This window comes from Leopardus geoffroyi, chromosome C2, assembly GCF_018350155.1.
Source record: "Leopardus geoffroyi isolate Oge1 chromosome C2, O.geoffroyi_Oge1_pat1.0, whole genome shotgun sequence".
Classification (NCBI taxonomy): domain Eukaryota; kingdom Metazoa; phylum Chordata; class Mammalia; order Carnivora; family Felidae; genus Leopardus; species Leopardus geoffroyi.
The window spans coordinates 43,484,550-43,551,540 of NC_059333.1; the positions used below are offsets into that span (position 1 = coordinate 43,484,550).

At 35.6% G+C, this 66,991-nt stretch overlaps 1 pseudogene; it reads left to right on the forward strand.

Moving 5' to 3' along the window:
• The first annotated feature begins 27,293 nt into the window (after positions 1-27,293).
• LOC123576079 lies at positions 27,294-28,095 on the forward strand (annotated as a pseudogene).
• Positions 28,096-66,991: the final 38,896 nt, after the last annotated feature.

Here is a 66,991-nt window from a genome sequence, read left to right on the forward strand (position 1 = left end):
GGGAGAAGACCAGGGCTTGTAGAAAGTGCTTGCTCCAATGAGTAGATCATTCCAACATTCTTAGATGTTAATTTATTTTGCCAAAATATAAGGTGGTCCCTTGTTATTATAATTTTTCTTATGTAAAAGTTACCAGAATAAGTTCCTCTTTTAACACTAACTAGGCCATATAATCTAAAGGACACGGTACATTCAAAATATTTCCCATTGGTGTTCAAGAGTTACGGCTCGAGTTTGAATAGTTTGGCTGTTGTATCTGAGTAACTATTCATAAAAGAAATCACTTAAGAGGTTTTATGGTGATTTCTAAGTTAAAATAAAGTTTTTGAAAAACTCAAATGTGATCTTGAAGTGAAGACAAATGCTAGGACTGTAATATTCTATGTAAATCTTATACACTTGATTGATAGTACAAAGTTGGGGAAGTAGTAAGAAACTTCCCTGGATATAATCAAATAACAATACAGAATCTATCTATTTTCTTCCCTCTACATTTTGTGCCCGCAGTACATCAATCCTTTCTGTTATCTGTAGCTGGTTTGTTTGGGGTTACAATGGCCATCATGACAGTCGGATGTTTTCAGTAAAAAATGACTTTTTATTGATTTGCTTAATATGGCCTTTTATCTTTCTGACCGATGTGAGATAATAATCCTTATATCTCCTCCATTTGCAATAGCCCAAAGCCGAACTCAAAACAAATATGTAGCTAACTCAGTTTATCTGAAATCTAATTACAATAACAACAAGGTTTAATCCCTTAAAATAATTGTGTCATCTTAGAAGGTAGTTAGCTTAGTGAACTTTCCGTACTCTCAAGGAGCCATGGGTGGTAAAAAGCCTATAGCTTGAGGATATCTTTTTCATGTGCTGCAGTGAACAGGGTGAGCCATCAATTAAGATAAGACAGAACCATTTAAAATAGAAATCTGGAAATTCTCAAAATTATAAGAAAATTATGCACACGATATGATTTATGGACAAGACCAGCTTCTTCCTGGCAGTGATCATTTAGAAATATCACAAAAACTTATTGGTAAAGAAATGGTGAATTCAAGAAGAAAATGCAAATGTCTTAACCATCCAGCTGTAGAAGGACCTAATATAAGAAGGCAAGCACAGTTAGAAAGCACCAAGATTTATTTTCATAGGCTGAACCTACTTACACTTTATATTTACCTGTTATACTCTTTAATCATCTATCTTTAATTAATATTCAAATACAAGCATTAAGATACATGCATTGTATTTTGAGTAATCTACACTAATCTATGATAAAATATTTGAAATGAATTTAAACATAGGATAAAATCTTATGCTTTGCACATATTCATAAATTGAAGTCTATTTTTAGGGTGTAGGAATTGAAATAAATCAGGAGAGAGAAAAGAAATGAAAAGTCAATAGATTTTTAACTTGCAAAATTCTGGTGTTTTAGCAAATGCCATTGTTAAATGCACTTTTTGGAATTTTTCTCTCCAACAAGACTGTGTATGATAAAAATGTAATACTATGTTAAACATAAAAGATTTTAACATCTGTATTATAATTTAATTTTTTACATATTTTATGTGTTAGGCGTCTCTGTTTTCATTTTCTGGTGTTTCCCTTACAGAGAATTTTTCTCCCAAGGATCCCAAACAGTTTCTATGAGCCTATCACTTCTTCTAGATCTCCTCTTCCACGCTTTAGCTCCCTCCTTATCTTGAGTCATCAAGTAGTCTCTAGTGTTGCTCAAGAATGGAACTTAGTGTAAGATAGTATTGGGAAATTATAATAAAAACAAGATCTTCTCAGGGATGCCTGGGTGCCTCAGTCAGTTAAGCGTCCAACTCTTGATTTCAGCTCAGGTCATGATCTCACAGTTCATGAGATCAAGCCCCACATTGGCTGACAGCATGGAGCCTGCTTGGGATTCTCTCTCTCCCACTCTCTTTGCCTATCTCTCTCTTTCAAAATAAATTAACTAATAAAAAACAAAAACAAAAACAAAAACAAAAAAAAAAAAAAAAAACAAGCACAAAATCATTTCTCCCATTCCAGAAATCTTTTCCACATTGGTAGCAGAGGCAGAGAATACCTTCATTGTTGAATAAGCATTAAACCAAAATGTGATGCCAGTAACAGGCAACCTGCTAAGAAATTGCAAAGACAGGACAGAAGTTCACCCCCTAATATACCCAAGCAGATACAACTCATTATATGTGTGGTTTCAAGATAAACAATAACTAGTCCTTAAGAGGACTTGCAGAACGAGTTTTTACCCACAGTGCATCCTAACTTCACCTGCTAACTGAGGTGACTATGTGTGTTAATTAATTGGCTGTATCTGGAGGAAAAATAAACTTCTCTTGTCTTTATGATACGAAGTAGTTTTGCAACTTGGAAAAGGGGCCCAGTGAAGTTAGGTTCCTACCTTTCCTCAGAATTTGGGAGATAGGGGGCTATCCCTCTTGAAATTTGTATTTCACAGAGATATTCAAAAGTCATTGACAATGACATTTCTGGATCATAAAGGTGACAAAGGCTAATCTTCAAAAGGATTTATATATATTTCAAACAGAGGAGAAAGTATTTATAAGTTTTCTGAAGTAAATGTTCAAAGAAAAAGGAAAGAGTGGAGGGAAATCTCTTCCCTTATTTTCAACAAAGAGAGTTAAGCCTCATAGTTTTAATTTGCATTTTTCCTTAAAATAGAACATGATATATTTTAATTTTAAGAATATTTTCAAATTATGATTTGTCATTATTTCTTTTAAAAAGTAAAAAGGTTTGGGGCTCCTGAGTGGCTCGGTTGGTTTAGTGACTGAGCCACTTATGGGTTAAGGGTTTGAGCCCCACATTGGGCTCTGTGCTGACAGTTCAGAGCCTGGAGCCCGCTTCAGATTCTGTGTCTCCCTCTCTCTCTGCCCCCCCTGGCCCCCCACTTCCGGCTTGTACTCTGTCTCTCTCTGTCTCTCAAAATAATAAACATTAAAAAAAGAGTTTCTTCTGAATTGTCATACTGTGTTTTTGTTTTTTAAAAAGGTCTCTCTTGTTTGTTTTGCAAAGCAGAGAAAAAAAATTATATTAAATAAGTTAAAACAAAATGGATAAAATGTAATTTCCAATACAAAATTTACCCTTTGCCTTATTTTGTATTTCGATTTTAATCAGTTGCTGTTTGATTTTAGGCATGGTGAGAGAGCATGCTCATTTAAAAATTCAAATCAAAATCTCAGTATTACACAGTATTTGATCAGAGTCACATTAATCACAGTTCATGTTAAACCCCTAGGTGCTGTAGAGTAACTTTCTGAATAATGGCTGCCCTCTAGGGCTATCAATTATTAAAATGGAAGTCTTTTTTAGATGAACGGTCTATCGCATTTCTAGGTTCATTGATTTCGTAGAATGCATTTTAGTAAACAAGGTGCAGTTAAACATTTTTAGATATTTTTTGAAAATATTCTCATTGAATACTTATCTATCTTGAAATTATCTTTGACCCAAGAGTTATGGGACTTGGTAAGTACCTTCTATTCAGAGCTTGTTTTCTTCTGTGATTACAGTTCCTGATGCAATATTCATATGTGGGACAGAAATCTGAATCAAGAGCCGTAGAAAACTTATAATACAATATCCTTAGCACTTAAGAGAAATGTACATAAACTATATCATATACATGAATGCAAACTGTTGTGCCACAAGACTAAAATAGATAATCCTGATATGAAACTCATTAGCAAAAACATTTGATGAGATATTAGTTAAACATAAATACTCAAAATAACAATGTGTTTCTTAAGAATTACATATAATGCCATGTTTTAAACAGTCTATCTCTTGCTTTACTTTGGACTTTTTGAAAAATAAAATAATTTAGCAATAGAAGTAGAAATATGTTTTGTTAAGTTGGTACAATTTTTAAAAAAAATTATACTCTTTTTTTGCTCTGTCAATGGATTAATCCACTTTCACAATGACGATCACTAATGAGCCCGTATAATTCCATTAGTAACTATATTCGAAACACACTGTCATCCACTTATAATCAAAATAATAAGTGCATGACTCTTGAGCCCCTATCTCTTTTTAAATTTTATTTATTTATGTATTTATGTATTTATTATTTATTTAACAATTTGAATTTTATTTTTTTAAGTTGATTTATTTTGAGAGAAAGGGAGAGAGAGAGGCAGAAAGAACCCCAAGCATGCTCTTAACTGTCCACGCAGAGCCTCGCGTGGGTCTAGAACTCACAGACCACGAGATCATGAGCAGAAATCGAGTCAGAAGTTTAACTGACTAAGCCACCGAGGTGCTCCCATATATCTTTTTTTTTTTTTAATTGAAGTATAATTGATACACAATGATACGCTGGTTTCAGGTGTACTACATAGTGATTCAACAACTCTATACATTATGCTATACATCTATACACCAGTCACCCCATACAACACTATGAAAATGCCACTGACGATTTTCCCTATGCTGTACCTTTTATCCCTGTGACTTACTCATTCAATAAGTGGAAGACTGTGCCTCCTACTTTTCTTCACCCATTTTGCCCATCCCTGCACCCCCACCCTTTTCATAACCATCAGTTTGTTTTTTGTATTTATAGGTCTGTTTCTGCATTTTGTTTATTCTTCTGTTTTGTTTTTTTAGATTCCACATGTAAGTGAAATAATATGGTATTTGTCTTTCCCTGTCTGACTTATTTCACTTAGCATAATACCCTCTAGGCCCATCCATGTTGTTGTAAATGGCAAGGTTTTTTTTTTTTTTTTTATGGCTGAGTAGTATTCCATTGTGGATGTACACAACATCTTTATCCATTAATCTATCGACACTTCGGCTGCTTCCACATCTTAGCTATCGTAAATAATGTTGCAATAAAAGCAGGGGTGCATATATCTTTTTAAATCAATGTTTTCAGGGTTTTTTTTTTGGGGGGGAGGGGATTGGATGATAAATACCCAGTAATGGAATTACTGGATCATATGGTAATTCTATTTTTAATTGTTTGAGGAGCCTCCATACTGTTTTCCACAGTGGTTGCACCAGTTTATATTCCCACCAACAGTGCACAAGGGTTCCTTTTTCTCTACATCCTTGCCACCACTTGTTATTTTCTTTTCTTTTTGATAATAGCCATTCTGACAGATGTGAGGTGATATGTCATTGTAGTTTTGATTGGCAGTTCCCTGATGATTAGTGACTTTGAGCATCTTTTCATGTGACTCTTGGCCATATGTCCATCTGTATGTCTTCTTTGGATAAATGTCTGTTCAGGTCCTCTGCCATTTTTAAATTGTATTATTTGGGGTCTTTGTGTGTGTGTGTGTGCATGTGTGTGTTGAATTACATAAGTTCTTTATATATTTTGGAATTTGTAAATACCTTCTCTCATTCATGATATTTTCTTAATCTTGAAATTTTTTTTAATGTTTAATCTTTTGCAAGAGAGACAGAGCTCGAGTTGGGTAGGTGCTTGAAATTTTTTTTAATGTTTAATCTTTTGCAAGAGAGACAGAGCTCGAGTTGGATAGGTGCAGAGACACAGAATCCACGGCAGACTTCAGGCTCTGAGCTGTCAGCACAGAGCCCAGTGCAGGGACATAGAGCTTGAACTCATGCACTGTGAGATCATGACCTGAGCCTAAATCAGGAGTCAGACGCTTAACCTACTCAGTCACCCAAGGTGCCCTTCATTTGTGAATATTTTCTCCCATTTGATAGATTGCCTTTTCAATTTGTTGATGTTTCCTTTGCTATGAGAAGGGCTTTCATTTTGGTGTAGCCTCTATTTCTCACTAATTGCATTTGCCTCTGTTTCATCAGAGAATCTTTCCTCTTGATCTTTCATATCTTTCATTTCACATAATTTCACTCAAAAAGTTTTTAATTACTAAGTACACATTTATGTATGCATGTACATATGTATGTATTTTCAACTCACTAGTTTAAACTTGTTTCTCAGCAGTAATTCTCTAAGGTCACAACAAGGTCTAGATGCCAGTAGATTTTCTCTCACTCAGCTTCTCTCCTTGAACTCTGTTCAGGAATTGCAAGTCAGTCATCATGGTAATGTGGACCTGTAGCAAACCCCAGACAGGGGTATTCTCGTATTCCTTGCAAAGTTTTCAAGTAATTTTACATATTTTTGTAGCGACCTGGCATGTTTCCAAGATAGGTCATGTGATTTCCTCATTATCAAACAAATTAAAGAAACAAGTGCCTGATTGAAAGGAGAAGGAAATAAATAGGTTTAACTTCATACAATTTCCCCCCACACTCATTCTAACTTCCACTATTCTGAGACATCTATGTGAAACTAGATGGGCTTCTGCAGAAAACACATTATAAAAACTGATGGAGATTTAAAAGATGTTAATACTAGGATTTCCTATGAGTATGAATACAATCAGTAATTCCAAGGAGCAGGATTAGAATAAAGCATGATGAATTTGACTTAATATAGATTATTGAGTTAAAATGAGAGGACCTGGGGCCCCTGAGTGGCTTAGTTCCTTAAGTGTCTGACTCTTGATTTTGGCTCAGGTTATGATCTCACAGTTTGTGGGTTCGAGCCCAGCGTCAGGCTCTGTGCTGACAGTGCAGAGCCTGCCTGGGATTCTCTCTCTCCCTTCTCTCTGCCCTGTCCCTACTCTCAAGTGCACGTTCTCTTTCTCTCTCTCTCTCAAAATAAGTAAACAGTTTTTTTTTTAAATGAGAGGGCCTAATGAGAGCACGTCTTTTCTTTCACTCTTAAGAACCCCATACTTGAAAATATTTGAAAATCACCTTTGAAGAGTCTAAATTATGTTAAAGGAATGGATCCAAATTTTTACTTGAGTTTCATATGATGTAAACAAACAAATAATAAAGTGGTAAGTCTACTTTTCTATTTGTATCCCTTTTCAAGATAATGAGCCACTTTTCAGACACCAGTTTATTTTTTTATTTATTTTGAACTTATTTTCAAGTTAACTCCTTCAAACTTCCTATAGTACTCTTGGGTCTAGTTTTCTATGATTTACTGAGCATGCATAGCACTATCTATCCGTATTCCTTGGACAGTATTATAATTATCACACATCCTTCAGTTTTCAGTTTCACAGTTCAAGGTACCAAAATGTGGCAGGAGCTTCCAAATAGGTGAAGGCTTTTTACATTTCTCCAGTTTATGTATGCTTTCTCAGCTCTATACTAAATTCATCACAGTGTAGATTTCACAGCAGCCCATTTGGTTTAGAGGGCAGAAGTACTAAGAAAAAATATTTCATGGACTTCATATGGGGCTGTATCAGTTTTCCTCACTGTTTAATTCAGCACCCCACAATAATGGTTTTAAACGGCAACCCCTTAGAGTACTCGTGAGTCCATTAGTCAGTCAGTTCTTCAGTTGTAAATGAGCCTCAGCTAATTACTGCTGAACTCATTCAAGGCGCTTGTGGCCATTTGGCAGAATACTGGTCTAAAACGGCCTCCCTCATGTTAATCGTTAGCTGGCAATCAGCTGGAGTGATAAGGATGGCATAGCCCGTGTCTTCGTCAAGCAGTTTCCCTCAAGCTTGTTCACATGGTTGCAATAGGATTCCAAGAAAGAGGACACATCTGTGCGCCACTTCTTGCGGTCTAAGCTCAGAACTGGTACCTCACCGCTTGTGCCGCATTCCATTGCCCAAAGCAAGTTACAAGCCTACACTTCATGAAAGACATGGAATAATAGAAATCCCACTGGAGAAGAGCTGCAAAGTTCAATTGCAAAGAGTAATAAAAGGAGGGGAATGATTGCAGCCATTTTTGAAGTAATCTACGGCAAGGACACAGACATCTTCCAATAATTATTGTCATTTTACAAATCAGTGGACAGCAATAGACAATTCCACCTTAATAGAAGAGTTGTGAGCCCTGGACTACATCTGAATCAATGCCAATTATAGTACTAAATCAAAACTAGATTTAACACATGCTTTGAGACCATAGAGGTTTTAAAACAGATAAATTCCTTTAAGTGAGCCAATTTTGTTTCCATTTATAAGGAGAAATTCAGAAAAATGTTGGTAATTTTTTCATATGTGCATTAAAAGCGTATCTTTTATTGCTTGACCACAATTCATTTATGATCTTCAGATATTGTATAAGTGCTTTCTGAAAAAAGAACTTAAGTGTTATGTGGTCATGTGGAGAACAAAGTGTTTTGATTGTAAAAGGAAGCCATAACAATGAACTTCCTGATTACAATGCAATCAAATAATATTCGAAAAATACACTTAGTTTTATGTGCCATTTATTTTGATACTTCTCTAATAGAATACTAAATAATGATGTATATAATAAATAAATACTTAGCTTTTAAGAATTCATATGTTAGGCTGATTTACTGTCTTTTCATGGTGTAGAGTTTTCTTAAGGTTTTGTCCCCAAACAAAATACTTTCAAAATATTTTTAACATCATTATACCTTATAACTCTCTGCAATACTGAACATTTTTTGAATATTTGTCCCTTAGAACCATAAAAAAAACACTACTAATTATAATACAACTACTTTGAATTTCTTGGCTGGAAAAAAATACACAGAACTCATCTGTGGTGTTATTTAGATATGTAGTAAATAGATAGTTTTAAGATTTTTTATTCACATTTTGAATAACAATTTAGATAGTAGAAAATAAACGGAAAGGACATAATTTTAAAATAATTGTATCCTATATTTAGGGGGCTGATGCACTGGAGAGAAACGTGACAGAATTGTTTTCAGTTTTTTGCATTAATCATTTATACCCTACTTTTACCTCCTGTAATCTCTCAGTGTAGTTAATAAATTCTGAATATAGATCCCTAGAGAAAGAGAGCTTGAATTCATACAGAGATAGCAATTTCATGCTGCAATTCTGCTTTTTCTTCATGTGAATATTTTAAGTCATCGGGCTCATCACTAAGTGATGATAATATGACATATTATTGTTAATATGATTGCTGCATTTTACTTTACAGATCACTGGAACACATTTTTCTCACGGATGGGGGTGAGGTTAAAGAGCATGGGGGAGGACAAAGAGAAAGGCCAATATGTCATACAAAATAATCAGCTTGCAAGATATAATATTTACATAAAATATTAGACTGTTACTTATTTATTAGTTATCCTAGCAAAGGAAAATAAAATAATGCCAAATGCTATCGTTTATGAAGTTCCCTTGAATAAAAGATATGTGCATACATTTTTCTGCAAGCATCTTCTGAGTAAAACAAACAAAAGTCAACTGTCTCCAAATTTTGAAATAGTTTTATTGGTGACACCCATTGCAGTTGCATTTAGCCACTTAGGTCCATTCACACATGCAGGACAATATATTACTCTGAGGTTTTATATGTATGCAATGGCTTATAAAAGACTCTTGTTTGTATGAAACTTTAATAGTTTTTTTTTCCAATTGCAATGCAATAATGTATTGCACATATTGTCAGATTTTGTTTTCATAGATTAATCAAGGACTAAATATTCTTTACATAAACACTCAGGCTCATAATTATTTGTTACTAAAGAATGTTTATTACTCATTCCTAAATTTATTTTAAAGTGAAAGACTATATAATTAAGTTCCAAGCAATGTAGTTAATATAATACAAATTAATAACATTCCAATTTAAAAAGATATTTGAAAATAGAAAGAGACATGTGAAGTAGGATTATCTCTAGGCATTTTAATATGAAAAAATATACGAGAATATTAACAAATTTTTAAAAAGGTACAGAAAAGTTAGTTCAATATCATTCATACTAAGAAATATTTATAAAATAGTTACAGTGTGGCACGTTACTATTCTAGGCACTGGGGATAACATGGTGACTATAATAGATAAAAATCTTGATTTCATAAAGTTTGCAGTCTAGTTTATTTGTGAAAATCAAGATTATAAACTGGAATACTATATAACACATATATGGGTATACTTTAAAATGAATTTTTTGTCAGTGTAATGCATGGGCATCTTTACAATTTCAAATGTTACCTATAAAGAGCCAAGCAAGACTTGTTTATAAATACCTACAGATGCAAACACTTTAAAATGTGTGAGTTGTCCCTGTGGTGTTTCTCTCTCTATATATATATCTAAATAGTATATTGATACATTTCTTTAACTCTTTATGGAAAAATGTGTTACAGTAGTTGCCTATGTATTATTATTATTATTCTTTTTTTATTTCCACTTTCTCCTTCCATTCCTTCTTTAATCCACTCCAGTCAGGATTTTTTTCTCGACCAACACACCAACATGGTGTTTGCCAACCCTCCGATGATCTTCATTTCACTGCACCAAATGTTTAATTCTCAATCTCTTATGACTTCATCCAGAAGCAGAATTTGACACAGTTACTCACTTCCTTCTCCTTCAACCACTTTAACACCTCTTTCTTGGTTCACCTCCTACACTATTGGCTTCTGTTTCTCCATCTTCTTAACTGATCCTTTCTCATCTCCCTAACTACATTGTAGTCCCCTAGGGTTCAGCCCTTAAGTCACATTTCTTTTCCATCTATATACACTCTTATCGATTTACAAGAGTTTAAGTATTATCTATATTCCTACAACTTCCAAATGTATATATAGCTAGCCTAGATATTTCCCCCGACCTACAGACTTCTGTATAAAACTGTCTAGTGATTTTCCAGCTGGTATCCAAAAGCGTTTAAGACTTAGCATGTTCAAAAGTGAGTGTCTCATTTCCATGTTTTATTTGCTCTTCTAGCAACCACCTTCATGTCAGTAAATTGAACTTTAATATTCCAGTTCCCTGACCTTCCCCCCCCCCCACACACACACACACCAAATTTGGAACTATACTTGATCGGTCTCTTTCTCTCACATTACCTCTTAGATAATTTGCTCTTCTTGCAAATTGTATTCCAAATCAGCACTATTCTTACTGCCACTTCAGCCCTGGCCAAGGTACCATCATCTCACATCTGGATATTTGCGATAGTCTCCTAATCTATTTCACTCCTTCAGCCTTTGCCCTCGTCTCGTATATTCCTCATATAGCAGGCGGCCAATGTGATTTAAATATCTTTGTATCACCCTTCTCTCCAAAAACTCTTCAGTGGCTGTAGATCTCACTTAGAATAAAATGTCTTATAAGGCTGTACCAGACATTTCCCTAGTGGCAACAGATGGCCCCTTCAGACTTGACCATTGACTCTTTCCAGAGTGGTTAAGGTTTATGGAAATCAACAATGGATGGTGCCTTCTCTCGGTTTTATAGGTAGGATTTTCCGGGAAGCAGATTCTGAGGCTGAGGTTAGCATGCATGATTTTATTAAGAAATGCCCTCAGGACTCAGATCAACACCTGTGGGGGAAAAAAAAAGAGGAAGAAAGCACTGTAGATTGGAGGTCTAAGTCTAATTGTAGTGCAGGCTCAGGGTAACCTCAGCTGACTACATGAGTAGCTCAGCGGCTAGGACGGCCCTCAGAGTTGTTTGTGCTGAGTTACAGTGCCCCAGCAACGGGGGCAACATATTGTTTCTTGAAGGGGATTTGGCTCAAGCATTGTAGTCTCCACACAGTGCCACCAAAAAACATAGATAACAATACCAGGCCTGCCAAAGCAAAAAAGGAGTTATTTACTGGTGCCAGAATGGGTAGCTGTTTATAAAGGCCTACTTTATAAAAGCTGAGTCTTGGTAAAGAGATGCTGACATCCGAAACCAATTAACGAGATTGAGTCAGGAAAAGAAATATGATTGCCTCCCTTTCCTTCTGTCTTCTGGCCTCCAGCATGTCCCCATCCCCCATTTGTCAAACTAGCTACAAGGGAACCTGTTGATATAGTACTTGCAGGTTTGACCCCTAGATTACAAGGCAGGGTGGACCGGGGTTGTGAGTGAATTTGGAGGGTCAAAATGAAGATATGTAGCAAAATGTTTCTACGTAACCTTATCCTAGCATGCGCTCTGGTCTTATCTCCTGCTATTTGTGCTGGCTTCAATGAAAGTTATAAACCAGCATTTTCACAAAAGGATTCTCCAAACATCAGTAGCCTGAAGTCCTCTAGTCTCCTACCTAGGATGTCCAGTTCTTGCTGATGATTTTGTGGGACAGGGAGAGAGAAATATGGTTGGTAATTTCATGATTCCCTTTCCAGACTTTCACTTAGACTCTTGTTTTGAGCACTAGCCTTACACCTGGCTCTGTCTGGTCAAATCTTTTTCCAGAACATTCCAGTGCAATTATCCATCACTACAACTATTGCTTCCTGCCCAAATTAGTGCTAGTAGGGTCCATTGTCTTCATAGGATGGTAAATTGGGGGTTCCACCTGGTCCAGACAGAGTTCCCATCATATTTCAGCCCCTCATCTGCTGGTGCCACCAGACTTGGAGATGTCAGAGGCAAATTAAGGAACTTCCTCTTAGATTCCCTCTCTGTTGTCATTTAATTTTTGTCTGTCTTATTTGGTTAAATAAAAACAGATTTCCAACAATCACTTTCCAACCTTCAGAAATTATACATTTTTTATAACATCTCTCCTGTTATAGAAATACCCTTTTATATTCTTTACGTAATGTTAGTGCAGTTCTGAAAGGGAGAGAGGCATTTATAAATGCTTGTAGTTTGTCTGCTATGTTTTACCAGAACCCTGCAAATTCATTAAACAAACAAAAAAAAGAACAAACAGATAAACAAGAACATATTAGCAGTCATTAACTGACATCTGAGCAGAAGAGCTCGGTGAAGTCTAAGGGAGGCAGACTCATTTCTTATTTTTCTAAGCTATTGATGATTCTTAATTTATGCATCCATTAATTCTTATTTTAATGGCAGATATTTTAGTGGAGTCATGGATAGTGTTATAGGAGGGTAAACTTTCCTATCCGAAATACAAAATATACAGGGAGACTTGCTGTCATCTAGATCGGCGTATTTTACTTTAAGTTTTATTTCATCCACTTAATTTTTATTTTTACTACACCACATTGCCTTCTGCAGTCAACCTGTTTCCTATCAGGAAAACAAAGGTCACACCAAATAGTTTAAGAGAACCAATACAGGGAGCTGGGAACAGGTAGAAAAACAGAGAGATCAAATGGGAATGTTGAGGCAACAGAGTGATTAGTAAACTATAGGCCCCTGAGACCTGGGACAGGGAGAATTAAAAGAACTGGGTGGTATCATCGCAGGCCAGGAGGGATACCAGTGGGTATGAGGCTTGATTCATGTCAGGGGTGCCAGATCAGAGCAGGACTGTGAAGTGACACAGTTATTTTAGAGATGCTGCCTAAGTGGGAGAAGAACGCTTAGCTTTGCCTTTGTCTTGCCCTACAGTCTCCCCGGGGCATCTCCCTTGGCTGAAGGTAACAGGAAGATAAAGGGCAAGGGAATCTACGAAATGTAGAGGCAGAGAATTGACATGGGAGCAAGAACCATTACTTGCTGTCTCAGAACAGTGTCATGATTATAAGAGAATTTAGGTTCCAGTCCAGCAGGACTAGAATTCTTGCTCTGCCACTTACTGATGTGGCTTCCAGCAAATTATTCAATATCTTTCAGCTTCCATTTACTTATCTTCTGAGTACAATAATAATACAACCTGCATTTGAGAATTGCATCAGAAATTTAAAAATGCCAACAGACATCAAATACCCGGAACCGTGCTGGGAACAAAGACACTTTTAATACATTTTAGCTATCACTATTATTATTACCCTATAAACATTAAGATAAGCCTGACAGTGGACCCAGTTTATAGGGAGAAAAGTTTGGATTCCAGGAAAGTTAAAGCACTGGTTATTTATATGGTTTTTAGCTACGCCTCTTAACTCTGGTCTGGTATCATATCAGAATCAACTAGGGAGCTTGTTAAATTGCATATCTTGAACAACTTCAGTGTAAGCATACCACAATGTATAGGGGATGGGAACAAAAAGTTACATTTAACATGCTTTTCTGGTAATTTTGTGCAAAAAATATTTGCGAAACACTGCCAGAGGGCTCCTGAGTAAACAACTCCCTCTTTCCTTATCTCCCAACTACTGAATGAACTGTAGGTATTCAGATTGGTAAGTGATTACATGGGCATTTCTACTGGGATCAAGGTAAGAGATTTCACTACCAAGTTGTCACAAATTTGGAACAGGTTTATGTCTTAACTTTGGTGCCTCTTATAAATTTTTTCTCCCCTTTGGCTCTTTCCACGCTTACTGAAAGCAATAAAAACAGCAATACTATATTTGTGCTATTATTAATGTCCAAGAGAGGGATAAAGTTGGCCATGCCGACCTCACAATATCTTGATAGGTTTTGCTGCAATTGTTTTTAAAAGAACACTCCTTTAAAGAGAGAAAGCATACAACATACTTTACAGGAAAACTTAAATATTATGGATTCAACAAAATCTTGCCAGAAATACTCAGAATCAAACACACATGCCTGCTGAATTCATGCTATTTTTTTCTTCTTTGTAGGTATACAGTTTTTCTTTTGTTGTTGTTGTTTTTTTTCTTTTTTATATTTCATTTTTTACATCATAGAAGTTCCCTTAATTAAGCCTCACTTTAAAATCATATTGTTAAAAATTAGGTTTTGCTTTTTATTACAAATGAGCTAAAATATTACTAGCATGGTATATTTTGAGTATAAAATAGTATCTTTAATCTGAAGTTGCAAACATTTTCTGCTAAATCATATTCAGTGTTATCTCTATTACTGCTTTAGAGGGCCATGAATAAAGATTATTTCATTGTGGGAAAAATTGAACATAGTAATGGCACGATTGACTCATAAAGGGCACAGACGTATCAGTTCATCTAAAAGCATAAAATTAATAAACTGGTTGAATTTCATGTTTCATTCAATTTAAATAAAATTTATCATAACTGAAATTAGTTTTACGTAATTCAGTCATTGAAACAACCCTAAATCCCAATAAAAAAAATTCTATATAATGTGTATACTGTGGGGGACTCAAAAAGGAACCAGGTTGAAATTAATTACCTGGGTTTGCTCTAATAGTTATAACTTGTATTATTTCCTTTCTCTTCGTTTGAAATAAGTAGGTGGTAATGGAATTACTTGTAATTTGTTCCCATTTTCAGACATACCTAGAACTTAACCGATTGTTTTTTTTTTTTTAATTTTTTTTTTCAACGTTTATTTATTTTTGGGACAGAGAGAGGCAGAGCATGAACGGGGGAAGGGCAGAGAGAGAGGGAGACACAGAATCGGAAACAGGCTCCAGGCTCTGAGCCATCAGCCCAGAGGCTGACGCGGGGCTCGAACTCACGGACCGCGAGATCGTGACCTGGCTGCAGTCGGACGCTCAACCGACTGCGCCACCCAGGCGCCCCCGATTGTATTTTTTTTAACCTGAGTTTCCATACCACATTGACAGCTCTCAGACCAGGGTTTTTCAAATATTTTCCATTTGAAGTACTAAATCTGTGACATGGACTCAGCAATTTCCTGGTGAAAAGTACAATTCATGTCTTTAGTTCTAAAGATCATGATTATCCTACTTCCCTTTTCTCATGGAATACTGAGGAAGATGCCATAAAATCCTTGCTTCCTAAGGGTTTTACACACTATTATTAAGTCACCACATCTCAACAACCTGTCCTTTTTCAATGTTCATGCACCCTTTTTATTTAATCCAGACCATCAACACTATCATCTATCACTATTAGACAGTAGCTCAGCTTTCTACAAAAACTTTAGCATGAGATTCAATCTTCTCTAATATCTCTTCCTTCCCTTTGTTCACGGTAAAAGAGGCGTCAATGACTTTTCAATTATTTTCAACAAACATCGACCCACAACAAACATCATCACCACTTATGAAATTTTTTCTACTTCTTTTCAGAAATTCTCAGATGGAGTCAACACAAAATATTTCAGACAGAACTATTCTACTTCTAATATCTAAAATAATCTGAACCCGTCTTTCACCTTATAAAGCTGAAAAGCCATTTCTTCTGCAATCAGCACACTATGCACTTTTGTACAAAAAAAAAAAAAATCCATTAGTTACTGTCTACAAGATTAAGTGGAAAATTTCTGACTCATATCAAGATTATCTAACAACTGGTTTCAATTTAGCTTTCTAATCTGTGTCTCACTAATTGAATTTATATTCCCTGAATTGTAGTGTCTCTTTCATACTCAACACTTGCATATTATTTGAGCTGATACTTCATCTTACCAGAAAAGCTCTTACCCATAATCTTGGTATATCCATATCCTAACTATACTCTGAGAAGATATTTAAAAGTCTTTTTTAAAATTTGTTTGTTTGTTTGTTTATTTATTTATTTATTTATTTATTTATTTATTTAGAGGAGAGATAAAGAGAGAGCACAAGCCAGGGAGGAGCAGAGAGAGAAGGGGAGAGAGAATCCCAAGCAGGCTCTGTGTGTTAGTGCAGAGCCCAATGAAGGGCTCGAACTTATGAACCATGAGGTCAAGACCTGAGCAAAAACCAAGAGTCAGACACTTAACTGGCTAAGCCACCCAGGCACCCCTTTTCTTTTTAATTTTTTTAAAAGCGTTTTTGAGAAGATATTTAAATATGAGCTCTTCTATGATATCTTAAGAACAAAACAAGTACTATTTACATTAGTTGTAGTACTATTCCAATTTACAACTGAGAAAAGGAGTCTTAAACAGTTTGCTTTTATAAGGCTATTAAGAACGTTTACTATTTCTGAAACGTCATAAGTATTTTTCCCAAATATGTAAATTCATGTAAGGGTAAATTAAACCTAAAGCATTTAAGGCATATAAATCAATTTTTCCTCTCCATTGCAACACTTTCCCATAGTCCAGGCCATCAGCAAATGTCGTTTGGACTCCTGGCCAGTCCTTCCCACCAAACATCCACACTGTAGCCAGAGTTATGATTGTAAAACTTAAATATGATTGTAGCATCTGATAGCTTTAAACACTTGAGTGACATTCCAGTTTATTCATGTGGCTTCCAAGGCCTTGAGGATATTTTATCCTATTTAGCTCTCATCCCCTCCTCTCCTTCATACCTACCTCTTGAACTCTACAACTCCATTTCCACCAGACTTTTGTTCTAACATTTTATGCTCTTTCACTGCTGGCCTTGGCACATATTATTTCCTTAATTTAGAGCATCGTTTTTCCCGGATCCCACAGCAATCTTTGTCTAACTCATGGTTTTGTTTTTTTTTTTTTTATTTTGCCTCAAATTCTAGCCTAAATATCACTTCATTTATGAATCCATCCCTTAGGCCATGAGCCTTTCTAAGTACTACAATAACACTATTATAAATATCACACTCTCCCCTGTAGTTAATATTTGTTCATCTCTATCCCCCATATAGAATTACTTCTTTAAGTCCAGGTAGCATAGATTGGTTGTGCTTAATTGTTCTTTCACCACTTTCAATGTGGGTGTGGAGAGTGGTGCAGCTCCTTGTACTACTAAGCAATGCCCTGACATCAGCTGGCTGTCCTATCATTCAACTTAATTCGGGCACTATCTACCCAGAGAAAGCATTAGATTCCACAGCTCAGGGACTCAGTTTTTTTTACTGTCTTCTACTCCAGATGCCAATTGCAAGCCCAAGTTGTTAATCTGTGCTTCTGACCTACTGACTACAGTTTGGCGGTTCCCACAACTCCCTCCTCTGCTTTGATTAACTTACTGTGGGGGAGGGGTGTCACAGAATTCTGGAAAACCATGTACTCACTAGATTATCAGTTTCTTTACAAAGGATTTTAAAGGAGACAAGTCAATACCCAGATGAAGGGATACATAGCCTGAGGTCCTCAGCAAAGGAGTTTCTGGCCTCATAAAGTTTGGGGACTAACAGAGTGGTGCTCAGAAGATCTCTGGTCTAGGAACCTACTTTAGAGCAGTAGAGCAGGGGCACAGCTCTGCGTGCCTCCTGCTTGGTTCTCTCATTATCCTGTTCAGTCCTTTTCGTTAGCACTTACCGTATTACATGAATGGGCTCTATTTATTGAACAACCTCCCTAATAGATTGTAAGATACTCGAGAGCTAAAAACTCACATATGATGTGTTAATATCCTCAACACAATGCCTAGGTTAGTGTTTATTGAAGAAAACTCAATGAATTTCTACATCTTTCCCTTTTATTATGTTCCTTTTAATTTCTTTCTTTCTTTCTTTCTTTCTTTCTTTCTTTCTTTCTTTCTTTCTTTCTTTCTTTCTTTCATTTATTTTAGAGAATGAGAGAGTGCAAGCAGGTAAGAGGGGCAGAGGGAGAGAGAGAGAATCTTAAGCAGGCTCCACGCTCAATGCAAAGCCTGATGTGGGGCTCAATCTCAGGACCCTGGGATCATAACCTGAGCTGAAATCAAGAATTAGACGCTCAACTGACTGAGCCACCCAGGAATCCCATATTTATTTCAAATGTTGTCCTAAGGTTCTGTCTTTCACTGCAAACTTGGCCATCAAAATCTATTTTTTCTCTTCGTAAAAGATCAAATATCAATCACATATCTATTATTTAATTGCATTTCAAGTCACTGTTGTTATCTCTCTCAAGAGTATTTGAAGTGTATACCTTATCTTCAATTAAGAGTAGGACTGGTCTCCATTAAAAGAATGCCATGCTTCCCAAAGCAGACAGGCAAGAAAATTTCACTTCCCCCTCTTTTCCTAGCTAACTTCCTTTTACCCTTCAGGAAAGAGCTCAAATATTACTTCTTCAAACAAGTCTTCCTTACTGTCAGGGTAAGTTAAATTGCCCTGATAAAAGCTTCCACTGTAACTTGAACGTTTCTTTCATATAGCCTACTCATTAAATATTTGTGCAATTACTTTTTTGTTCATTGTCCACCTTTGCCACTATATTATAAGTTCCTTTTGGGAGTCAGGAGGTACACACATTTCTTTCAAAACTATCTTTGGTAAATAACCAGTGACTGTCATGTGGTTGGCATGCCACAAACATTTTTTTGAATTCACCAAAAATTAGTATACACAGAATCTCCAGGTCAACTGTAAATTTAAGGGTTTTGATGGCCAACAGAGCTGCCTTTCTCCTCTCACATTATTGCATTTAAGTAGTCATTTTCATGTTGGGGGCTCAGCATGAGGCTTATGATCTTCCTGAGGACAAGTTTAAGTAGAGAAAAACAGGTACAGACAGGAACGGATGCTATTCTACTCTAGCATAGAAAAATTGGAACTAGAAGGTAATAAGTGATAAGATTTAACTGTTAGGGGCACCTGGGTGGCTCTGTTGGTTAAGCATCCAGCTCTTGATTTTGGCTCAGGTCATGATCTCATGGTCTGTGGGATCGAGCCCCATGTCGGGCTCTGTGCTTGGGATTCTCTCTTTTCTTCTCTCTGCCCCTCTCCTGATCACTTTCTCTGTCTCTGTCTCTGTCTCTCTCTTAAAATAAACCTGAAAAAAAAAAGATTTAAATGTTAGATAATGAAAGTCTATTAAGAATAAAGGAACTTTGAAAAATTTCAAAACCCATTTGTTTGATACTAATTTACTTGTTGTCTAAATATGTATAATATAGTGTAATCCAAATCTTAGAGATGCATATAAACAGTTCTTTGTTATCAAAAAGTTGAAATTATTTCACTACATTTAAGTAAATATTGTTGCTCAAAAAAAATGCCTTTTTCAGTGACAGGGAACTCAATTCCATTGCTCCATTTTTATTTAACCACCTACCTTCACATTATTAAAATTATTTAGACTAGAAAACATAAAGTGTTACTTGTTAAATAACATCCACCTGGTGGTTCTGATTTTCCTCAGTTTTAAGGTGTCACTTAAAATGGTGTCATCATAGCATATTTAAATACTGCAGCCACATTTGCCTAAAGCATATACCATATAATATAAAAGTTTATTTTCTATTTTTACTCTTATCTTGTTCCTTTTTATCACTTTCCCTTTAAGTTTCCATGGGAATCTGGAAGGAAAAAAAATAATGTTAAGTATCCTAGATATACCAGTTTAAACAATATTTTTACCTTGGGTTTTAATGGTGGGAAATTTTTGTCTCATCACAGACATGAATATATCACCTTTAATAGGAATGTGATAACATTTTTCAAAGTAGATTTTCAAATTGGTTTTTCCTTTTTTTTTTTCAACGTTTTTATTTATTTTTGGGACAGAGAGAGACAGAGCATGAACGGGGGAGGGGCAGAGAGAGAGGGAGACACAGAATCAGAAACAGGCTCCAGGCTCTGAGCCATCAGCCCAGAGCCCGACGCGGAGCTCGAACTCACGGACCGTGAGACCGTGACCTGGCTGAAGTCGGACGCTTAACCGACTGCGCCACCCAGGTGCCCTAGTTTTTCCTTTTTAATGCAACAGAATTATGTGATCTGGCTCCTATGTGAAACTATTTGAACGTGAACATGTGTGTATATATATATATATATATACACACATATATATATATATATATATATATATATAAGTGTGTGTGTGTCTATATGTGTGTGTGTGTATATATGTGTATATATATATATATATATATATATATATATATATATATATTAACTTTTTACTTAAATTTCATTTTAGCTTCTTCCATACAATACCCCGTGGTCATCACAGCAAGTATACACCTTAATCCCCATCACCTATTTTACCCATTCCCCTATGAACCTCCCTTATGGTAACGATCAGTTTGTTCTCTATAGTTAAGAATCAATTTCTTGGTTTGCCTTCCTTTCTCTTTTTTCCCCTCTTGCTCATTTATTTTGTTTCTTAAATCCCACACATAAGTGAAATCATATGGTATGTGTCTTTTTGCGACTGACTTATTTCATTTTGCATAATACTTTCTAGCTCCATCTATGTCGTTGAAAATGGCAAGGTTTCCTTCTTTTTTATGGCTGAGTAATATTCCATTGTTGCACAGCAAAGAAAACATTTGCAAAGGTCTTCTCCCATTCTGTAGGTTGCCTTTTAGTTTTGTTGATCATTTCCTTTGCTGCGCAGAAGCTTTTAATTTTGATGAAGTCCCAATAGTTTTTTATTTTGTTTCCCTTACCTCAGGAGATATATCTAGAAAGAAGTTGCTATGGCTGATGTCAAAGAGGTTACTGCCTGTGTTCTCCTCTAAGACTTTTATTGATTTGAGTCTCACATTTAGGTCTTTAATCTATTTTGAACTTATTTTTGTGTATGGAGTAAAAAAGTGGCCTGGTTTCATTCTTCTGCATGTTGCTGTCCAGCTTTCCCAACACCTTTTGCTGAAGATACTGTATTTTTCCCATTGGATATTCTTTTTTGCTTTGTCAAAGATTAGTTGACCATGTAACTGTGGGTTCATTTCTGGGTTTTCTGCTCTGCTCTATCTATTCTGATCTATGTGTCTATTTTTGTGACAGTGCCCTACTGTTTTTTATCAGTGCAGTTATGTAATAAAACTTGAAGTCTGTAATTGTGATGCTTCCAGCTTTGTTTTTCTGTTCACAGACTTTGAGTCTGGAGTTCTCTCTTGTCCAGCAAGAGAGCAGGCACAGAATTGAATATGAGAGAGGCAAATGTCCAGGAGACAAGAGCCCTGAGTAAGGGTCTTTGCTCAGTATTTATTGGGATCTGAAGGCTTTCATACATCATGGACATGCAGAAAGAGACAATAAAACAATGATCATTAACTCATGCGTGTGAGGGAGAGGGGGCTTCAAAGGTATGCTTTGGTAGGGGTTAGGGTCAATACAAATCAAAGTCCTGGTGCCAAGCAGACAGCCATTTATTCCAGGTACCAGGCACTGTGTCTGTTTATCTTAGCTTTCCTAGGGGCTAAGACAGATAGAGCATGTTACCTCAGGGTTAACAAGGCATTTTTCTTGCTAATTAGCTCTGGGCATTTTTGCCCTGTAGTGGCTTTCTGCTTTCTGCTTTGTTTTACTTAATGATGATTCTGGGCGTTTTCACCCTGCTGTGGCATCTTTCCGCCTCTGCTTGTTCTCCCAAGCTTTCGTCCTTTTGAAGTGGCTTTCTGCTCTGTGCTTTAACACTGAGCGCTATTGCCCTGTGGCAGCTTTCCCCCCTAAGCTTTGTTAACCCATTGGTGAGAGAGAGAGAGAGCCCAAGCTCTCTCTGCATAGAGCAGAGAGAGAGGGGGAAGGATCCAAAGCAGGCTCTGCACTGACACAGAGAGCCCGATATGGGGCTCAAATTCACGAACTCCAAGATCATGACTTCAGCTGAAGTCAGACACTAAACTGACTAAGCCACCCAGGTGCCCCTGTTAGGAGTGTTTTGAATACTGATTTAATTTCTTTGCTGGTTATCTGCCTGTTCTCCCTGTTTCAGTTTTGGTAGTTTCTACCATTTCTAGGAATTTATCCATATCTTCCATGTTGTCCCATTTGTTGGCATATAGTTTTTTATAATATTTTCATATAATTGGTTGTATTTCTATGGTTTTGGTTACTATTTCTGCTTTCTCACTTGTGATTTTATTTATTTTGGTCCTTTCTCTTTTCTTTTTGATAAATCTGGCTAGAAGTTTATCAATTCTACTAATTTTTTCAAAGAACCAGTTCTTGGTCTCTTGGTCTCATTGATCTGTTCTGGGTTTTTTGTTTACTTCTATATTATTTATTTCTTCTCTAATGTGTATGATTTATTTCCTTCTACTAGCTTTAGGCTTCATTTATTATCTTTTTTCTAGTTCCTTTAGGTGTAAGATTAGGTTGTGTAGTTGAGATTTTTCTTGGTTCTTGAGGTCAACCTGTATTACTATATATTTCCCTCTTAAGACTGCTTTTGCTGCATCCCAAACATCTTGGACTGTTGTTGTTTTCATTTTCATTTGTTCCCATGTATTTTTTTATTTCTTCTTTTATCTCCTGGTTGACAAATTCATTGTTTAGTACCATGTTGTTTAACCTTCATATATTTGTGGTCTTTCCAAATTTTTTCTTGTTGTTGACTTCAAGTTTCATAGTGTTGTAGTCAGAAAGGGTGCATAGTATTATTTCAATCTTTTTTTTATTTTTTTTTAGGCCTGTTTTGACACCTAGCATGTATTGTATATTCTAGAGAGTGTTCCATGTGTACTTGAAAAGAGTGTGCATTCTGCTATTTTAGGATGGAACATTCTAAATATATCTGATAAGTCCATCTGATCTAGTGTGTCATTCAAAGCCATTGTTTCCCTGTTTATTTTCTGTTAGGATAATCTGTCCACTGATGTAAATGGGGTGTTAAAGTCCCTTACTATTGTGTTGTTTTCAATCAGTTACTTTAGGTTTGTCATTAATTGTTTTATATATTTGGGTGCCTCATTTTGGAAGCATAAATGTTTATAATTGTTACATCTTCTTGTTTGATTGTCCCTTTATGATTATATGATGCCCTTCTTCATCTCTTTTTACAGTCTGTGTTTTTAAGTCTAGTTCGTTTGATGTAAGTATTGCTCCTCCAGCTTTCTTTTGACATCCATTTGCATGATAAATATTTGTCATTTTCTCACTTTCAATCTGCAGGTGACTTTACATCTAAAATGAGTCTTTTGTAGGCAGCATACAAATCAGTCTTGTTTATTTATCCATATATCATATGTTTTTTTTTATTGGAGCATTTAGTCCACTAACATTCAGAGTAATTATTTTTATATAAATTTTTGTAATGTTTATTTATTTTTGAGAGAGAGAAAGAGAGAGACAGAGTGCAAGTGGGAGAAGGGCAGATAAAGAGAGAGGGAGTCACAGAATCTGAAGCAGGCTTCAGGCTCTGAGCTGTCAGCACAGAGCCTGATGAGGGGCTCGAACCCATGGACCATGAGATCATGACCTGAGCCAAAATCAGACACCTAACCGACTGACCCACCCAGGAACCCCTAGAGTAATTATTGATAGATATGTATTAATAACTATTTCATTACTAGTTTTGCCATTGTTTCTGGAGATTTTCTCTGTTCTTTTCTAGTCTTTGTCATTTTTTGTCTTTCCACTTCCTTTAATATTTCTTGCAGGACTGGTTTAGTGGTCACAAACTCCTTTAGTTTTTGTTTGTCTGGGAAACTATCTCTCCTTCTATTCTGAATGATAGCCTTGCTGTATAGTTTTCTTGGCTGCAGATTTTTTCCATTCAGCACATTGAATATACCATTCTACTCCCTTCTGACTTGCCAAGTTTCTGTTGAAAGATCTTCAGCTTGCATTATGGGTCTTCCCTTGTAAGTCAGGGGCTTCTTTTGTCTTGCTGCTTTTAAGATTTTTTCTTTATCACTATATTTTACAAATTTAATTACAATATGTCTTGTTGGGCTGTTGTTTCAATTTTGATGGGAGTTCTTTGTGCCTCCTTTTCCTTCCCCAGGTTAGGGAAGTTTTCTGCTATTATTACTTGGGATAAAATGTCTGCCCCCTTTTCTCTCTTCTTCTTCTTCTGAGACTCCTATAGTATAAATTTTATCATGTTTGATGGGGTCACTGAGTTCCCCAAGTCTATTCTCATGTTTCATAATTCTTTCTTTTGTTCAGCTTCATTATTTTCCATTATTTTGTTTTCTATGTCACTAATTTATTTCTCTGCTTCTTCAAGTCTGTTGTTCATTGCATCAATCCTGTTTACAATCTCAGTTATTGTTTTCTTCATTTCTGATTGATTCTTTTTCAACTGTTATCTCTGTGATAAGGGTCTCCCTGATGTCTTCTATTCTGTTCTCCAGCCCAGTGAGAATCCTTATGATGATTGCTTTCAATTCTCCATCAGGCATGTTATTTGTATCTGTTTCACTTATCTCTGGCTGTGGACTTATCTTGTTCTTTCACTTGGAATAAATTTTTGTGTCTTGGCATTTTGTGCAAGTCTCTACCTTCCCCCCCCCCCCCCCCCCCCCGTGTTACAAAATCTAGTTATACTGTTTCTCAATGTAATGGCCTTAGGAAGAAGAGTTCCTGTAGTGCCCAGGACCTGGCACAGCAGGGAGTGTATCTGGTGTGTGGTGCATGTGTTCTGTGTTGTGTTTTCACTGCTCTATCCTTCAGGCCAGTCATCTGCAAGGGCTACCCTTGCCTGTAGTGGGCAGTATTTGGTCCCTGCCCTGAATATGGTTGAGTTTTAATTAGGTATGCTCTGCTCTGCTTGTTAAATGAGACCTGACACCAACTCTACCAGAACTGAAGCCCTGCAGAACTCTTTGGTCAGACATGTGGTGTGAGCAGGGTTTGTGTTGGTCTTCTTGGGAAGGGACTGGGGCAAGCTTGATTGATTATGGCAGATCCATGGGAGCTAAGGGAGTGGGGTTGATGTAAGTTAGGCAGCCTATGGCAGTGCTGTGTTGCTTCCCACAGGTGGCGCTGTGTTTACGTTGAGGAACTTGTGAGGGAAATGGTACTGGTCAGCTCCTTTGTTCCCAGAGAGGCATCTCTGTGAATGCTGCCTCTTAGGGATACATTCTGAGAAGACCCAGGGAGCCCCAGGCATTTTTCAGACTGCTGTTTCTATGCTGTCTGCCCCTGGGTTGTTTACCTGTCTTTTCTCCAGGAGCAGCACAGTGTCCTCTCAGCCAAGCTCATGGGCCTTTAAAACTCCAGGCTTTAAGCTCCACTGATTGCAAGAACTCATGAAATTCCACCCCTTTTGTCTACCAAGCCAGTGGCTTTGAGGAAGCATTCTCCTGTGTGCTCCCCTGTGTGCCCCTCTCTCACCCTTTCCTGTGACCACAGCTCCCTCCTCTCCACAGCACTTTGTTTCTCCCCCAAAACCCATCTCTGTACTTACTACCTTCTTCATTGTGGCCTCTTCTCTCCCTTTAGTTCCGGAGCTTGTTCTGTCAGTCTTCGGGTCACTTTCTGGGGCATGTAAGATGATTTGATAGTTATCTAGTTGTGTTCATGGGATGAAAGGAGACTTCTATGGTCTAAGTACCTGACAATTGGCATTTTTTTATTGTAATATAAGTGCCTGACATTAAGATTTTGATTCCTGAGGCATCTATTTAAAAGGGTTCTGTCTTGAATTCATTTGTACTTTTTTGAAGTGTGATGTATATCATTATTGAGCTCAGTAATTTTGATGTTTGTTTCCATTTATTCCTCTAATGTTAGGAATGTGTAAAATTTTGATTAAGTGCAAAGAAAACAATTGAGGAACATCTTGGGAATTGATTTTCTTGTGACAAAGTAGTAGTAGTCGGTAGTAACAGGCAAAAACAACTAGTTTTAGGAAAAAAACGTAGTCTCTTCTTACACTTCTAATATGTGAGTATTCATATCTACAAAGTGAAACTACTTTAGAAATCAGAACAAAAATGGGCGCCTGGGTGGCGCAGTCGGTTGAGCGTCCGACTTCAGCCAGGTCACGATCTCGCGGTCCGTGAGTTCGAGCCCCGCGTCAGGCTCTGGGCTGATGGCTCAGAGCCTGGAGCCTGTTTCGGATTCTGTGTCTCCCTCTTTCTCTGACCCTCCCCCGTTCATGCTCTGTCTCTCTCTGTCTCAAAAATAAATAAACGTTAAAAAAAAAAATTAAAAAAAAAAAAAAGAAATCAGAACAAAAATAAGATTGCACTGAGTGCATGATTTGATAGTTCCTTTAAAAAAATATTGATTCCATTTATTTCCTTTCTACAAACTTTACAAGAGGAAAAACTGGCTATTATCCTTAAGATGAAAAGCATGTAAAATCATGTTCCATAAGTCTCAGCTCCCATAAAAAAGCAATAAATAAATAAATAAATAAATAAAGCAGTAAGACAAAGGCAGATATAAAAAAAATCATCATTTAATTAAATACCTCAGAGAAATTTTAAAATATTTATTGGACACAATTAAGGCAGACCATCTATTTTTCCAAGTTTTACTTGTATGTAGTTTCTACTTCATTTTTTGACAATTGAGAATACATTGACATATTTGTTGTTTCTTTTTTTGTTTCATAAAACAAGCATGGGCCTCATAAGAATAGGCCAAAGCAGAGTTCATTTGAATCTTCAGTTAAAAGGCAGAACTGAATTGCTTTCCAGTTCAGCCCCAGACATTTTCCAGTTGAAGTATCAAAGGAGAGGTCACCTGTGTCTGCCACCACCGACTGAAGTATCACACACGTGGCACAGACTTACCACTTTGTGGAGGTCTTTCCAAAGGAGGGTTTAAGTCCCCACAAAGGTTTCCTAGAGTGTATAACACAAAATCCTAATTTTTTAGACCTTAAAATGTGTTGCATTATTGGAAAATATTATGAGGTTCAAATTGGAAAGCACTGAGGTAAGTAATACTAACCTATTCTCTTTACTGCAAGATTTTTCTGAGACTGCCATTTTGATGCCATTATAAAGAGCAAAGAGAGCTCTTTTTCTTGGCACCTCAGAGGTAGTGGGCTGCTTCAGGATGAAGCTGAACATCTCTTTCCCAGCTCCTGGCTGCCAGAAACTCATTGAAGTAGACGATGAACACAACCTTCGTATGTTTTATGAGAAGCAAATGGTCACAGAAGTTGCTGCTGATGCTTTAGGGGAAGAATGGAAGGGTTACATGGTCCGAATCACTGGTGGCAATAACAAACGAGGCTCCCCCATGAAGCAGGGGGTCTTAACACTGGCCGTGTCTGCCTACTGCTGAGTAAGGGGCATTCCTGCTACCGACCAATGAGGACTGGAGAAAGAAATCACAAATCCATTTGGGGTTGCATTGTGGATGCCAATCTCTGTTGTCAACTGGGTCATTGTGAATAAAGGGGAGAAGGATATTCCTGGACTCACGGATACTACTGTGCCTTGTCATCTGGGGCCCAAAAGAGCTAGCAGAATCTGCAAGTTTTCAATCTCTTGAAGGAAGATAACGTCCGTCAGTGTGTGTGAGAAAGCCCCTAAACCAAGAAGGTAAGAAACCTCGACCCAAAGCATCCAAGATTCAGCATCTTGTTACTCCATGTGTCCTCCAACACAAACATTGGCACATTGCTTTGAAGAAGCAGCACCGGAAGAAAAACAAGGAAGAGGCTCAGAATATGCTAAGCTTTTGGCCAGGAGAATGAAGGAGGCCAAAGAAAAACACCGGGAACAGATTGCCAAGAGACAGAGGCTGTCTTCGCCGAGAGCTTCTACTGCAAAGTCTGAGTCCAATCAGAGAAGAGAGTGTTGTAAGAGGAACAAATGAATAAGATCGGACATCAGAATGAATGAATGAATGAGTGAATAGCAAAAAGGTAGTTTATCATGTAATGCCTACTAAAATAAGTTGAACACAGTATGATTTTTAATGAATATTGCTAATTCGTCTCTCCCTGCTCCCAGCACTTTAACTAAATGATTGTTTTAGGTAACAGGTTTTATTTCAGGACTAGTAGAGATACTATTTTTTTTTTTTTGGAGCTTATTTATCCTGGATTTCTCCATGAGTAAGGTGACAAGATATTTCAAAAAGGTTAGTAGTTTCCAAGGATCTTAAGGAGAGATGCTGTTTAGTGGAGTTTAAAAATCAAGAACAGCATTTGTACTGTTTTATGAATTTGGGATTCATCAGTTTATTGGTAATTGTTAAATATATGGAAAATCAGGAGATATTGGATGTGGGGGACAAAACTATAAAAAAAAGAAGAAAGACCTGAGTCTACAATGCTGGAGAACATCAATGTTTAAGAACCATGTTAAAAGAGATGTCAAAAGAGAAATGAAAAGGCAGAGTCAGACTGGTAGAGGAAAAGAATAAATATTAGGAAAAGATAATTTCTAATAATAAATAATAATACTGTATTCTAGTAACAGCTTGATATATATTGACCCAGGGAAGTCTGTGTATTATAGGATTGTTGCACACTTAACATTTATAATTTTTCTAAAACTTTTATTAACTTATAAGCTAAAATTGAAGTTACATAGCATATGTTTTCTCTGCACCACATTTGTGTATATGCGTGTGTCTGACTATATAAAATATCCTGTGAATGCATTGAATTATTTTTACCAATCAATTTATACAGAAGTCAGATTCTATTATAATCAGAATCAATTATTATGCTGTGGTAGTTAGCTGTAGCAAAGAATGTGTTTATAAAATATTAAAAGGGCTCCCAGGGACTTACACTTTATTCATTAATTTTTTAAACTTACAATTTTGAGAAAGTTTATATGTTTGTAAAATACAGAGAATAATATGAATCTACATGAGGGCATCATACAATTTCAACAATTATTAAGTCATCTCATTTTATCAGCAATATTTTAGAACATAGATTTAACATATAAAGACGCTATTTAAAAAAATGAGCTGCCATACCATTATTGCTGTTAAAAAGCTGAGGTTTTTAAAGCAGTGCAACACAAATTGAATATTTGACATAAAATCTCAAATATTCCAACATTTCTCACCTATAGTTTAGCTTAATATCATCAAATGTCTAGTCAGTGCTCAAATTTACTCAATTGTTTCATAAACATGTACATATGTGCTTCTTTTTTGCTATGTATGTTTATTTAATTATTTATTTATGGTTAAGAATTGTTTGTTTGAACCAGGATCTCATACGTTTTAAACATGGCAATTGGCTATTATATCTATGAAATACATATATATATATATATATATATACACATATATATGTGTGTGTGTGTGTATATATATATATACACATACATATATATATATACACATACATATATATATATATATACACATACATATATATATATATATATATATACACACACACACACATATATTCTACAGATTCCTCCTTGATAACATTTGTTCTCCTTGAACATTTTGTTGAAGAAGTTGAGTCATATTTTCCATAGAGTTTTCACAATCTGAATTTTTTTATTGCATCCTCATTCTATACTTGAACTCATTTTTGTATCTCTGTATTTGATATATCTTTTATACATTTTCATAAATATTTCCTATAAGTACACATTTCATACCTTTCCTCTATAAATTGGTACTTAGATCTACTTAGATTACTTAGATATTGGACTATTTTTCAATTTTTGGTCAAGAATAGCTCTTGATTGTGGTAATTTCATCAGGAACATAGTAATTGGCGTGGTCTCTCTTTGAGATGTTAACAGATACTGATTATCATTAACCTATTATTTTAATTAAGTGTTACAAAATGGGGACCTTCTAATTTTGTATCTCCCACTTAATTGAAAAACTGGAATAATTCTATAAAGAGAAACATCTGTGCACTGAAAATTGCAAGACACTGATAAAGATATCCTGTGATTATGGATTAGAAGAATTAATATTGTTAACATGTTTATAATACCTAAAACGATGTACAAATTCAATGCCATCCTTATCAAAACCCCAATGGCATTTCTCACAGAACTAGAATAAATCATTCTAAAATTTGTATGAAACCACAAATGATCTGGAAAACCAAAGTAATGTTGAGAAAGAAAAACAAATCTGTAATTATGACATTCCCTGATTTCAAACTATATTACAAAGCTATAGCAATCAACATGTATGGTATTGGCATAAACACACGTACAGATTAATGGAACAGAATTTGAGATACCATAAATAAATCCACATATAATGTGGACAATTAATATATAACAAAGGAGTCAAGAACATACAATGGAGAAAGGACAGTCTGTTCAATAATTGGTGCTGGGAAAACTGGGCAGACACATGCAAAAGAATGAAACTAGATCACAGCCTTTCACCATATACAAAAATTAACTCAAAATGGATTAAAGAGTTGACCATGAGACTCAAAACCATAAACTTTTCAGAAGAAAACATAGGCAGTAACTCCTTTGACATCAGTTTTTGTGATGTGTTTGTGGCTCTGACTGCAAAGGTAAATGTAATAAAAGCAAAAATAAACAAATGGGGCTACATCAAACTGAAAAACTTCTGTGTGGCAAAGGAAGCCTTTGTCAAAATGAAAGGCAACCTACTGACTGGGAAAAGATATTTGCAAATTATATATCTGATAAAGGGTTAATATCTAAAATATATAAAGAACTCATACAAATAAAAATAAAACAAAACAAAACAAAGCAACAACAACTCTATTAAAAAACAGACAGAAGATCTCAATAGACATTTTTTTTCCTAAAGAAGACATACAGATATCCAACAGGAACATGAAAAGATTATTATTATGATTATGATCACTAATTATTAGGGTAATGCAAATCATAATCACAATGAGATATCATCTCATATCTGTTAGGATGACAATGATCAAAAAGACAAGAAATAAGTGTTGGAGAGGAAATGGAGAAAAGTGAACTCTCATGCACTGTTGGTGTAAATGTAAATTGATGTGGCCACTGTAAAAAACAGTAGAAGATTCCTCAAAAAATAAAGAATAGATCTACCATATTTCCATCTGTTCTACTATTCTGGATATTAATCCAAAGGATATGAAAACACTAATTCAAAAAGTTATATGCACCCCTATGTTCATTGCAGACTATTCACAATAGACAAGAAATGGAAACAACCTAAGTGTCCATCAGTGGATGAATGGATAGAGAAGGGTTTTATAGACACACACACATACACACAATGCACACACACACACACACACACACACACACACACACACACACACAAGAATACTGCTAAGCTACAAAGAAGAATAAATCTTGCCATTTGTGACAACATGGATAGACCTTGATGGTATTAAGCTAAGTGAAATAAGTCAAATACTGTCTGATTTTACTCATGTAGAATCTAAACTACAAAACAAATGAACAAACAAAAAACACAAAAACAAAATCATAAAAACCAAACATAATTGATGGTTACCAGAGGTGAAGAGGGGAGTGATGAAATGGCTCAATGTGGTCAATTGCATGGTGATGAATGATTTTTAGACTTTTGGTCATGATCACTTTGTGTTGTTTACAGATGTTAAATCATAATGTTGTACACCTGAAACATATAATGTTATATCCTAATTTTACCTCAATTAAGAAAAAAAGTCAAAATGGGGAAAATATCTTTATCAACAGTTTGTTACTCTAAAGTACAGGTAATGAGGGATCAGGGTAAATACTGGATTTTTCCAGTATATTTAGATTTTGAAAATAAATTTGATTTTTTAAATACTTTCAGAATTACAGAAAAATTGCAGTAAAGTAGAGACCTTCCATTAAACCCAAACTCAGTTTTCCTTTTTCTTAACACCTAACATTAATACAGTATATTAGTTACAATTAATGAACTAATAGTGATAAATTATTATTATTAGCTAAATTGTATGCTTTATTCAAATTTCCTTAGTTTTTACTCAATAATATTTTTCTGTTTCAGGATACCACATCATATTTAGTCACCATGTCTCTTAGGTTTAACTTGGTTCTGACAATTTCTCAGAATATGCTTATGTTATTGATGACCCTGACAGTTTTGAGGAGTACTGATCAGGTATTTTATAAAATGCCTGTCATGATTAGATTGAGGTTGTGGGTTTTTGAAAGGTAGACCACAGAGATAAAGTACCTTTTTATCACATCATATCAGTGGCGTATACTTTCAACATGACCTATCATTGTTGATGTTGACATTGATTGTAATGCTATAGTAGCGGCTGTTAGGTCTCTCTACTGTAAAGATATCTTTTGATATCTTTTGATATCTTCCCCTTTCCAGTACTCTGAGAAGGAAATCACTCTCAGCAGCTCATGGTTAAGGAGTGCAGAGCTACATTCTGCAAGGGTGATTTGTCTTTTGCCCCACATTATTTATTCAATCATTTATTTAAAATAGTATGAACCTGTGGACATTTTTATTATTTGGATTATAACTCAGTACTTCTTTATGTATTCAAATTATTTCACCTTTGATCTCTGAGGGCTTTTTCATTTGATTTCTGTGTCCCTTTGATGTAGCTCCCTCAGTGTGTGTGTGGAAGGAAGTGTTTTCACTTCTGTTCTTTCTGGCACTACCAGATGTTCAGGTTCATATTATATTTTTCCTGTCCCAGTTCTAAAATCAATCATTTCTTCAAGGATCCTAGGTTCCTTTTGTCAGAGAATGATAATAGAAACTAAGTTTTGTGTACTAGGCATGTACATTGTAATGGATGTAATTGTTTCTAGGCCCTCTCAGAAAAATGACATAATTAAGAAATACTAAACTTTATATATATATATATACCTATAGAAATATTTCTCTATATAACTGTTTATACATATATAAATATTTCTCTATATAACTGTTTATACATATGCAAATATTTCTCTATATAACTGTTTATACATATATAAATATTTCTCTATATAACTGTTTATACATATGCAAATATTTCTCTATATAACTATCTGTTTCTATATTAAGCTAAATAAGAGTTCATACTGATGTCTCCAACTATAACCCATTACCACACTGTTCATTATTGCTTATCTGTAAACTTCCAGTCCAACAGTAAGTATCTGTCATGCATTTACTTAATTATCCAATTCTAATATTCATGTACAGTAATATCAGAAATATTAACTTGCACTCACAAGGGAAATCACTTCAACATCTAGGCCATGGTGCTTATGTATTGCTTCCTTTACTTTTACAGACTCTCTTCATTTCCAGAGTTACTTAAGTCAGCACCTCTCTCTCCACCCACCACTTTTAGTGAGGTGGTTTCATACATTGGGAATACAGTTAAATTTTATCATCATGTTCTGCGTTCCATCTGGGGATTTCCCTAACTTTTAAATTATTTCTATTGAAAATCTTACATGGGGCCCCTGGGTGGCTCAGTCGGTTAAGCATCTGACTTAAGCTTATCTCATGATCTCACAGTCCGTGAGTTCGAGCCCCGCGAGCATCGAGTCCGGCTCTGTGCTGACAGCTCAGAGCCTGGAGCCTGCTTGGGATTCTGCATCTCCCTTTCTCTCTGCCCCCTCCCGTTTGTGCTCTGTCTCTCTCTGTCTCAGAGATAAATGAACATTAAAAAAGAATTTAGAAAGTCTTACACAATAAAGTCTACTTTTTATGCTATAATGTTAATGAGATTTGATAAACACATAGTGTTATGTATTTACCATTAGTGTCATAGAAGATAATTTTAGTGCCCTAAAAGTTTTCCTGTGTTTCACCTATAAAACCATCACTTCCCTATGCCTAAACCCTGGGTACCACTGATTATTATTATTATTTTTTTTTTTGCTGTCTCTATAAATTTGCCCTTTCCAGAATATAGTATAATCGGGATTATTTATGTGTAACTTTTTCAGATTGGCTTCTTTCACATGGTAATAGCCATTAAAGAATCATTCATGTATTTTCATGACTTGATAGTTCATTTTTATTTTCATTAGATACTATTTTTAGTGAGACATACCTCAGTCACCTATTGAAGGACATCTTAGTTGCTTGCAGTTTATGATGATTAAAAATAAGGATATTATAAACATTTGTGCACAGGTTTTTGTGTGGACATGTTTCAGATTAGTTGAACAAGTACTTGAGGGGATTGTATGGTAAGACTATGTTTAGCTTTGTAATAAACTGTCAAAATCTTATGAAAAGTGGCAACGTGAATAGAGCTAGAATGTATTGTGCTAACTGAAATAATTCAGTCAGAGAAAGACAAATGTATGATTTCATTCCTCTGTGGAATTTAAGAAACAAACCAGATGAATATAGGGAAAGGGAGGAAAAATAAGATAAAAACAGAGAGGGAGGCAAACCATGAAAAACTCTTAACTACAGAGAACAAACTGAGGGTTGCTGGAGGGGAGGTGGGGGGGAATGGGCTAAATGGGTGATGGGCATTAAGGAGGGCACTTGTTGGGATGAGCACTGGGTGCTGCGCTGGGATGGGCAATATTAATGTATTATACGTAAGTGATGAATCATTGAGTTCTACTCCTGAAACCAATACTACACTGTATGTTAACTAACTTGAATGTAAGAAAAAAAAAAAGTGGCTTATCACTTTTCATTTCCACCAGTGATGACGGAGATTTCTTGCGCTGCCTTCTCCCCAGCTATTGATATCTTCATGTTTATTTTTATTTTTGCACTTTAACCATTCTAATAAGTGTGTTGTGATATTTAATTCTTTTATTTGCAATTTCTTAATGATAAATGCCATTGAACGTCTCTGCATTTGTTTATTTGCCATTTATGTATCTTATTTGGTGAAGTAGCTGTTCAGATTTTTTGTCTATTTTTTAGTTGAATTTATCTATGATTGAGTTTTTTTAAGTTAAGTTTCAGTAATTGTTTGTATATTTACTTTAAACTACTTCATGTGAAATGTATTTTATTGCAAGTATTTTCTATGAGAGTATGACTTGTTACCTTTGTGACCACTGCATTTCTCACGGCAGTTTTTAATTTTAATAATGTCCAACTTCTTTAAAAACTTATTTATATTCAAAAACTCATTGCTAAACTTAAACCATCTAGATTTTTTGCTGTTTCCTTCTAGAAATCTGCAGTTTTGCATTTTATGTTTGAGTGTATAATCTATTTTGAATTAATTTTTATGAAAAGTGTAGGTTATATGTCCAGGTTCTTTTTTTGCATATGAATGGCCAATTGTTCCAACACCACTGTTGAAAACATTACCATTTTTCCATTGAATTACCTTGGAGCCCCTGCCAAAGATCAGTTGCTTATATTTGTGTGGTTCTATTTCTGGGCTCTCTATCCTGCACCTTTGATATATATATGTGTTGATTCTTTTTTTTTTTTTTTAATTTTTTTTATAACGTTTATTTATTATAGAGAGACAGAGAGATACAGAGCACAAGCAGGGGAGGGGCCGAGAGATGGAGAGACACAGAATCTGAAGCAGGCTCCAGGCTCTGAGTTGGCAGCACTGAACCCCACCCGGGGCTCGAACTCACAAACTGCGATATCATGACCTGAGCCGAAGTCGGATGCTTAACCGACTGAGCCACCCAGGAGCCCCAAATATATGTGTTGATTCTTTCTCAGATAGTATACGGTCTTGATTGCTGTAGCTTTCTAGTATATCTTGTAATCTATTAGTGAGTCCTCCAACCTTTCTTCTTCAATAGTATGTTGGCTTCTCTAGGTCTTTTAGAGGAAAGGCTTGAGTATTAGTGAGTCCTCCAACCCTTCTTCTTCAATATTATGTTGAATTTTCTAAGTCTTTTAGAGGAAAAGCTTGAGTGATGGGCTGAGGGTGGTAGGGGAGGGGTGCCCTATGTAAATTAGCAAAGAATGCAAAGTGACCTAAAGAATAATTCACACGTGCTTTACACTTTCAAACAGGATTCTGAGAGTACTTAGGTCACATCATGGTAATTGAGTAGGTAAAGAACTTAAGTAATTTGAACATAACTTTATCTATATGGTCCCATTGCAATTAAGAGAAGAATACCCTTGGGGCAACTGGGTGGCTCAGTCCGTTGAGTGTCTCTACTTTGGCTCAGGTCATGATTTTGTGATACGTGAGTTCGAGTCCGACATCAGACTCGCTGCTGTCAGCCTGTCAGCGCAGAGCCCTCTTAGGATCCTCTGTCCCCCTGTCTCTGTACTTTTGATGTCTAACTGTGGTTTTGGAAGTTGCTTCAGACGTTGTGTAAGAAATAAGAGTAAACAAAAGAAAAAGGAACTTACGAAACCAGAAATGTAAACTTTAAAGGGAAAAAAAAAATCCTATACATTCTCATCGAATAACAAGAGAATATTCCTCACACAGGTACAAAAAATAAACCTAACAAATACACCTTCTTCGGGTTTTCCCTCAGGGATAATATCAAAAGTATGTTTAAAAACCAGCCCAGCATAGTGGCACCTGGCCAGCTCAGTGGGTGCAGCATGTGACTCTTGATCTCGGAATTCTGAGTTCAAGCCCCAAATTGGGTGTAGAGATTACTTAGAAATAAAATCTTAAAAAGCAAAACAAACCAAACACAAAAACCAGCCCAGCATGGACACTGATCAAACCAAAGCACATCTAAATACCTAAACTTCCTCTAGTGATTCATGCTTGCTGTACATCAGGCCTCACTCTCCCTTTTGACACAAATTGTGAGAGCGGAAAATTCCAATTCCCTTTCAACTGTTCAAAGTGATGTTACCAGTAGCTCAATGGCCTTTCAACACCAAACCAAATAGAGATTCTCTTGAAATCTGATCTTACATATCCTTGATCTTTAAAATGATTTTTCTAAGTTCCTTCAGTTTTTTCAAAAGGCGGAACTGATGGATGTATTTTGTGCTCACTGAGTTTCTTTTCACTAGATAAGAACTTAAAAGGAATTTGTGTCAAAAGAAAAAAAAGATGATTTACTTTATTTGATGTGACTGTTTCATCCATCATAAAATTAGCTTGCAGTAATTCAGCGCTTAAAATGGCCTTTTAAAAGAATCTTGGTAAGTTGACAAGACTATTTTTACAGTTTTGTTTCTTTAAGAATTACGCTGATTTGTTAGTTTTTCTCAAAAATGCTCAGGCAATTTGAAAAGAGCAAAATACATAATAATAAATTCAGCTTGTATGGGGATGAATAATACCCTAATCTCCAGTAGATAAAACTAGGCTTTGAGCTGTTAAAATTTTAGCTGATGCGAACTATAAATCTAAACTTCTGATACTGTATTTCAGGGATAGTTTGGCATCAGTAAGGGGACATTTTTAGTCAGATTAGAAAAATAACTCCATTAAATAAACACATCAGAATTTATTAAGCATTTGCAATATGCAGACAATTGTGGTAGATGTGATAGATGCCGTGGAGACTATAACAAAATAAAGAATGCCCGCAGAAATCTCATAATCACAACCAAATCCAAGATATGAAAATTTTGCTTGCAATAAATAAGTCACTTTATGTAATGTGAAAAGTAAATTGTGAAGTTTTGGTACCTTTTATTTACAAGCAAAACTAAGTTAAGAACATCTAAACCAAAAAAAGAAAAAGAAAAAGAAAACATATCTGTAAGTTTCAGTAGCTTTGCCATTCTCATTAGATATCTTGAGATGCTGCATAATATATTTAAATAGAAGGGAATGACAGAAAGTGAACCAACACGAAAGTCTTTATTTAAATATTTCAGACACTGTTGAAAAATGACTATGTGGAGAAAAAAAAAAAAAAAAACCTTTTTCTTGAGATACAAATTGAACAGAAAATGGCTAGAGATTGCCTTCTTATAACGGAATTCTTTAGTTTACTTATACAACTTCTTATTTGCCTATTAAAACCTCAAAGTAAATCTAACAAACATCATTTATGCCACTGAATTAAGAATAAAATAAAACAGAATAAAATAAAAGAAAAGAATAAATAAAATAAAGACTATAAATCCAACAAAAATATCCACAAACATATTAAATAAATAAAATTCATTGTGTAATCAAATCCCCAAATATGTCAACTCAGTCATTTTAGTGCAATAATTTTATAGTTCAAAGAACTAAAGAATCTGTCTGGTTATTTGTTGTCATGTGAACTCTCCCTGGTTTCTCTGCTTCAAAAACAAAATCAAGGGGCGCCTGGGTGGCTCAGTCGGTTAAGCGTCCGACTTCAGCCCAGGTCATGATCTCAAGGTCTGTGAGTTCAAGCCCCGCATCAGGCTCTGGGCTGATGGCTCAGAGCCTGGAGTCTGCTTCGGGTTCTGTGTCTCCCTCTCTCTCTGCCACTCCCCCGTTCATGCTCTATCTCCCTCTGCCTCAAAAATAAATAAACATTACAAAAAAAATTAATTTGGGCAGTTTTTCCTGTTTTATCTGATTAATGTGATATCTCATAAGTGCATATAAAGTTTGTTTTTTCCATCCCTGAATACCTCTTTGTGGTCAACCTGATGGGACAAAAGTAGACAATAGACACACAGGTTAATTCCTTATGGAATTAAAGCAAAACGATATAAAAGCTGTATATAAGGGAAAGCACCATTATTTTTACTGATTACAGCAAAAGACCTTTCTTCTCTTGAATAGCACTTTGGAAATTCACATCTGGAAATTGAAAGCTGGCATAGATTCCATTACAGTAACTTTCATTGTTTTGGGGCAGGCATTTCATCAGTGACAGTTTACTTGAGAGCATTAAATATACTTTAGTTTGCCAGAATAAGACATACTTTTTCTCACACGGCATTTTGAATTCTTTATGTGTGAAAAAGTATAACCTTTTTTCAAAATTTTGATCTAATGGTGTTTGATGTTCAGTATTTTTTCAGACTTACCAGTTATGCAGTGAAAAGGGAGCAATTTCTAATCATTCCTAGGCTCAAGATATTGAGCTACACATTTCAATAGGCACGAAGAATTCTGGTTACTTAGGTGAAATAGATTACTGTGATTTCTCTTCTTTTCCTATTATCTTGCCAAATCTACTAATTATATTTCCCTCCAACATTTAAAACAAATGTATTTCCTGGGTGATTGTAATGAGTAGCAACACTTATTGGGAACATATTCTATTCGAGATATTTACAAAATTTGTTCATGTAAAACTCATCACAATCACAAAAGGATTTTCTGGTCCTTCTGACTGTATAATTTAATAATAGGAAAATAAGTGTGAACTCCCTAAAATCAATCAGGAAATATTACTTGGATTAGTAGAGTGGGAAACAGAAGAATAGATGTCCCTTCACCCAAGAAGCTAAGGGTTGAATAGTGAGGTTAGGCAATGTTGCGTTACATACTGTAGGATGAGGAGTCCAGCTTCAGTGCAAAATGCTCTGTGGGGCTGGGGAATGCCTGGGTGTTTGTCAGCTAAGCTTCTGACTCTTTTCTTCTTTTTTTTAATGTTTACTTATTTCTGAGACAGAGAGAGACAGAGCATGAGTGGGGGAAAGGCAGAGAGAGAGGGAGACACAGAATCCAAAACAGGCTCCAGGCTCTGAGCTGTCAGCACAGAGCCCAAGGCGGGACTCGAACTCCCAGACAGCGAGATCACGACCTGGGCCGAAGTCGGATGCTCAACCGACTGAGCCACCAAGGCACCCCTAAGCTTCTGACTCTTGATCTCAACTCAGGTCTTGGTCTTGGGGTGGTGAGTTCGAGCTCCGCAATGGGGCCTACTTAAAAAAATACAATGTGTGATACTTCAGGCCTTAGCATAGATAGGCACCTAAAAAGCCTTTACCTGGCAGACCTCATGGGAGAGAGCTGCCCTCCTCACACCAGAGTTGGTACATAGACAATGCGTTGCAGTCTTTGAAGAGACTTGCAGTCTAGAACTCAGGATCTCTGATTGGTCACCGTCTCATACATAGCTGCATTCATAGCCCAGGTGCCTTCATTTGCCAGTGTCTTTATGGAGGCCTTCCAAAGGCATTTATGTCAAAACCTCTTGCCAACTGGAGGTGAAGGCAAAGAAACTTGAGGACACATTTTCTTCACTCGGAGTCGGTACTCCGTACTTTCCACGCCTAGTCTTTTCCCCTCTCCCTCCCCTAAGCCCTCCAGGTTCATAAAACTGGAGGATCCATTTGTTTTGGAGTCCCTTTGCTGTGAGACATCTTAACTGGTGCCATTCCATAGGGAAGAGTGGATTGGGGGAGTTAGTACTTTCTCTGGTTTAGCCTATTGGCCCATGTTTAAAGGCTTGACGGTTACTTTTATTTTGACTTGTCTTAATCAACTACTCTGACAACTGGCAGCTTAGCTCTGTTGAGCTCCTAACACAGGAAAGAATGTGCATAAAAAATATCTCAGTGCATGGGATGCCTGGGTGGCTCAGTCGGTCGAGCATCTGACTTTGGCCCAGGTCATGATCTCATGGTCCATGAGTTTGAGCCCCATGTCAGGCTCTGTGCTGATAGCTCAGAGCCTGGAAGTTGCTTCAGATTCTGTGTTTTCCTCTCTCTCTGCCCCTCCCCAGCTCATGCTCTCTCTCTATCTCTCAAAAATAAATAAAAACATTTAAAAAAAGTATCTCAGTGCAGACTAGAAGAGTAAGGGAAATTGCAGTATGTAGGCAGGAAAGTGGAGGATTAAGGATAATTATATGTAGGTCATGAATAAATGTTGTGAACTAAAACCGAGATTATGAGGCATGAGGAAGAGAGGGAGGATAAGAATCCGGTTCAAATGAAGGCTTTCAGTTGGAGTTATGGCAAGAAATGTAGTCTGATAATCCAGGTGGGGGCATTGTATAGTTAAACTAGAAGTCAAGAAAATGCAGTTTGTTTTTATCCCGTACAGACAATGAGAAAGTCATGATGTGTTGGAGCAGAAAAATAACATAATAAAACTTGTATTTTAGAAGTGGTTTCAGAAGTGTCTTATCCAGCTTTCTGTCCAGCCTCGCCAAACATTTATCGTTAATACGCTCTTGGAACGTATTACTCAAAATACTGGAGTATGTTTGCATAACTCATGATCTAAGAGGGTGATATGTATTTCAACAAAGGGTAAGAAGTTATCCTACAGTGCGACTTAACAGAGATGCTTTAACAATACTCTGGGGAAATAGGGGTATAATTGACCAACCCAGGAGACAAATGGAGAAGGTCTCTCACAGTGGGTGATTCACAAGCTGAATTTTAAACATGTGTAGGAGCACAGGAAGAGGGGCGAATAATTGTGAAAATATCCCACAGACTCAAAGCCTCTATTTTACTTCAGGCATTCTCCAAACTTTATTTTATCTTTCAGAAAATAGGAATAATTTCATTTGTCCTGGAAAACTATATAAATCGAAGGGTTGCCTTGACAACCAATCAAAGTGTTTGTAAATCCACACACACACAAAAAATGTCTTATTATTAACAATGAATCTCTGTACTTACAAAGTTTTGGGCGACACTTTCAGAAAAGTATAAATGATGCCTCATAAAATACCTCGTTTACATCTCCAGCTTATTTTTCCACCAATTTTCCTTAGTTGTATATCATTTTGACCAAGCCAGGTTATAGTCAAAAACAGTGCAAACTATCCCATCTTAATGAATCTAGAACAGTAGTATTTGATTAAAAATATCTGGTAGCTAGAAACAATTTTAAAACTATACACAGGCCTTGTAAATGCTGCATTTTAACATGAAACATATACATAGATACTCTGTTCCCAAACATTTGCTGCCGGTCTCTTGTCTTTTCCTTGGTGAATGGAATTACTGATTGAAGTTTGCTACTGCCTTACGTCTACATTTTCATTATGGTCTAGATTTTCCAGTTTTACATTCTCTAGAGAAGAACAAAAATTTTGAAGACGGTTTTCCAGATTTATTCTAGATATTTATGATTAATTTTCCAGTATGTCACTGTTACCTTTTCACACCCAATTTAACAATACATTTTTAAATTGCACACCTTTGCCAGGTATTTACAAATCACTTAATTTGTTTATCATAATGACTACCTTGAACTCATTTAGTTGATTTACATGAGATTTAAATTTATTACATAGCTACCGTAATAATTGCAAGTGGCTTCAACAGAAGTAGAAAGAAAACCAACTGCTTTTGACAGCACAACTGGGAGTACTGGAAGAGTGTGTATCTGCTAGAGTGTGGTTTACCTACTCACGAGCATTTAGCATATGCTGAGAGTACTCCTCAGTGCTTTCTTTTAAAGAAATTGTTTTAATATTTATTTTTGAGAGAGAGAGAAACATAGTGTGAGCAGGGGAGGGATAGAGAGAGAGGGAGACACAGAATCTGAAGTCGGCTCCAGGCTCTGAGCCTTCAGCACAGAGCCTGACGCGGGGCCCGAACTCACAAACTGTGAGGTCATGACCTGAGCCGAAGTCAGCCGCTTAACCGACTGAGCCACCCAGGCGCCCCACTCCTCAGCACGTTCTCACAGAGAGAAGATTATCAGTTAATTTGGATAAATGGATTAGATGAATTTCCTTGTAAGGGTTTCTACTATCATTATCGTTATTTTCCGAGCTCTCATTTATTTACCTTTGCACGCGTTGCCCCCTCTGCTCAAAGGCCTGCTCACCTGTCATCCTGGGAAATTACTACTCATTTTTAAAGACTCCAGGAAAAACAGCAATTTCCCTGGAAATTATTTTCAAATTATTTCTTGCTAAAGACTGTCAGGCAGCCTTTCTTTTGGGCTCAAAGACCTTCCCTTCTAAATCACTGTTGTCGATCTTTTTACACCAACACTAATCATAATTAATTATTTATTGAGCTTAAATTATTGAGCACCTTATTATTATATACTAGGACTTGTGTACAGCAATTTGTATGTATTAACTTATTTAATCCTCTTAACACCCTATGAGGTAGGTACTACTATTTTCCTCCCTATGTTATTTTATAAATGTGAAAGAATCATACAGAGTTGGGGTAATTTGTATAAACTAACATAGTTAGTAGGTAAAACTTTCAGGATTCAAGCTTCAGCACTCTGGCTTCAGAAGTCATGTTTTTAGAGTTTGCACTTACTGCCTCTCAATCACAAAACATAATATTTCACTTGTTGGGACTCACAATGAGTGATTTGTTTCTTCTATTACAACTGTCTTTTTCATCTTTCTATCCTTATTAGAGAGCACCAATGTCTGTTATATAATATTCACCACCCTGATTTTTAATAAATGAGTAAGGTGTCAAATACCTTATGGCCATTCGAAATGTAGAGGGCTAACTGTATCAGACATCTTTTTAAAGTCAGTACGTCTAGTGAAAAGTAGAGGAAATGCTGTATTTTTCATATTCTAGGTTCTTTGTTGTTTTGAAGGTCCACAGAAGCTTATTTTTCATCTCAGAGTAGTGTCAACATTATGTGGTAGTTGATTGAGCAGTCTTGTAACGTTAATAAATTGTGGAAGCTGAAAATGAATGTATCATTGAATGAATCCAAATAATATGTATATGTATATATATATTTTTCTCTTCTGCCATTCTATCCATAAAGTTCAAAGCACTGGTTGTCTGACTTCATAAAATTTCCACCGGATAGATAGGTTAGAGCCACTCCATAGACTCAATGTCATACAAACCATGTGGGTTGATGGATTTTTTCACATCAAACTGTCATCTTGTCTCTGCTGTTACATTATATTTGCTACCTCAACAGTGATTCAAATTGTGATTTTTTTTACAGCTGGTGCCCAACTATAAAATAATCCAGTATGTTTTTGGCCACCCATTTAACTGTTTACTGATATCCAAAATGCTTTAGTTTTCAGTCCTAAGCTTGAGTCTAAAAATTGTCTAGATTTTTGGTTGTTTATTGTGGCACACATTTAGAAACAGGTCTATTTGTGGAAATCTCACTGTGACTGGAAACTATTTTAGAAGTCATGGCTGACTTATTGATGTAACATTTTGCTTTCCTTTCTTTCTTTCTTTTTTTTTTAAATGTGACAAACACCATCTTTTTTTTTTTTATTATTTTTTTTAACGTTTATTTATTTTTGAGACAGAAAGAGAGAGCATGAACGGGGGAGGGGCAGAGAGAGAGGGAGGCACAGAACGCGAAGCAGGCTCCAGGCTCTGAGCCATCAGCCCAGAGCCCGACGCGGGGCTTGAACTCACAGACCGCGAGATGGTGACCTGAGCTGAAGTCGGACGCTTAACCCACTGAGCCACCCAGGCGCCCCTCCTTTATTTCTTTCTTTATGCCAGTTACCACCCGGCTCAGTTGATGACATTTCATGATGGCTGCTGGCAGTGGTGCTCTGAGAGTTAACTCTGGGCAATTTGGTATTCGTGTAGGCTTGCGTATCCACAGCCAAGGAGCAACACATGTTCACAAATATCCATGAGAAGACATAATTTTGGTCCATAATTTCTGAAGGATCCTTTTGAATTTAGATGGGAAAGATATGCTCTTTCAACTATGACAATGGATTGGCCTGGGAGGAGGGTGTAAAGGACCCTCCAGGCAGTGGGAACTACTATTTGACTCACAGAGGAAAAAACAAAGAGAAAAAGATCTAGGAGTCGATACATAATCAGGATTGGAACTGCACGTTGCGCTCATGCGTGTGTGTGGTATCATGTGTGTATGTGTGTAAGTTCGCATTCGTATTTTGGGAATAAAATGGAGGGCTACAAAAATAATAGAAACAAACAAATATACAAAGATTAAGAAATGATGAAATATTTTCTATAAGGAAAAAGGAGTTAACTTTTTATACCACATGCACCAAAGAATTTTAAGCAGGACATTAATGTAATCAGATTTCTGGTTTAAACTTCGTAGTTGTAGAGAGAAAGCATTGAGGTGGGAAATAACAGAGACAGACGGAGGACCAATTGTGCTATTTTTGTGTTAGCTGCGATGAAAGATAAGTGGGTCTGTACTGGGGCAGTAACTAGGAGGGTAAGGAGAACAGATAAATTTGAAAGAATTTAGAGAGAGAATACCACTTGGTAAAACACCACTAGGTAAATTACTAAATTGGGCTGGGGAGCGTAATGATGGGAACATTTGGGAAAGAGTCAGAATGATGCCGCAGCTTCTGGCCTGTGCTTTTGTGTAGAAAAGCTCGTTGAGATTTATGAACACAAATGTTTACTATATTGGGGAGATGAGGGAGGCAGAGATTGGGATAGAGAATTGTTTGGGACATGAAGAATTGCATGTGCTTATAATATGCACAGGAGGAGAGATACAAAGGCAGCTGGAGCTCAGGGGAGAGATTTGGACTGACAGCGTAGGTTTGCAAATCATCACCATATGCCTGGTCATCGAAGTCAAGAGTGCCAGGTTGATCATAAAGACAAGTCTCAGAGCTGTAAATGAACAATCAAGTGGGTTAAAAATGCACCAGGATAAAATCTACATGCTTCACATTTTGAACTTCTTATTAATCTCCATTAACACTTACACTCTTCCATATCTCCTCACTTTTGAGGATGTTATTCCTCTACCTAGACTACCTGGTACTTCCGTCTCACTCTCTGTCTGACATGCTCCTCACCAGCATTAACCAAATGCACCTGAGATGTAAGTTAGGCACAAGGAATCTGAAAGTAGGAGGAACGGAGATATCTGATGCAGGGCAGAAAAGAGCCGAGTACGTTCCCTACTTACTCTTATTCATCGTAGGTATTTATGAATAGTGCGTTCAAATATTAACTGTTTCCTGTCTTACCAGGATGACATCTTTTTTGTTGCCTGAATGATCTGTCCGCATGATTTTTTTTAAATAATGTTTAAAGCACTGTTTTATATTCACCTGTTTGCAAGCTATATGCTTCTCTTAGACTAGAAATTCTTCAGTGTCCTGGTTCTAAAGAGAGGACAGAATAAGATGGCAAAATGGGATTAGTCACTTAAAAACTTATTGGGGGGACACCTGTGAAGGATAAAGAAGGTGGAGGCACGAGAATGTGGGGGTGCCTAAGACCATAACACATATCTGACACCTGGGAAGGGAGAGTGGGGAAAAACAGGTTTAGGAAAGAGTAGCTTCAGTCTTCAATGCCATTTTCAGAAAGTTCCCAGTGGTTTTGGAGTGAATGCTGTCACATACACATACACATACACATACACATACACATACACTTACACATATACGTATACACACACACACATTTTTTTCACAAGGGATGATGTATGCGGCATACCTCCTTGGCTGCCACCTGTTGTATTTTGAATGCTCCTTGGAATAAAACCGATGTACAATAAATGTTTTAATGAATGGGTGAATTGAATGGATGACTTAATGAACAAAGTTTTCTAGAAAAACTTTGCTTGCCCTTTTTTTAAAAATAGATTTTCTTTGCTTGTGCTTTTTTAAACAAATGCATATTTTGAAATATGAATAGTAAGGAGAATTTAACTGACTCTTACAATGTCCTTGATTTCTTTAGGATTACATATTCATCAATTAAGATTACTAGCCAGATAAATTATGTAATTGGTATTTATATCCAAATAATCAGTAAATATGTTTTAGTATGCCACAGATCTATTGCTTCCCCTTTTATTCCTCACATAGACTTAATTAAGAATGTGTGGTTACTCTCTGCTATCTCGTGTCAAATAATGACATATGTTTTGTTGTTATTCATTTCTACACATCTTATAGAGCAGAAAAATTAACTGCAAAATGACACTGTTGCCATAACATTGATGTCAAACACCTATTGCTTCAGTAGGAATCAATATTTAAAGCAACCAAAAAAATTTCATTTTCAAAGAATTTTTCCAATTGAGCTAAAGCCCTTTTCTTTAAATAATGCAGGCTATGGGTTTTAAATATTATTGCTCAGTGAAATGATGGAACAAGCTTAAAATGCTAATGTGAATTAAATTTTACTAAAGAAAAAAATGTAATTTATTTCCACTCAATAATGTAAGTATTGTCCTTAATTTTGAACTAGATAGAACAATTGCATGTTTTTTATACAAAGTATCTTCTAAAACGCTATTTTTCTTAATAACTTGAGCTATATTCAGGCTTTTGAAATGTACATAAAAATGTAATTTGGGGGTGCCTGGGTGGCTCAGTCGGTTAAACGTCCGACTTCAGTTCAGGTCATGCTCTCTCTCTGCCCCTCCCCTGCTTGTGCTCTGTCTCTCTGTCTCAAAAATTAAACATTAAAAAAAAAAAAGAAATGCATTTTGGATTTTAAATCCAAATATATGTATGAATATATATTTATGTATATTTTCAATACGTGTATTCCTAAACGTGAGATTTTTGCACATGTGTAAATATGAGATATTTTAGCAGTGACAAATGATTATCAATCTAAATTTAAAAGTGAAAAATAATTTACATAAAAGAATTATTTTCCTTTTGTAGATTATATACCTAATTTTGAAAGCAAAATTTAATCTTGAGTAAATTCACAATTCCAGGTTTCTTTTAAATGAGATTTTTAAAAGAAGCACGTGAGGTAATATTTATATTAATAGGCATGTACATTAGTTTCTTAGACCTGCCATCACAAAGTACCATGCACTGGGTGACTCAAATAATAGAAATTTATTCTTTCACAGTTTTGGAGGATAGAAATTTGAAAGTGTCAGCAAGATCATAATCTTCCTGAAGGCTCTAGGGGAGTTTCTTTTTTTTTTTTTTTTTTTTTTTGTTTTGCCTGATTCTGCTTCTGATACATTCTGGCCATCCTTGGCATTCATTAGATTGTGCATGTATGACTCCAATATGTGTCCTATCTTCACATGATTTTTTTCTCCTCTGTCTTCTTATCACCTTCTCCTGTGTCTATGTCTCTGTGTTTATTCTCTTCTATTATAGGGATACCAGTGGTAACAGATTTAGAGCTCACGCTACTCCAGCACGACTTCATCTTAACCTAACTAATTACAAAAGCCCTATTTTCAAACAAGATCACATTCTGAGGTTCCAGGAGGAACTTGAATTTGAGGGACACTATCTAACTAGATAAAGGGTGTAACCAATATGTAACACTAACATCTATTTTTTATGCTAAGTTCAAAGTGTTTAGGTAGTTTATCAAATACTCTAGGAGAAAATTGTTAGATAGTCTAAAGAAAAACAACAAAATAGATCATGTTGGCCATAACTGAAAATAATACACACGGACACCCACTATGAGTTTGTACAATGAATACGGAGTGATCCATCAACTTAGTTCTCCAGTGTCGTAGGAAAGTATCCCAGACTGTATCACTTTTCATAAGAGCCAATCTAATATTTAGGGTTTTTAAAATTGCCCCAAATTCAAATATGTTCAGCTACAATACACTGATCACAAATAATATGACGTAGCACATGTTTTTTAAGTTCTTCAATTCATTCTCATTAAGCTGTGTGGGAAGTTAAGAATTTACCTAAAACATATGTGAAAGCATAATTGGCCAAAAAAGACTCTTAGTACAGGGAACAAGTCACCTAGAGCTTTGGCCTGGAGAGGGAAACAGAGAGCAAGCTACACGTGGGTGTTTGCAAAGACTTAAATAAAGAAATTATTTATAAAGATGTACACAGGGTGTAGGGCAGCATTAAGTTATAGGGGAGTGTCCTAGAGCTAGTGGCAGTAATGGTAAGGCTGCTCTTCTTTATGGCCAGAAAGGGAGAAGGGAAAGAAGTTACCTGAAACCAGAAACAGAGAGGCTAAGAAGAAGGTCACCTTACGAAAGCTGGGACCCTAGTGATGTGTTCAATCCAGTAAAGCGAACCTTGCACGAAAGAAGCTGAGGTAATAATTAATTTGGCTTCTCTCTATTTCTTCCCTCTATATGCCCATCCCCCCACCCCCCAACTCCATTGTCAGATTCTAGCCAGAAGTCAGAAGCAAGAAAGCTCCTTGATCTATATCCATATACAGGTTAGCCTCTCAGAGCACAGACCTGGGTGGACCAGGATGTAGTTCAGATCTGAAAGTCCGTGTCAGTATCATTCTCTACCCATCCTAGAAAATTGTTTACGCTGTCTGATAAAGGTTAAATATGCTCCTTTTTAAACGTTCATTTTTAATACGATTTAGTCCTAATGTCAGGCTGAAAAACTGAGAGTTTAGCTACACCCTGCAATCAAACCAGTGATAGCAGGTAGGGTCACTGGCTTTTTGTTACATGTAGCAGCAAGCACTGTGCAATTGACAGGGACATCACGCGGTGTTTGTGTAGCGGGCAGCAGATTCAGTCTAGCATGCTTTACAGAAATTGCTGCCATTTGATAAGTAACTCCATATGGACTGAGGCTGAAGCACTAAATCATTGTGTCTCCTTCATGCCAAGCACTGATTCATTGCAGTGTCTTACCCTGGAACTCATTGCTACTAGATTTCAGAAAATATGCTTGTTTTCCCCAATCACGATGATATCTTCAATTTATTATTTCTCTGGCTGAATTTGATGATGTTGATATTTGAACATCACCGTGTGTGTGCTAACCTATTTTCAACAAGGCATCTACTTATAATAGTAGGGGGTTTGAAGGAACCTTAAAGGTCACATAATCTCACTTCTTACCACATGCATACCATCCCCAAATGATAGTCATATATCTGACTTCTGCTCGAATAATTCCAATGACAAGGAACTGACTACTTGAGATGCAGCCTTTTCTATGCTTGGATAGCTTTCATTGCTAAAAAGTTCTTCCTTATGTTGAGTGGAAATTTATTAACTCCATTTTCCAAAACTTGGTCCTAGTTCTGTTCTCCAGAACAATAAATTTAACTTTATATTCTTTTGTTAACTCTTGGACATTCACTAATGCGAGATTTTTAGCAAAGCACATGCAATTTAGATGTGGTGTATACCCCATCATAACCATACAGAACAGATTTATTCTGTTCCCTGTTTTCAGCAGCAGTGAGTGCTATTGTGTTCTAATTTTATGTCAAAATTCAAGATAAAAATCAAACTAGACTATATAGAAGTGTCAAAATCAAAGAAGTATTCAAAATTGTACATTGATATCCTGATTCTGCTTCAGAGTTCATGGTGGAAGCAGGCTATTTGTAGGAATTTCAGAAAAAAAAATTTCATTTGTATATAAATGACATTGCTCATGCAGCATTCCCAATCGCAAATTGTGAACTTAAACTTGATGTTGAAAATAAAACTGAATTTTGAGTGAAGTTTTTACTAGTACCCAAACTTTATTTTATTTTCCATCTACATATGAAACAGAGAAAAGAAAAAGCGAATATGTTAACAGATACGTCAACAAAACACAAACACTGACTGTATATTGACCACTAAATTTAATAACAGAACATACATATACAACATGGTGCGTCCATGCTCTGGCTTAAGAGCACTTCTTTTCTGAATGGTTTCTCCAGAGTTCCATCCCTTCACTATGAGGAGCTCACTCACATTACTTATTCCCTTTCATCGAGTTTATGTTGTCTCCCTGACTTACCTCTGCTATAACTACTACATTATGGGCTGAATACCTGCTGAGTTAGTCTTAATCTGGGTTCAAGTCAACATAATATGTTTATTGAGAATCGAACATTTACTCTGTCAGGCACAAAAGAAAAAAGGAACAGGAGTCGGTCAAAACTATGGAAACAGCAACTTTTTTCCAGGGTTACTTCTGCACGCCACACTCTGCCTACATTCTTTTCCTAAGCAGCAGTGTCTTGAGAATATTATTTTTTGTTCTTTGTATTCTAATATTAGCTATTTTGCTTGAATTCCATTCCATTAGAACTTGTGGTAGTTATTCAGATTTTGCAAATGGCTCTGAGGTTTACACCTCGATACAGCTCGGTTCCAGTTTTGCTGTTAGGATAGCTGACCCGCATTTAATAAGAATCATGCTCCAATTTTTTATTTTCTCAGTGAAATAGACTCTGAGAAGATGAAACACTGAAAAAGTTTAAATAACTCATTTTGCCTATGTAGATATTGCTTATAGCTAAAGATAGTATGAATGCTACCAACTGAATAACTGTAAAAAATTAAGTTCTCAACTCATCCAAAATATTTACTAATTCCTCTGATAGTTTATGTATGCTCTACTCTTCAAGACACTATCATTTTTTTTTCTGAATAATATGATTAGAATTAATATTTCAAAATAAAATCAGCCAAAATCATGGATCAATTGATGTACAACCACAAGAAAAACATTGATTATTTGTATATGAATTGCTTACAGTTAAGTGGACTTAAATCTAAGAAATTTAATATAAAATCAAATGAATAATATGGCTAAAATTTCATGATTATATCACCTTGTAGTCATAACAATTCATTTATGCTATTTTCACTAATTTGAATTTGTAATTAGGGCTTCTTAATAAAACATAGAGCAAAAAAAATTGCCAAGCTAAAATAGCATAATTGCTTCCTTGTGATAAGCAGCCCATAACATATGTACAGTATTTAGCAATAATCTTTATAGAGAGTGTTGCTTAAGTTGACTTTTGGTACCTGTCCATAACTGTAAAGTGTCACAACAAAATAATTTTCTACACGAGCGCGTGCATATTTAGGTTTCAATAAAATTTTGGATAATGAGTGAATGTTTTCCCTTGAAACAGAGCAGCTGTGTACTTAGGTGATGTCAGCATATTTACAGAAAGATTGCATCATCTGTTCGATTCACTTTGTAAGCTATTTACACGAATGAGGTAAAAACAGCAGAATATTGTTTATGTTGCACTGTGGCTTTGAAAGTGACACCATAGTCTTTCTGAAACTTAATTTAGCAACACAAATGCAGATTTCTTCCTACTTTTCTGATAGTAATAGAAATTTCTTTTAAAATAAGGAAAAAAAATGTACCTAGCATGTTTGAAGCTTTATTTCCATAATTCATTTGCATTTTAGTAACAGGTAAATACAGTGAAGAGGGTTCAAGGTGCAGCCTATTTGATCAGTGTTCTCAGACATTTTAAAGATGAGTGTGACCTCAAAATCATTTCTACCCAAAACTGAGTTGAACTGGAATAATGGTGGGGTTGGAAATTGAGCAGGGATTCCTGAGCTCTGTCAGTGATTTATTATTAACTGAGAACCTTTGGGGATCATCCATGAAAGAAAGCCTTCCTCTCTGAGTTCTTCTAACTTAAATCGCAATATACTGAAATGTTTTTATTTTTCCCATCTTTGTAACCAATGTGCTTCGGCTTCCAGCTTCCTGGTTTGACAGCATTGCCCCAAAGCACGGGGGGGGGGGGGGGGGAGCCGCCAAAAATGCAATTGCTACTCAACATCTGATGTCAGACCTCCTGGCTCACGTATTAGAAGCAATAATGTTGCTCCTGTCTGTCCCAACCAGCTCTCCCTCTGATTTAGGTTCCTGGTAGTTGCAGAGTGATGATTAAGCACAAGTGGGATGGAGAGAGAAAGAAGTCATATTTATTACACAGCTAGCTTTCCAACTAGGCACTGTGCTAGCTCTTCATATATATTATTATTCAACTTCCTTTCTGCTTTAATGACTCTTTACATCTCTCTACCAATGAATTCAATTTCCTGATGAGACCTCCCAGAAAAATGTGCAGTCTTGATTCCTGGTTGGTCTTTTCCCTACAGTCCCTAATTGCTTTATTATACTGGCAAACAAAGGCCGTATGCTTAGTTTTGTTTTGTTGTTTTTATTCATCTTCCTGAAAGTCTAAATCTTCAGCCAAGGGTGAGAGACCATTTCCTGGATTGTATCTTGGCCCCACTTTCCTTCCAAAATAGAAGGTATCTCTCAACCAAGAGACCATAATTTTTGTTTTTCTTTTCGTTCCTTTTCTCTCCTTTTCTCTCCTTTCTTTCCTTTCCTTTCCTTTCCTTTCCTTTCCTTTCCTTTCCTTTCCTTTCCTTTCCTTTCCTTTTTTTTCCTTTCTTTTCTTTTCTTTTCTTTTCTTTTCTTTTCTTTTCTTTTCTTTTTTCTTTTCTCTTTTTTCTTTTCTTTCTTGTTTCTTCTTCTTCTTCTTCTTCTTCTTCTTCTTCTAGTTCTGGAGAAACAGAAACAGGTAGATAAAAGAACTCAGAGCATCACTTTTCTGTTTCTTTCAAAGGTACAAATGAAAGAGGCCTGATTTCTTTATGTCTTTTAGATATATGATCACTTAATCTCTTTTTCATTTCAAAAAAAAAATTTAAAAAGATCTGACATTATTCCTCATCCCACGTTATTGACAAGAGCATGGGTAGAGTTTTGTTCTCATTTGGTGCACTCAGTGTCCTGTGATGTGACTTAATTCAGTCTGGACTTGCCTCTCTCAGAAATTTGAAGTGAAACAGATAAGGGTAAGAGAAAATCATACTCAAAACAACCATACAGGGTAAGCATTATTATTCAAATTTTATTGATGAAAAAACTGAGACTCATACAATTTTAGTGTTTGTTTATTCAACAAAAAGAGTGACAAAAATGGAACCCAGTTCTCTTTAAATCTCAAGATAATGGACTTTGCATTATAATGTTTCCTAACAGAAGAGATACATAGAAGAAGCCTATCTGTGACTTATGTACATTAAATATTCAACACGTGAATGAGAGTTTGCAACCAAGAGACTTTATATTTTATGATAGATCACATATTACATAGGAGAAATATGACAAATGGTTGAGTTTGATTCATTTTTGAAATCAATGAATGATAAGAGTTATAACTGTCATACAATAAAATACAATCATTTTAAGATTACAGTTCAGTAAGTTTTAATAAACATAGGCACTTGTGCAAGTACTACCCGAATCAAAATCTGGAGTGTTTTTATATCTTAAAAAAATTATCTCATTCCTTGGTGCAGTCAATCCACTCTGACCTCTCACCTCATACAACCCTTATCCAATCTCCACCAGAGATACAGACTAGTTTGACCTGCTCTACATTTTAAAGAAATGGTTACACTGTACTTCCTTGTTTGCACCTAGTTGTGCCCGGTTTATTTTCCTCATATTTTTTGAGACTTATCCTTGTTGTTGTATATATATCAGAATTTCATAAATTTTATTACAAATAATGTTCCATTATATATATACGTGCCTTTATTTATCCATTCACTAATTAACTGGTATTAGGTTTGTTTCCATTTTTGGTCATTTTAAATCACATGGTTTTGATCATTTGTGTAGTAGTCCCTTTGTGGGCCATTTTCCTTTTGAATTAAAAAAAAATGTCCGTATATATTTTGGATGTAAGTCCTTTATTAGATAGATATGTTTACAAACATGTTTTCCATGTCTGTGACTTACCTAAGCATTTCCTTGCTGTTATCTTTTGAAGACCATAATATTTAATTTTGATGAAATATGTTTCGTGTTTCTTTTTTTTTCTACACACATTTATTATCTTATAGTTCTGGATGTCAAAAGTACCAAATGGGTCTCGTAGGGCTAAAATCAAGAAGTCAGAACTGCATTCCTCGCCTTTGCCAGAACTGTTTTCTTCGCCTTTGCCAACTCCTATAGGTCACTCACTTTCTTCACTCATGGATTCCTTCCTCCATCTTCAAAGCCAACAAGATCAGGCAGAATGCTTTTCATGTTATCATCTTTCTGCTCCTCTCTTTCCTGCCTTTCTTTTCAACTGGTGAGGATCCATTCTGCGCCCAGACAGATAATCCAGTATAGTCCTCCATTGCAAGGTCAGCTGATAAGCAAACTTGATTCTTTCTGCAGCCTTAACTCAACTTTGCCATGTAAGGTAACATATCCACAGTTTCCAGGGATTAGTATTTGGACATATTTGAGGGGCTGTTCTTCTGCCTACCAAACTCACACAGCTGTATGGTGTATCTTGAAATAACAGCACGAGAATTCTTCCAACTTTGTTCTTTTTTTTTATTGTGTCTTTTCTTGGATTTGTTTCCTTTTTCTTTTCCAGAAATATTTTGAAATTATCTTCTTAATATCTTACAAACACACACACACACACACACACAAACACATCACACATCAAAACTGGAGGAATTTTGAGGTGCCTGGGTGGCTCAGTCGGTTAAGCCTCTGACTTCAGCTCAGGTCATGATCTCACGGTTCATGAGTTTGAGCCCCACATCAGGCTCTATGCTGACAGCTCAGAGCCTGGAGCCTGCTTCAGATTCTGTGTCTCCCTCTCTCTCTGCCCCTCCCCTGCTTGTGCTCTGGCTCTCTCTCTCTCTCTCAAAAGTAAATAAACATTAAAAAAAAACTGGAGGGATTTTTATTTCAATTGCAAATTTCCATTTTCTTTGCTTTTTTCCTCCTGAATTATTTTGAATTATGGTTTAGCATTTAATTTTACTCCTCCATTTGTTTGTTAGCTTTCTTGCCTGACTGCTTGCTTACATACCTGTCTTCCTTCCTTTTCTTTTTCTTTCTTTCTTCCTTTCCTTCTTCCTTTCTTCTTTCTTTCTTTCTTTCTTTCTTTCTTTCTTTCTTTCTTTCTTTCCTTCTTTCCATCTTTCTTCCTTCCTTCCTCCTCCCGTCATTCCTTCATTCCTTCCTTTCTTTCTTTTCTTTTCTTTTCTTTTCTTTTCTTTTCTTTTCCTTTCCTTTCCTTTCCTTTCCTTTCCTTTCCTTTCCTTTCCTTTCCTTTTTTTTTCTTTTCTTTTTTCCCTTCCCTTCCCTTACTTTCCCTTCCCTTCCCTTCTTTTCCTTTTACTTTTGAGGTTTTATCCAAGGTTCACAATATGTATTTTTAACCTCTCACATGCACCTTCAAAAAACACTATGATACCATTGTATTACTTTACCTATAATCTAAAAACATCACCCTTAGATTGTTTGGGATTTTTGGCTATTGATTTTTATATATTTTTTTTTATATTACTACTTATCAGATAAATGATTTGCAAATATTTTCTCTGATTCCCTAGTCTGCCTTTTCAGTTTGTTGATGGTTTGTTTTGCTGTGTGGAAGCTTTTGAGTTTGATGTAGTCCTACTTGTTTACTTTTGGTTCTGTTGCCTTTGCTTTTGGTGCTAAATTCAAAAAAAATCATTTTGAGGTCCACCTGGGTGGCTCAGTCAGTTGAACTACCAACTCTTGATTTCAGCTCAGGTTATGATCTGACAGTGGTGAGATAGACCCCCACACTCAGTGTGGAGCCTGCTTAAGATTCTCTCTCTCCCTCTCTGTCCCTTACCTGCTCTCTATCTCTCTCTTTCTCTGTCTCTCTCAAAAAAATTCATATACATATAAAAAAGAATCATTGTGTAAACCATTGTCAAGGATCTTACTGTCTAGGTTTTATTCTAGGAGTTTTATGGCTTCAGGTCTTAATTTCTTTTAACTCTCTGATCCATTTTGAGCTGATTTTTGTAACTGGTGTTAGATAGGGGTCCAATCTCATTATTTTGCATGTAGCTATCCATTTTTACCAACACAATTTATAAAAGAGACTATTTTTTTCCCATAGCATATTCTTGGCTTCTTGGTTGTAATTAATTGACCATATACAAAGGGGTTTATTTCTGGGTTCTTTATTCTGTTTTACTGATCAAATAATCAGTAAAATTAAAAAATAAAAAATTTAAATAAAAAATAAAAACATCACAAAATATATTTCTGTTTCTCCCCTGTTGTCTGTGTTATTAAAGTCATATGGTTTATTTTACTTATGTTATAACTCTCACTGTAGAATGGTATGGTTTTGTTTTAAAGAATCAAGTATGTTTTGAATCAACTTGTATTTTTAAAGGAAAAAGAATCTTTTATATTTATTGACATTCTTATCAACGGCAACATTGTTAATGTCTTTCTAATGATTTGAGTTTCTAACTGGAATCGTGTTCCTCTACATTATAGAATATCTTTTAACATTTCTCATATTGTGAACTTTCTCAAATTTTTTTAGAAAAATAAATTAAAAATAAAGGTAAAATAAAAATATTTTCTATTTTTTTTTTCTGAATGTAACATTCCATTCCACCTTGAGAGGTTTTTTGTTTTTGTTTTTGTTTTTGTTTGTTTTTAGCTCTATTAATAATTTATTCTTTTGTTTTCTGGCTTGCATTGTTTCCAATGCAAAATCAGCCATTGTTTTCATATTTATTTCCCTGTACATATGTATTTTTCTTTGTTGGCTACTGTCAAGATTTTCTGTCGATCATTGGTTTCCAGAATTTTTATCAGGATTTCTTGAGGTTATTTTCTTTATTTTTATTCTACTCTGATTTTGCTCAGGTTCTTGGATCTATGGAGTTATATTGCTCTTAAAATTACAAAATATTTCATTATTATTTTTTCAAATATTTTTTCCCCTCACATTGCCATAGAATCCAATTGCACATATATTAAGATACTTATTTCCCTCTAGGTCACTGAATTTCTATTTATTTTTAGCCTTTATATTAAGTATGTTTCATTTTGATAGTTTCTGTTGATCTGTCATTAAGCTTTGGTTCTTGATATTTTTTGTTTATAGGGTCTGATCTGTTATTTTGTCAGTAATGTTTTTCATATCAGATTTTTATAATATAGAATACCATTTGTTTCCTTCTTGTAATTTAATTCCTTTATTATGTTCATTTAAAAAGTTCTGTACATATTTATGGCAGCTGTTTTTAAAACCATGTTTGATTACATTATATCCATTATTGTTCTTTGTTATTTACTGATTTTGTTTTGACCAAAGAAGATATTTCCCTGCCTATAAATTTTTCTTCAATGGTAAACAATGAGAATTTTGTTGTTGTGTATCTGGATTTGTTGTTTTTCTTTAAGAATGCTTAGTCTTGTTCTGGTCAGCAGGAAAAATATTTGTGGCTCAACTTGATATTTTCAGGTGTTATTGATACATTTTATTATCTAGACTAAACTTCAGGGCCAGGTAGGTTAAAAGACATGACATGGGGCTTCACTGAAAGCTGGGTCCTCAGTGTGGACAATTTGATTTCTGATTCTGTCAAACTTGAACATCTCCCAGATCTACACAAGTCTCGGGAGGTTTTCAGTGTTTAGCTCTTTGAGATTTATTCTTTTTGGTCTAACTGAGTTTTACCCTATATGTACCTTATTACTCAGCCAAAATCCATGGAACACCTAAACAGATTTGTAGGTGTCTTTCTTCTGTATAACTCCCTACTCTATTATTCTGTCTTAAAAATTCCTGTTGCATCAGACTTTCTGAGTTTTAATGCCTCTCAACCTCAGCAAAGTCACTCTGCTTCATCTGCCCCAAGCAGGCCTTTGTTTCAGGGCAGAAAGCTGGTATTAGCAAAGGATTCCTTCGATTAGTTTCCTGAATTAAATTAAAACAATTCCTAACAATATTCCTAATTTAAGAAAAACAATAGCAGCAGTAATATTAATGTAAAAATAAGTTCATAACTTTACTTTATCTGCTTAAGTAACTCAGTGGAGCTGAACAAAATTGCCCACTTGCTCACATTCACTTTGATATCTTGGGTATCCGCAGACCTAATCTATTAGCATACGAAGGGGCAGATCTGCTCCTTCCAAACTGTTCAGCTATTCAGCTCCCTCCAAATGAGCGCATGTAAGTGCTGAATAGAAAATACAAAACCAAAACCTTTGTCAAAATGAAAATTTGAAAACGAAAACTCCCAAAAATGAACTTTTCTGAAAGAGGTAATACCTTTCAGAAGTTAGTTATTACATTTTATGAACATAAGTTTCTATAGGATATTCATCGAAGCATCTACACATTTGTGCCTAACAGTTGGAAGCATCTGCCTTCATGCATGGTTTGATAAACCCATGTGAGTTTTTGAAGAATTTTACAAAAGAGTTATCTGGCAATCATTTGAAAAAAATAACAAATATTGATTTGATTTTCTTCCCTTTCTCTCTCTTTCTTTGTTTCTTTCTTTGTTTCTTTTCTTTTCTTTCTCTCTCTCTCTTTTTTTTTTTTTTGAGAATTAAGAAAGGAATATTGACCAAACATACATAATGCACTAGGCAGTGTTCTGGTGGCCTCATAAACTTTCATTTAGTCCTCACAACAATACTGTAACACTGTGAGTTATACATTATTGTCCCATTTTCCACACGATTAAACTTAAGAAGGGAGTTTATTTACCAAGATACAACAACTATCAAGTTTCAACCTAATTATTATAGTCTGGAACCCATTGTCTTTTCCTAAATATGATGCTTTGTTATTGTTACCTATTGCTCTGTTGTAACTGCATACCACATGTTGTAATCATACATCCATCATCTGTACAAGCAGGTGTTAGTTGTTCTCCTTTCTTCTTTTTTTTTTATTTTTTAAAGTTTGTTTACTTATTTTTGAGAGAGAGAAAGAGAGAGAGAGAGAGAGTGTGGGGACTGGGGGGGCAGAGAGAAGGGAGAGGGAGAACCTCAAACAGGCTTGGAGCTGTGAGCACAGAAGTAAACCCAGGGCTCCATGAGATCATGACCTAAGCTGAAATCAAGAGTCAGAGTCTTAACCAACTGAGACACCCAGATGCCCCTCTTCCTCTCTTCTAAATTCCCACTCACACATGTGTGTTAACGGAAGATACAGAATTCTCTGGAGGTGAAATAAAGCAAGAAAGAGAGGTTATAGAGCCCAGAATGACAGCAAAATCATAAAAACGAAAAGACGAAAAAGCAAACAAAGCAAAACAAAAACCCAAATTGTGATCTTTCTGTTCTCTAAAAAATCTGTTTTCCAAACTGTTTTCTCACAAGGTCTTTAGCTTTTTCTCTCCCTTATTTTCTCTCCTCTCAAGTCCTTACCTCCGATTTCTTGTTGCCTTTCCCCCTCCATCCCTACACCCTGTTCCTCTGTGTTCAGCCTCACTAAGCATTTTCCACTTCCTGTTCCCTTCACTAGCCACATTTATTCCTTTTTATTGTAGGCACGTGTCGTAAGTACTTTATCAAGAACAATATCCCCATTAACTCAAGTAAAAAAGGTCACAGAAACTGTCAAGAGAATACATACTGCTCTATGTAATTCTATGTACATATTTTTTCATTTCAAATTTCACTGTCAATATAAATTAACATAAACAAGAACAAAGAAATACAAACGCTAATGTTTCCATGGTATTGCCACCAAATGATTCTTTTTAAAACATACCTGAAAATTTGCACTTCATATATGTTTTTCTTTTCTTCTCTCTGCTATTTAGGGAGGTGCTAATATGGTAAAAATAGTTGATAACAATGAAACATTTATTCTAGAGAAAATAAGGCCCAGACAACCAGTTTTTAATGCTTGTATGATGTCATAGATTATCAGTAATATTACTGATTTTTAGTGACTATTATAAATACATGTACAATGAATCATTTGCTACAATATAATTGAATGTTAAAAGAGACATACTTTGGCATTATTGCTATACATAATAAAACATTGGTTAAAAATTATTTGTTAATTTCCTGAAGGATTTTCGTAGGCTCGTGAGTGTTTTACATTTATACTTATGACAATGAAAAAATTGAAGGAATGATATCAAAGTGCCAGGTCAAAGTTTTGATAATATTCACAGTGTCTTATTTTGTGCTTAATGACGATGATAAAATGGAGCAATGTTTTATTTCACAACTGCGAGTGTTTTTCAACCGTGTTGTAACATTTCACTTCACAAGTGTGCATGTGCATGTGTGTGTATAAATGGGTTTATGGGAGTATAAATATATATTTTTTTGTTTTTAGAAGTACATACATTTTATTAAGAAAATTAAATAGCAAATTTCCCTAGCAATTGATCCCAAGGGTTTGAAATTTGCATTAATTATTTAAGAAAAAAAATGTTATATTCCTTGGGATATATCAGGCGATTCATGGAGCATTTCAGAATTCTCTGAATCATAATAGTCCTTTAAGCGAATGAAAGTATGGAACATCTAAATAGTTATGCCTGCATCATTTCTTTTAGGGCCTTGGAAAGTCTAAAACAAACTTTAAGGAGAGTATCACAGTGATTAAAGAAACAAGTGTTGGAATCTGGACAAGTACTTGGGATATCCCTATGCTTGTGACCGTAGCATAGAAATAGCACAGTTATGAGAGAAGACTCTATAAACTATTTTATTAAGAAGTTACTTAAAAAAATTAAGTGGCTAGCATTATAAATCATTTAATTTGCTCACTACATTCCAGAATTTCTGGGGCAGTAAGCTCGTTACTCAAGGGCCAACTGCAAATTGTTTTATGAGAATATTGCACTTGTGATGATTGGTTATGTTTCATCTAGAAGTTGTTTTTAAAATCAAACACAAACATAATTCAGCTATATTGTCCTAAAAATCCATACACAAAAATTGGGCACTTTAGATTGTATGGCTTTATATACCTTTTGATCTTAGGAGAAATAATAATATAAAAATTCTCTTACTTAAGACTAAAAATGCCATTAAGCACGATTAATAATTGAGGTAGACGTATTAAGTGCTAACCTACAGGAGACCTATGAGACCTTCAATACACAGATAGCTAATGCCAGTCTGTTTTAATAACTTTTTAATTGTGTGTTAATTATTTATTCATTAAATTGTTTATTCTAGTACTTTATCTAGAGTCTCTAGTGGCACTGGATGAAGGAATTCAAGCCCCCAGTTGCTTGTAAACAACCATGCAGACGTTTTTATTACATTTAAATTAGTTGTGATGGGAAAACACACGAGAATAGGCACTGAACCCTTTCAGATTTTATAAGCTTACACTTACCTCCTGAATTAGAAATCTCAACATTTAAATATTAGCTCTAAAATTAATTTAATTGTGCTGACTTTTAGACTCAAAACTAGAATATGAATTTATGGTAAATGCATATACTGGGAAGAGTGGGGCAGAATGTTTAATATCATTTCTTGCTATAAACTGGACCCATAATTACACAAATGGTACATACTTTTTTTTTTTTTCACAAAAACTTATTTGGGGCCAAGGATATGGAATAACATAACACAGTCTCTGTCCTTGATGAGACTATGACCTGGTGGAAGATACAGTTGTGAAAATAAACTATTAAAATATGAGATATAAGTATAAAATTCTATGGAGCTACAAAAGAAGAGGCAGCGATTAGGGGATTCATATTTAAGCTGGTTTTTGAAGAATGACTAAGATCTAACCAGGCTAAGCATGCTATTCCCAGGGAATTGCTCAAAGGCCTTAAAAATGTGTCAGGCGCAGCAAGATTAAAAGGAATAGAACATAGGGACATCCAGACACAGAAGAAGGTGTAACTCAAAGCATGTGTAAGGTTGACTAGTAAATAATATTGTATGTCAGGATTTAAATTTTGTATTTTATTTAGTACATAGAAATCTGAGGATCAACATGTTTTTGCAGAGAGTTGATATGTTTTTTTTTTTATTTTCCTTTTAGACAAATAACTCTGGCATCAGACTAAAATACGTATGAGAGTATTGATTTCCTATGGGTAGTGGGGAACAGAGTAAGAGTCATTAAAGACTATAGATGAGAAATAGTAAAAGATCTGAACTAAGGAACTGGGAGCGGGATTGAACAGGGGTAGGACAATTGTAAGAAATTCTGAGATAGAATAAATGTTAACTGATTGAATATGAGTGGAAAGAATAAATTGCTCAATATGATTCCTAACTTTTAGTTTTTTTTCTTTATTGTTTATTTATTTGAGAGAGAAGAGACAGAGCAAGTGAGGGAGGGGCATAGACAGAGGGACAGAGAGAGAGAATCCCAAGCAGGCTCCTAGCTTCCAGCTCGCAGAGCCTGACGTGGGGCTCAAACTCATGAAGCTATGAGATCATGATCTAAGCCGAAATCAAGAGTCAGTTGCTTAACCAACTAAGCCACCCATCTAAACTTTTGGATTGCTGTTATGATGAGGCTATGAACTAACTTAAGTGGAAAAAACACTTTTTAACAAAAGTGGGAAAAATCTAATCATGCTAGTGGTTATTAATTTGTTTCCTTAAATATCCAAGACCTCAAATGTTTCTTATATTTTCTAATGGATTCCCTTACATTGGGTAGGGGGTAGGGAAGCACTACAATTGTAACAAATAAATCTTCTAGTTTTGTTAGTGGGACAAGTCTAAAGAAAGGGGGATGACAGTGTTGCAAATTCTGATATTTAGTTTCCTAACAAACTGGAGCACATTACTTGACCTCAAAGCTGTGGAGGAGTTAAAATTTCATCATATCTGTGTACACATAATAGAAAGTTGATTCCAAAGGAGTTATTCAGTCATAAAGAAAAATCAGGAACCATTCAATGTAAGACTATACATAAAGAGTCCAGAGACCAGGTGAGCAAAGGAGGCCAGAAGGAATGGTATAGATCTCTATGTATCTCTAAGGTCGATTCCAATTATGTGGTAAAATCTGTCTGACCTTTATACCGTTTGTGGCTATACATGGTGCCCAGCAGAAGTAATGAACTTTCCAGTTTCTTTTTTTTTTTTTAATTTTTTTTTCAACATTTATTTATTTTTGGGACAGAGAGAGACAGAGCATGAACGGGGGAGGGGCAGAGAGAGAGGGAGACACAGAATCGGAAACAGGCTCCAGGCTCTGAGCCATCAGCCCAGAGCCCGACGCGGGGCTCGAACTCACGGACCGCGAGATCGTGACCTGGCTGAAGTCGGACGCTTAACCGACTGCGCCACCCAGGCGCCCCGAACTTTCCAGTTTCTTTATGTCTGTCAATATCCACTCCTCTAATAACCAAGTATCTAGAAAATGTGAAAGATAATCTTTATGAAAACATGGAATTTTTAAATCACCGGAGAATGGTATACAACTATCTCTAATATCTCAAACTCAAGAAAAAAATCCTGAATTACATCAATTAAGTGAGATCAGCCTACAGAGGTGGTGAATTGTTGAATAAAGTGACTTTTAAGAACATATGAAGTAGAATAATTCATTTAAATAATTGCTGCTAAAACCTCCTTGAATTTTAAAATAGCTCTCATTAAAATATACTCAGTTTTCATTGTCAAATATTTATGTATTGTCAAGTATCTTATATTATACGAGAGAATAAAAATTATAAAGAGAGGTATCAGTAAAGTGCTACTAGATATTGTCAAATAGATTAAGATGCTAAACTCAAACTTTTGTGGCTCCAGGGCACACATTTTAAACTGACAAATGACTTGTTATTTTTTAGATTGTAAATGTTTTTTTAAACCTTTGTCCTGTCTCTTTTGCCTGCTGTGCCATAAATTAAAACACACACACACAGATACACATTCATGTAGGTACATAAACAAAGATCACATGGAAAGTTCTGAAAAACTGTAAAGTATTAAGGAGTCAACTACCATCCATTTGATTTTATATTTGCAATATCTTTGGAAGATGTTTTGGAAGCATTTTGTTTTTTCTCAAAATAGGAACCCTGAAAGATCACCAGATCTGTAAACTGACATTTCATGTAAATTTTTTGATATAGAAGAATTAATATGTCAGTGCAAAGAAAAGATATTTGGAGAAAGTACCTATTTTGGTATTATGAAAAGTGTAATGTAGTTAACTACAAGAGTTGTGTGTGTGTATCTGTGTGTGTGTTCAAGAGCATTTGTAGTGTAGTCTTTTGTATATTGGTGATTATTTCTTTTAAGCTGAAGAAGAAAAATAAAAACAAAATTCAACTTGATGGCTAAGAAATATTCATGCTGAAAAACTTGGGGGAAAAAAGTAGTTTCTCAATAAATATTTGATTATGGATTAGATTGCATTCCTTGCAAAAAGGAAAATTGATCTTGTGGAACAGTACCACCATGACAAAATTTCATCATAAGTTTCTAAAAGCCTGTCTTAATACCAACTTGGAAATTAGGAAACTCATTCTGTAGCTTAAGACTTGTTTTAGGTTTCTATTTGGCCAATGTGGAAGGAAAGCAACATCTAGAAGTAAAATATCCATATTAACTTTGTTTTGTTTTGTTTTTTTACATATTAACTTTTGATCACAGAGAATACAATGGGATTTTTGGAATAACTTCTAAGATTTTTTGTTAGCACTTTCATAATTTTATTTCTTGTCATATCATTTTCAACAAATTTTAACCTAGATAGTTTTCTAAATGTCCATATACACATAAAGTACCTCAGACAAGTGGTTAGAGATACACTCCTGTAAGTTATTTAAATATTTAAGTGTTTTTTGATTATATATAATTTTTATTTATCTTTTTAAATAATGAAAACATGTTATCTTTGTGGTTGCATCCTCATCAATAGTTACTCTTATTACCACAATTACCAAAACTAATATTAGCTATTATGTATTGTGTAATTGGTTTAAGTACTAAATATTTTATGTGCATTGTCTCATTGATATTCATGCTAGGTATATGAATCAGTTATAGGACACACTACAATTAAATTTCCATTTTCCAACGTTTATTTATTTTTGGGACAGAGAGAGACAGAGCATGAACGGGGGAGGGGCAGAGAGAGAGGGAGACACAGAATCAGAAACAGGCTCCAGGCTCTGAGCCATCAGCCCAGAGCCTGACGCGGGGCTCGAACTCACGGACCGCGAGATCGTGACCTGGCTGAAGTCGGACGCTTAACCGACTGCGCCACCCAGGCGCCCCTAAATTTCCATTTTCAAATAAGATACTATGACTCAAGAAGTTTCTTAATGGGTCTCAGACTACTGGGCAAGTACATTGGCAGAACTTGGATTCAAATCTGGATCTGTGTGGTGCATGCCTTCCCCAACTATGGAAACAGACTATTCTAAAGGCAGAGCTGTTAAGCATTAACACAATTATTCTTGTTATATCTTATCAGTAAAAGTAGTAAATGAATTTCTAAGACACATTTTTTTATTGCTATTAAAGAATGTCCATCCATAAACTTCCCGAATGACAGGAATTCGTGGGGATTCTCATTAGATTGATTATCTGTGGTCTAGAATGCATACAGGATCCTGATATCGATTTAGATTGCAGCATACAGTTATTTCCGTGTTTCATTTCGTTCTTCATTATGGTTATTATTATCACTTTAAGAGGTCATAATTTGATGAGTTAAAATCGCTTCCAGAAGCATTTTGACATGTGAGAAAATGATCGTAACATAATGTGTCCCATGGAAATACAAATAAATTCTGCTTTTAAAAATTTGGCTCTTTAGACTGGATGGTGTTTGTAAGTGATGAATCTCTAAATTCTACACCTGAAACTGATATTCCATTGTATGTTAACTTATTGGAATTTACCAAACAGAAAAATTGGCTGTTTAGGAAAACAAATATGCACATACAAACACACATAAAAACTAAGGTAACCTGGAACCCTATAGGTATGAACACTTGTTATATGCTTTCCTAAATTTAATAGAACAAAATCTTTGTTGAAAACAATTGATAGGTATATTTACAAATATGACATGATTTAAATCCTGTTTTATTTGGCAGCATCATAATACAATGACAGTAAGTACATGATCACATCTTAAGTGTTCATAGAAACTTTTCATTGAAGCAAAACTTAAATGACTAGACTACCAGAAAACTTCCTGTATTTTAAACAAAATAGGCTAGGTTAAGATGAAGGGGCTGAAAACAGTAGAATTGATTGATCATTTACACTGCACGTCCATTGTGACTTGGCTGAGGCCTTTGCCCTCATTCCTGGATCAAAAATTTAAGGGATGTGGCTTCCACCATCTGGAATACCAGTCCCCATGGTAATAAAGAGGGAGTTGAAGAATTGTATACTTGCACTTGAAAGTTACATGTGAATTCTGTTCTTATTCTATTGGCCACAGCAAGTCACCTGGTCTTGACTAACTCCAAGGTGTGGATAAGCAATCCTCTTACATCAGAGGAAGTGATGTTATTTGTGAACAATTCTAAACAATGTTACATTCTATTTTCACCAAAACCAAAAGAAAACATTAATGACAAGAAAGATTTCATGTGAAATTGGCTAAAATGTATGTTA